The sequence below is a fragment of the Triturus cristatus genome, chromosome 6 (genome assembly GCF_964204655.1).
Source record: "Triturus cristatus chromosome 6, aTriCri1.1, whole genome shotgun sequence".
Lineage (NCBI taxonomy): Eukaryota > Metazoa > Chordata > Amphibia > Caudata > Salamandridae > Triturus > Triturus cristatus.
The window spans coordinates 850,708,653-850,780,741 of NC_140589.1; positions in this window are offsets into that span (position 1 = coordinate 850,708,653).

Genomic DNA, 72,089 nt, shown 5'->3' on the forward strand with positions numbered 1-72,089 from the left:
CCATGTGTGATCAAAAAGAAGTGATTTTGAGGCAAATAAACATATTTTCGCAGCACACCTGAGGGCACGTTCTCTCAACCAGTGGATGCAACGAGTTCCGACATATTGATCAGCAGCTCCGCCAATCTTAACGTGCCACCTATGTTGAGCATGGAACTAGGAAGTAAGCAATTTTTGTTTTGGACATTTATATGTATATGTATGTATGTATATATATATATATATATATATATATATTACCTACTGGCGGTCGCCAGTAGGTAGTTATAGTTAGGACCACGTTTCCATAGGAAATCCGCAACATTCTATTTTGAATAACTTTGGCGCCGGTTGACGAATCCTCGCGAATTTATCAAATTAGGTGGGGCGCTACGCTCCGCTCCTACCCTGAAAGTCTCGGGGGGATTCGTCAAGCGGGGGCTGAGATAAAAGGGGGGTCCCAAAACGCATTTTTCCCATGCATTTTTCCATAGGACCTTTAGACACAGCTACAGCCCGAACGGCTGAACAGAATTACTTGAAATTTGGCAGAGAGGTAGTCCTCAAGTCAAGGAAGTGCCTTTTGTAGGTTTGGTGTAAATCTGTTCAGTAGATTCTGAGAAAATAGCCTTTAAATCAATATATATATCTGAGCCAGCTTACGGTGCGCTTACGGTGCGCTTACCGTACGCGTACGGTGGCGTGCGTGAGCGCGATTCTGATTGGCCCTTAGATCTTAGTAAACATTCGAATCGGTCGAAACCAGGAAGAGGCGGCCGCCATTTTCTCTCTCGCACTCTGACAGGGGGTTGAAAAACCAAGTGCAAAAACATGTAAAGGGGCTGTTTACACAGCTCACAAGCACCTAGCCATGTCGAGGGAGTCCCCAACGATCCCCCAAGTGAAAAAAGGCAATTTTAATTTTTTCGAAAATTTCGCCGATTACGCTTACCGTACGCGTACGGTAAGAAATAATAAAAAAAAAAAAAATATCCACATTCTCCCCACCCCGTGTACAAAAGGTGCCCGAAGGGCACCTTTTGTGCATGGCTTAATAGAGCTAAACAAAACATATATTTTACCTGTCACAACGATGCTCATCATATGTCCTCCATGTGCGCACGGTGCGCGAAGCGCATCGTGCGTTCAGTGCTCACCGTGCGCGCACAGAACGAACTGCGTTAAGTGGGCGCGCACGCCACAAATGGCGTAAAGTAACTTAGCATTTAAAAACCGTACAAATTCACTGAAAAAACCCATAGGTTTCACACACGTTATAGTTAGGAATTAGCATTTAAAAAACCTTGCAAATTCACTGAAAAAACCATAGGTTTCACACATGTTATAGTTAGCTGGACATTTTACTGATAAAAAACCAATGAAATTCCCCCGTTATAGTTACTGTAGGCAACTATAACTCACGCGACCGTAATCCTCTGCTGATGACATATGTGTCTTTATGAAAAAAAAATATTTGTAATATATGTATAGCTAAAATTTAATGGAAGAAGACATGGGCAAATAAGTGTCTAAATACAGTATTAGCATCAGCAGAGGATTACGGTCGCGTGAGTTATAGTTGCCTACAGTAACTATAACGGGGGAATTTCATTGGTTTTTTATCAGTAAAATGTCCAGCTAACTATAACATGTGTGAAACCTATGGTTTTTTCAGTGAATATATATATATATATATATATTTTTTTTTTTTATACACCAAATAACGGAAATGACGGGCACTCTTGGTCCCCTATTCAAATCTTTTTAATGTGCCGACACCAATCAGACCCGTTTCAGCTTAATGCCTTTGTTAACATAACAACACCAGGAATGCAAAATCTTCTCCTTAAAAACAACAACTCAAATGCTAATTGGTTGTAAATTATAAACATAGAAAACCAGTTTTATAAACATAGAAAATGTGTTACTCTGAAAAGAGCAGCTAAGTTGTTGTTTAATTTTGGCCTTTTTTGTATACCTGGTACATCATAATCTTTAACCCTTCTGCTATACATGCATGCCTTGCAATGCATGAACAGATAGAAGCCCTCAATATTTTCTTTAGACCTTATGTTGTCTTTATTTGTGAAATGACTATGTACCTAATAGTCATTGATGGGATTAATCCTCCTAACGGTTACTAAAGGATGGGTGGTGAGTTTAGCTCCTAGTACACTGTTAGTAATATTTCCCCAAATCTCTTCAGCAAGTTGGAAATCTGTGAAGCATTTGAAGAGTATTTCATGATCATGCAAACATGGGATTCCCCTTCTGTCCTCATCTGTTTTTTAGAGATCTTGGTGTGAACATAGTTGAACCGTGTTTCGTGCTATTCTAAGGGTTGATGAAGAATATTCCCTTCTATAGAAGCTATTTATCATTTAAGCATTTGCAAAATATGTCTTTGTTGAACATGTGCAATTCCCCATACAGGATACTCCATTTTAAGTTATGTGGATGACCGTTCCTAGCTTGCAACATCGAGTTCCCAGCAGTAGGTTTGTGGTAAAGCAGAGAGTGTGAGACATATACTTACCTAGGAAAAGAATGTTATCAGCATACACTTTTAAAACCATTCCAGGATGTGCCACTCTGCCATCTTTTATCGATGAAAAATTTGTGTGAACAACCGTGGTATGAATCATACTGTTTAGTGTAATTTGGATTGTAACATGTATGCTTGTTTCCTCTTAGACCCAACCCTACCATAACTAGCCACATTCAGAGATGAATCTGAGTGGACAGTTTCCGGTACTACGACTAAACTACGCATGTCATGACTGACATAGTTGATAGCAGGTAAGTGGGGAATTACTCACACTACCGACAACACCCCAGGGAGAGGGTACAACTACGTTAGTGGGCAGGACCCCTTACTCTTGTTCTTGTTTTAGGTTCGACAACTGTACCTCGACAGCCTAGATGTTGTCCATTCCAGCCCTTCTCCTAGACTCCACCCCATCTTCCTCATGGGAATTCATACCACAGGCAGTACAGTAGGGTGCACCAAGCTGGGTCCCTAATGTGTGCGAAGCAAGGCAGTGTTGGCTGTCAGGTAAACTCTGCATTGTTGTGATCTTACAGAAAGTCCTCTATTTGTTGCTCTTTGACCCTCTCTGCCCCATCAGCATTCACTTCCAGATGCAAAGTGGAGTAGAAATGATAAAAGACTTGTTTAATTTCCTCCGCCTCACCTGTGATCCTATCCTTTTGAGGATACTTAACTTGTTGGATTAGATTGTGATTCTTACTTTCTTTAACATGCAGGCCAAGAAACGGCCAACACATTCACCTTCTTCACATACCTGGTGCTGAAAAGCCTAATTAATTATTCATTATTTTTGTAGATGAAAATCTCTTAACCGCTCTTTTTTCCTGCCATCAATCTCTCAGAAAACTATCAGAACTATCTGAGAGTGCAGCCTAATACACTCTGCCCAACTCCCTCTGCAAGGAACAGGTTTCTTTCTAGTTCTTCTTGACTTTGTACGTCTTGAGAGGGATAAAGACTTCTCTAATAGTGCATTTAAATGCCACCCAAACTATAAACACCTCGACAAAAGAGGCATTATCTAAAAACAAATTGTATATCTCTGTTCATATCTGATTCAGACACTTTGACTCCAAAACCATGGTCTTATCCATGATGCATCTATCCACTTTTGTCTTAAGAGGGACGAGCAGTTATATACTGCAGCTGAGTGGTCTGAAAGCCCACCAACATGGTGAGAGATATCTATGGTGTGCAGGGAAATGGACCCTAGAAACAAATTCATCCTAGAAGTAGAAGGAAAGTATTTGGTGTAGCATGTAAAAGATTTTAGCCCTGCATTCCTTGGTCTCCAGATATTGTGCAGATCCAGACGGGAGCATATATCTGAAAAGACTTTCCTGTACGTTTTTGCACTGGGTATGTGATGAGTTAGAAGAATCATAAACCTGGTCAGGTAAAAAAATTCAAATTGGCCCCCTAGGAAAACCTCCTGTGGTTAAGTACGTAGAGACCATGCCAGTTTCTGAAGTTGACTAGGATCATGGCTAACCAGACAATATTAACTTCATACATTAAGCATATGAGTTCCCATGTCTGCTGGCAGAATGGCTCTATACCCTGCCCGATCCTTAAATACCTGATGGCATTTTGCCTGCAAATCTTTCCTAGCTGGAATAGTGATTCCCCTTTGTGTAATCTTAGCGGAAGAAAAAAATGCATCCCATGGCCCCAGGTGCTTCACTTTCTCCTCCTCCCTACTGGTCACCATTTATGTTTCTAATACTAAGATAATTTTGTGCTTAAATTATTTTTTTTAAAAAGGAAACACAACAATTGATGGACAGAATGCAGAACAATGACATACATTGACCCCAGTACAGAGATCTGGGCCTAAATCCATCGTTTTTTTGCTCACCATCTCATTCCAGTTTGAACCCAGCCATATGCAAATCAGTCTTGACCCTGTGCCTCATGGGAACAGTCCAGCCCAAACTGCCAAGCCAGGTCCTTCCTGGACTGGAAACAAGCATCCTAGGACCGGTTTCAGGGTTTCACCCCTCTTCAGCCAGGATAGCTTGATTCCAGTGGCATGGAGAGCACGGGACTCACGTCTGAGCATACCCGTCCCACTCGGGGTGACAAATACAAAAACAACAATTGATGGACGGAATGCAGAACAATGTCATGCATTCACCCCAGTACAGAGATCTGGGCCTAAATCCATCGCTTTTTTGCTTCCCATGCCATTCCAGTTTGAACCCAGCCATATGCAAATCAGTCTTGACCCTGTGCCTCATGGGAACAGTCCAGCCCGAACTGCCAAGCCAGGTCCTCCCTGGACTGGAAACAAGCATCCTAGGACCGTTTTCGGGGTTTCACCCCTCTTCAGCCAGGATAGCTTGATTCCAGTGGCATGGAGAGCACGGGACTCATGTCTGAGCATACCCGTCCCACTCGGGGTGACAAATGCAAAAAACGGTGATGGATCAAACCCAGATCTGTTGACTGGGTGTGAGTGTTTGATTGGTTCTGATGCTCCGTCCATCACCTCCCCCTTTTGTACCGCTTTGTTCGCCATAAGTTGGCAGGGTATGCTCAGACGTGAGTCCCTTGCTCACTTTGCCACTGGATTCAAGCAAGCCTGGCTGAAGACGGGTGAAATGACAGAAACCGGTCCTAGGAAGCTTGTTTCCGGTCCAGGGAAGGCATGGCTTGGCAGTTCGGGCTGGACTGTTCCCATGAGGCACAGGGTCAGACTGATTTGCATATCGCCATGTCTGAACTGGGGTGGCAGAGTGGGCTAAAGAACGGTGATGGATCAAACCCAGATCTGTTGACTGGGTGTGAGTGTTTGATTGGTTCTGATGCTCCGTCCACCACCACCCCCTTTTGTACCACTTTGTTCGCCATAAGTTGGCAGGGTATGCTCAGACGTGAGTCCCTTGCTCACTTTGCCACTGGATTCAAGCAAGCCTGGCTGAAGACGGCTGAAATGCCAGAAACCGGTCCTAGGAAGCTTGTTTCCGGTCCAGGGAAGGCATGGCTTGGCAGTTCGGGCTGGACTGTTCCCATGAGGCACAGGGTCAGACTGATTTGCATATGGCCATGTCTGAACTGGGGTGGCAGAGTGGGCTAAAGAACGGTGATGGATCAAACCCAGAGCTGTTGACTGGATGTGAGTGTTTGATTGGTTCTGATGCTCCGTCCATCACCACCCCCTTTTGCACCGCTTTGTTCGCCATAAGTTGGCAGGGTATGCTCAGACGTGAGTCCCATGCTCACTTTGCCACTGGATTCAAGCAAGCCTGGCTGAAGACGGCTGAAATGCCAGAAACCGGTCCTAGGAAGCTTGTTTCCGGTCCAGGGAAGGCATGGCTTGGCTGTTCGGGCTGGACTGTTCCCATGAGGCACAGGGTCAGACTGATTTGCATATGGCCATGTCTGAACTGGGGTGGCAGAGTGGGCTAAAGAACAGTGATGGATCAAAACCAGATCTGTTGACTGGGTGTGAGTGTTTGATTGGTTCTGATGCTCCGTCCATCACCACCCCCTTTTGTACCGCTTTGTTCACCATAAGTTGTCAGGGTATGCTCAGACATGAGTCCCTTGCTCACTTTGCCACTGGATTCAAGCAAGCCTGGCTGAAGACGGCTGAAATGCCAGAATCCGGTCCTAGGAAGCTTGTTTCCGGTCCAGGGAAGACATGGCTTGGCAGTTCGGGCTGGACTGTTCCCATGAGGCACAGGGGCAGACTGATTTGCATATGGCCATGTCTGAACTGGGGTGGCAGAGTAGGCTAAAGAACGGTTATGGATCAAACCCAGATCTGTTGACTGGGTGTGAGTGTTTGATTGGTTCTGATGCTCCGTCCATCACCACCCCCTTTTGTACCACTTAAATTATTTTAGTCACATAAACATGACTGCCCTCTTTGACCTATTATTGAGACAATTGGCAATGAAGTCAGCCAGTGTCAAAATAGACATTGTATAAGATTACAGCCTAAACTTTTCGAGTCACCTTTAACAGTTCCCCTACCATCCCAAGTAGCAAACAATAAACGGGTGTCCAACCATACATCATACAGACATCTGAGAACTGCCATTGAGCCTCATCGCCCACAGTCTCATATCCCCTCTGCACAGATACCTCAAAATCACTTTTCCAATTTTCTTTTGCTTACTTCCCCACTCCCCCTTTACCCCCCCCCCATGACCTACCCTCCCATCCTGTAGAGACCACTTGATCACCTGACAGACCCCTCACTACCTGGCAAAATAGATGCGATGTTAGGCATCTTTATCCACACATGGGTGGCACCCGCTTCTGCATCCTCCTGCCCCTACCTCCAACCTACAAAGAGTAAAAAATTGAGACAACCACCATTATTCATCCATCCTAAACATACAGAACAACATGCTTCTCATACCCCAGACCCAGCCCAATGTAGAAACCTCATGACTGGAGTCCTGTATCATAGCCCCAATTCATTGCACACCAAAAGCAACACCAGGGCAGCATAACCCTCCATTCCCTCCCTTAGATAACCATGGAGGTCCAAACTTGTGACCCCCCACAACCACCCATACCTTTGTGCACCAAATATCTGTTTCGCTTCACACAGTCTTAGAGTCTTCCTTCCCAGACAAAGAAGCTTTGTAGGCAGATATTAAGTACCCCACTTGGAGCGGAAAAACCCTGAAAGTTCCCTTTTAATTCATCCTTAGATTTGTTCTTTGGATTGTGGCTAGGGTGGATAAAGCCTTAAACTCAGAGAGCAGGGCTCTGAATTATTTCTCCCTTTTGCCAGTCTCCCAAGCTAAGTCTGGAAAAAAGGAGAAAGTGAACCCTCTAGTGGAAGAAATATGCTTCATCACTCTAGCAGCACTCACGATTGATTTCTTGATCCAGTAGTCCTGGAAGTGGGTGGTGATGGTATGCTGCCGGTGTTGGTATGCTGCCTTCCACCTAACTTAGGGGGACCTGTCGGGATGCAACGAGCCCTCAAAAAAGACAGTTCCTGAGTGGATAGCTCTCCCTGCATAGTCAGTCCTTCAACATTTGGACCAGCCATTATTCCATGTCTGATTGTGCTGGCTCTGAGCCCTCTGTATGTATACTGGATAGGTGGGATGGATTCTCACACTTTCAGGCAGAAACCTTGGGGCAGATTTATATCAGACTTGCGCCACTTTTACGCCGCTGTTGCGTCACTTTTGTGACGCAGCGGCAGCGTAAACCCTGCGCCATGTTGTGCCCCATTTACAACGTGACGCATCTAGGGAGATGCGTCACATTGTAAAGCTTGCGCCAGAAGCAGGCGTTCTGGCGCAGGGGGGGGGCGTTCCAGCGCAGGGACGCCTCCTAAAAGTGGCTGAGTGAAATCTACAAGATTTCACTCAGTCACTTTTAAGGCCATGCTGCATCAAAACCCTGCGCCTGCTTGAAGCAGGCATAAGGATTGACGCAGCATGTTAGGGATAGGGCACCCCCGAGCCTTGCTGGAGCTGCGTCGCGCTTGCGACGCAACTCCAGCAATGCGCAGCCTTTCCGACAGGGGATGCGTCACGCATCTGCCCATCCGAGTGCCACGGTGCGCCGCATTATAAATGCGGCGCATCAGTGGTGGCGCACGGGTAGGCAGATGCGTCGCCACTTTTCTGGTGCATCTCTGCTGATTAGCAGAGATGCGCCAGAAGTCATAAATCTGCCCCCTGGTTTGTTGATCCATTGTACTGATATTAGATTTTGAGCATTCCTCTAGGAGAGGAAAAACGGTTTTCCATCTCATGCTGGCAGGTCATAAATGTCTTCATTTTCACATGTAGGCTACCACTTTTTCCATTTAATTCCTCCAGATAAGGAGCTTGTTCAGATTGTTTCCTCTTGACTTTCCTGATTTTCATCAGAAAATAAAAAGTTATGCATCTGCTTAGAGGAGTGGCTTGAACAGAGTTAATTGATGAAATTGCCTGAGTCGCTTTGATTTTCGGAGTCCAGTCTCCCTCATTCTTTGGCTACCGGAGCTCCCTCCTTTTTTTTCAGATCTCTCTCTTATCTTGTCCAATACCGCCTCCTGATCAGACCTCGCAGTAGAGTCAGTGGTGTCTGCCAATACAGAAAAAATATTTACAATCGGAATTTGTGACCGACGTATGCCTATCCCTTCGGAGACCTTTAATGTGTTGTATGCATAGTCAGCTGGCCCTCCCAGTTCAATTCTGCCCTCATGGTTGGCTGATTGAGAGTGCAATTAAAGCCAATTGAAGCCCCTCCTTTGCCTGAGGAGTAAGGGGGTTAGACTTATTAATCTTTAAACTTGAGCATCCAGGTCTCCCGGTCTGTTGGCCCCCAGCTCCTGAGCAACAGGGTTAATCAGTGGGGAAACTACCAAAGGCTTGACTTGAAGACCCCCAACCTCCTGATTGGTTCACAGCTGAGGTCAAAAACCCTATCTATAGTTCAGTGTGACTTGAGTCGCTAAGGTTTCTGGGTTATACCCCCAGCTCTGCATAGATCGGCTTCCCTGGCCTGGGTAGGTGGTGATGATGTCTTTCCATAGGGGTGAGGAATGTCTGGTGGGTGGACTGATTCCTCTTTTTATAAAGACATTTGAGATGGGTGTCTATGAAGGGATTTCAGAATCCCATGTATTATCATTGTAATATATTGTAACTTACCTCATTCTAACTTAACTTGTTGTAGTGTTAAATGTGCTGTTGTATTTGCATTGTAGTGCCCCCTTGTGTTAGTGAATGTGTTGTAGTGGTATAGCATCTTATCATAAGATGACCTTGAGAACATTTTGTTTATTTGGTGGCAACCGCTCTCAATGCTACAGACCGTTGCGTTTGGGTGCTTCTCTTCTGGTAGATTTTTTCTTTCTTTTTAAAGTACAAAATATTTGATCACAAATCATTGCTGTGGAAAGTAATAGTATGAATGTACTTTGAAATGTTCTTAAAAGAACCACATAAACTGATCTCTCCATTGCAGAATTGAACACAGATAAACACAAAGTTGATTCAGATGTGACCTCATTGCAAACATCTTACAGTTCTTTTCAAACAGGTACAGCAAAGAACACCAGCCCAGCATGCATTTCTTATTAAAACACTGCCTTACCTCTTTCACCTGGAAGCTACACCACCATCAACACGACCTGATGTTCATCATAGCTGTAGACACAGTTCAATATAAATATTTTATAGCACCATTAAAAGACTGAAAATTACACCTAGCCTGGTGTTTGGCTCCCACCTAAGGCAAGCCTGTTCCATCACTGACTTGTACATTTTATTTTACAAGTGGTACAGTACGGTAGACCGAACAATTTCTCCATCACAGATGAATCATTCTCATTACACTATCTTTTGCTGTCATCGGTTATGATCATAGCACATTGCAAAAAGACAGAAAATCATTGGTGAAATTACTGAAAACTAGTAAAAGGATGATAGCTGGCCCCTAAATTAATGTACCTCCCAACGTTTTAATATAGCTCTTGTTATCACTTTTTACTATTCTGTATTTTACTTCTATGATCAAAGCATAACTCTCTGCCTCGCTACCGCCACCACAACGTGACCAAGGATTGTAGAGAGAGAAACCGACGGGACAGAAAGATTTCGTGGGGGATCTTTGCCTAACAATTTTGCCAGTTTGCAAAGATAACACTAATAAACATGTGTATTTTTTGTATACATAAAATGTTAGCTATAATGTTTTGAAGGTCACTTTACAAAATAATATGTAACTCGTATGGTGGTTTTTAAAGGTGGATAAAGAAAATGGTTTATTCACTATGAATAATAACAGAACACCTATGATACCTGGGTCTTTATCAGAGACGAGCCCCTGGGCCATGGCGGGCATTTGCACATGTCTTTTGCATCCCTGTGGCACATTTGTATTACGGAAGGGGGCTGCAGTCCCCTGGGCAGACATTTCTGTATCACGGATTGCTCTGGTCCACATTCTGAAGCCGTTCAATTGCCTTGGTGATTTGTGTCGTTTTCTTTGGAGCGTGGACCCATAAAAATTAGGCAAAGCCTTCGTCCCTGACTCATGCTATCGTTCCAATCTGGATGCAGGGGAAAACTAGCTGCTGGAAGGAGCACTGAGGGGCCAATATACTAAGGAGCAGATTTACAAGAAACTAACTCATCTGTAGAGATGCATCAGTTTCCCTGCACCAGCCTGCAATGCCCTTGCGCTACCAGGGATAAACCTTATTTACAATGCGGCGCACCACGGCGCAAGGATTGACAGATGCATCAGAAATTCTGATGCATCAGCTGGCGCAAAAGTCATGCATTGCTGGAGTCGTCTCGCAAGCACGAAGCAACTCCAGCAATGCATGTTGAGGCCTGTTCTCACCACACTGCGTCACTCCGTACGCTGTCACTCTGTACGCCTGCTTCAAGCAGGCGTGAGGTTTTGATGCAGTGGCGTCCTAGAAGTGACGCAGTGAAATCTTGTAGACCCTATGGGGCAGATTTATGTTTCCTGGCGCATCCCTGCAAATCAGCAAGGATGCGCCAGGAATGATGCGTCACGCAAGTTTACCCTTGCGCCACACATGATGCGCCGCATTTACAATGCGGCGCATCATGGCGCAGGAATAAACAGATGCGTGACACATCCGATGGCGTAAGGTTGGCGCAGTGCTTCAGTTGCGTCGCAAGCGCGACGCAACTCCAGCACTGTTCCAACCTACCCTATCCCTAACATGGTGCGTCAAGCCTTACGCCTGCTTCAAGCAGGCGCAGGGTTTTGGCGCATCAGCGTTGGGAAAGTGACTCAGTCAAATCTTATAGATTTGACTGAGTCACTTTTCAGGGGCGTTCCTGCGACGGAACGCCCCCCCCTCTGTCGACACGCCCACGTGAAACCTGACGCAGGTTTTACGTGGCGCAGGGCTTTACATCGTGACGCATCTCCATAGATGCGTCACAATGTAAATATGGCGCAACGTGGCGCAGGGTTTACACCGCCGCTGCGTCACAAAAGTGACGCAACGGCGGCGTAAAAGTGGCGCATCTCCAATATAGATCTGCCCCTATATCTTTTGTTACCCATTTATGTTCCAGCATAGAACCGGTTTTAACCTGGCAAATCACTTGAAAGTAATGAAAAGCCTACTAAGCGCCAAGGGCGGATAGCAAGGGTGGTGCATGACACAAGGTTTTGATGCTAAACCTTATTTACTTAAAAAGCAGACATAGTTAAGTGTCAGAAAATAGCAATCGTTTCAGATAGGCGTTATGAAGGAGAAATGCATTTCTGTCTCCTTTATTTTCCGACTTTGAATGTGTGCTGCACTGTACAGCACACATATAAAGTGGAAAAATGTTTAAAGTTAGTCTAAGCATAGTGTTTTGTACTGGAAGGGTATCCTGCCAGTTCAGAAACTATGCTAGAGTCACGGAGATACACTTGCACTATGGTGCAATGGTGTGTCATGGTTATCACGAGTCAGGGACACTTTAGAGAAATGCAAAAACCCCTGACATTAGCCCCAATCACATACTCACAAACGAATTGAAGGAGAGTATGAATGAGGAGAGAATTAGGTAGTCACATAGAATCCTACAATTCCCCCAAGCTACCATTCTCGTACTATTTCAGTAACTTGTGGGAGGTAGGAGCCTGAAGTACATAAGCTGCTCCCTTTCTTGAATCCGGTGCTTGTCAATCTGGATTTTGTCGTGACCTATAAGCAGCCTGAGGATTGTTCTCCCTGTACCTTTGTTACTGGGGAGACGTGCTCGGAGAGAAGCCATTTGCTCTCCCTCCTGCCTTACCTCAGATTCGTGAAGCTGCGTTCTTAGTCCCATGGACAGTCCTGCTGAGAGCTCTGCAGTTGCCTTCGCGTCTACCACCCGAACAGATACCAGCCTCATATCGGAAGTGGTGAGTTCCTTCGAGGTGGAGGCGGTCGGCGCTGGCTTAAGCAGGGAAAATGGAACCACTATGTGACAGTTCTTGTTTGCCAACCCTCCATTGACTTGCAACTGGGCAGTGTTACATGGTATAATCCCAATTAACCAAGCAGGTTTTTGTACGGGCCGATCTACCATAACCGATTTGCTGGCCCTCACTTTACTAGCTGAACGGGCTGTTTTAAAAAAGCAAAATCTATATATTTGTTTTATAGATTTAAAAGCTGCCTTCGATTCAGTTCCTCGAGCTCTACTATAGAAATATCTCATAGGATGGGCCATTCTACAAAAATAATTGGATGCTATAATGCTCCTCCATACCAACACTTGAGTCCAGGTGACGGCTTTACTCTATCACAAAAAAATCAAACTTATAATGGTTTTTAACAAGGCTGTGTCTGGCACCCTGCCTTTTTAATCTTTTTTTGTCAGACTTACTATAGCACCTTTAGCCCGTCAATGCTCATCCTCCAAAACTTGCTGAGGTGCATCTTAGTTATTAACAATACAGAGACGATGCCATTTTGTTGAGCCAAACCTCGATAGGCCTACAAAGATTGATTAATGTATTTGATGATTATATCTTAGCGAATGGTCAGAAGTTGAATGTTAAAAAAACTAAAATCATGAAAATCAGCCTTGCGAAACCCAAGCATAATTTATGAAGGGCTAGAGGTGGCGAATACAGATAAATATCTGGGTATTATATTTGACAACAGAGTCTCGTTTAAAGTAATTTTAAAGACTTGGGGCAAAAACCTCAACTTTAATCTAGGCCTTTAAACGCTTACATAAATAATTTTGGTGCAAATTGTACGACCATCTCCTTAAAGTCATGAGAACAAAGTTACAGCCAACTATAACATATGGCTGGCCTATTACCAGGGGGCAAGATGAGATAGTATTGAACCTACTAGTAATAAGGGCCCATTAATCAATCTTTGGGATCCCCAGGTCAATTGGCAAAGCCAAAATTAGATTGGAGCTTGAACTCCGAAGACAGTCCGTGGTGTCACAAGGGTCATTTTATAAATGTATGTACTACCTGTTTTTATCTGACCCTGATTCTTTAGCTAACACCTGCTGGCATGAAATAACTTGTTCTGTCTATAGAGATACCTGGCAATCCCGCATTTTAACATACCTTCAGAGTTTTGATCTGCAGATAGGGCTGTCAGGAATGACAATGTCCAGTTTTAAACAAATCCTAAAAAAAAAGATTCAAACAAATTAATTTAATGTAGAGAAGACAGCTTTAGTTGCAAAAACCCATGCATGGATTGTGATTAATTCACACCAATCTTTGCAGATCCAGACTTATCTGAATGCCTACTTCTGGCTCAAATGAAATAAACATTTTTAAAGTGAAGACTGAGAATAACTCCAACCAAGGAGGGCACGCAGACTTGGATACAACAATAGTCAACTATAAAATGTAGACTGTGTGGGTGGCCATGTGAAACCTTATTGCACATAGTATGCACGTTTCCTCAATTGCTTAAAACACATTGCACTGTTTTAAAACCTCTATTCGGTAAGGATTGGGTGAGTCAATTCCATTTTTATGTCAAATGCAAACTTTTTGAACAAAAGTTTAAAAATCCCTGACGGCTGCAATCTAAGGGTCGTTTTAACAGATTAGAAATTAAAGTCATTGCTTTTAGGTTGCTAACACCTTGAATGATCTTGTTCTTAAGCAACTGTGGTAATCAGGTTCTAAAGAATATATGAAAACAGAGACATACTTTTATTGCTCATTTGCACAATGGCAGACAATGTTCAAAGTTCTGGCCTTAGGTAATTTCAGACAACAGGATTCAAAGCGTATAGAGGCAATTTATTGCTCATTTGCACAATGGTTCATAATGTTTACAGCTCTCGCACCTAGGCCCTTTATAGCTTATTTGCACCATGTTACATAATGTTTATAGTTTTTATTGTATATTGCTGGGAATGTGACCATAATATGTTATTACTTTTATGATTACAGTGCGACCGTGATAAAAGATGTTTATATGTGCTATCATGGTTCTGTAACCATAGAAACTTTCTTTTTCTACAGCTGTACATTGTTCCAAAAATTATGGAATTGTGTCTTTTTATTCAGGATGTTAGTGTTTTAATTTCAATGATTCTTTTTTAATCAAGCAATGAAGAATTATTTTATTTTTTTAACACTTTTGTCAACAAGAGGGCAACAAACACAACACATACCAATCTGTGGATCGTGCTGCGGGGAAAGTGTTGGGAGTCCATTCCTGCCTGCCAAGGATTTCATTTGCATTGCGGGAGCCTGTGTGTGCTCTGCTTTAGCCGGCGGGACTGCGAGGACCAGGGTGCTCAGCGCGCCAATCACCGCTGCACCTGGGGCCTCTTCCCGCCAGCTCCTCCCACAGCCTACACCACCGCCATTTAAGACTCGCGGCCCCCGCTTCGCGGGCACCGCTCGTTCATACCAATCTGTGGATCGTGCTGCGGGGAAAGTGTTGGGAGTCCATTCCTGCCTGCCAAGGATTTCATTTGCATTGCGGGAGCCTGTGTGTGCGCTGCTTTAGCCGGCGGGACTGCGAGGACCAGGGTGCTCAGCGCGCCAATCACCGCTGCACCTGGGGCCTCTTCCCGCCAGCTCCTCCCACAGCCTACACCACCGCCATTTAAGACTCGCGGCCCCCGCTTCGCGGGAGCCGCTCGTTCATACCAATCTGTGGATCATGCTGCGGGGAAAGTGTTGGGAGTCCATTCCTGCCTGCCAAGGATTTCATTTGCATTGCGGGAGCCTGTGTGCGCGCTGCTTTAGCCGGCGGGACTGCGAGGACCAGGGTGCTCAGCACGCCAATCACCGCTGCACCTGGGGCCTCTTCCCGCCAGCTCCTCCCACAGCCTACACCACCGCCATTTAAGACTCGCGGCCCCCGCTTTGCGGGAGCCGCTCGTTCATACCAATCTGTGGATCGTGCTGCGGAGAAAGTGTTGGGAGTCCATTCCTGCCTGCCAAGGATTTCATTTGCATTGCGGGAGCCTGTGTGTGCGCTGCTTTAGCCGGCGGGACTGCGAGGACCAGGGTGCTCAGCGCGCCAATTACCGCTGCACCTGGGGCCTCTTCCCGCCAGCTCCTCCCACAGCCTACACCACCGCCATTTAAGACTCGCGGCCCCCGCTTCGCGGGAGCCGCTCGTTCATACCAATCTGTGGATCGTGCTGCGGGGAAAGTGTTAGGAGTCCATTCCTGCCTGCCAAGGATTTCATTTGCATTGCGGGAGCCTGTGTGTGCGCTGCTTTAGCCGGCGGGACTGCGAGGACCAGGGTGCTCAGCGCGCCTATCACTGCTGCACCTGGGGCCTCTTCCCGCCAACTCCTCCTTCTTTCATGTACTATTTAACATACCCTATCCCTACGCGCTAGCGGGACGCGCGCGGGGCGGAGCTCGGGGCGAAGACCGGGCAAAGAGCGGGCCGTTTGAGGCCGTTCGAGACTGGGCGCGACCGGCTCCGGTTCTCTGGTCCTGGTTGCCACTGTCCCGTGTTATTCAACGCCTGCAATCGGAAAATGAATGCAAGAGAAACAAGAAGTAAGACCATGAAGGCCACAGGGAAGCCACAAGGTACTTTAGACACTTATTTTGCAAAGGCTGGTTCGCTCCTCATCGATGAAATTTCCACTTTAGAACGTCGAATTTCTCAAGAAATAGAGTGGGTAAGGAGATCCTCCCTCGGCCCTCTTGCCCTTGTAACAACCCCCGTACAAAGACTTGAACATATACTACCAGACAGCGGGGATAGGGAAAATGACGATGTTGATATGAGTCCAATAGCTGGACTGTCGAGTTCTATTGCAACCCATAGTGAGTGTGACATCTCGGCCCCGGCCAATCTCACCCTATTACCCCTACCTTCTGTGATGGCCCCTTTGCCTCAAACTCCATTAAAGATTGTTCCACCTCTGATGGATGCAACTATAGAGACTAGGGTCCACCAGCATAAGGAGATAAGGCAGAGAGAGAGGGAGGGAGCAATACCAAAAAGTAAAGGGAGGGCACAAAGCTCTCGAGAGAGAAAGCTAAATCTCGGTAAGAATCCCACCCCGCATGATGGAAAGAAAAAGGGTGAATCTAAGAAAGGGAAAAAATGCCAGTACAAAATAAACCACCAACCCCCAAAACACCAAGGCAGACCCCCCATAATACCACCATTAACATTAATCTTGAGGAGGAGGACATTACTCTTTTTGATATCCGTGCATTGTTGAGGGTAGTGCTTAAACCCTTGGAAGCACGACTAACAATGATGGAATCCTGCCTAAATAAGATTGAAAAAGTACTGGGACAATTAGCTGTCACCCGGTCACAAGATACCCAAACTTTAGAAAGAGGGTTGAGTTTTACCACTCAGAAAGATCAACCAGCCTCGATACCTAAAGAAATGGCCCCTGTGGTTAACCACACTAAAACCCAATCTTCTTGTCAAAACATTAATTTACAACCTTCCGACACGGTACCAAATACTTGTGAAAGCAAAACCCAGGGTAATGCTAAGGATAATAATTCAAGGATATTAAACCTACCACCAGAGGCAAGTCCATATATAGTCATACTGGCAGGTATCCCTGAATTAAAGCAACCCGCGCGAGAATCCGCGGAATCTCTTAAAAACAAGGTTATTAACTGGCTCGGTACATACAGACCCCTTCCCGAAGGTGCATGGAGTGAGGTCCTCATGGTAAGAAGAGTACCATGGCTTGGCTCAACCAGGAAATCTATTCCGGGAGATTGTGTCCTGGTAAATTTCAGGGATACTTGGACTGTCTCCTTCATCTGCAGCTGGCCATACCGTGACAAAGGGACACAAGTTCAAGCTTTGCCACTGTCCTTCTTCTACCCACCCCCTAGATTGGAGCGGGCAGAAGAGGGATGAGAACCAGCAAATAGAAACAGGCCCAGAGGGGGCATCGGAGAAACAGGGATTTTATATCCACCGCCAAGATTAGAGCACCCTGAAGAAGGCTGGGAATTGGTAGATAGAAGAAGGGCCAATTGGGGCATCAGGAAACTTGGGACCCCTCACCACGTGAGAATGCGTCTCGATGATTATTTCCCAACCCATAATAGGTACGGCAATCTAGACTTGGTAGACTGACTGAGTATCATGGGCAGGGGAGACCAGAGGGAAGATCTGACCCCAACTCCAATACAAATTTGCACGACGCCTCTCAGAGCGGTCCTCACTATTGAGGAGAGCTCTATCCCAGGTGAGAGTGAAATTTTGGGTGCTCCCACTCCAACCTCTAACAAGAGGTCGGAGAGGGCTCACCGGGGTATTATCCCCTCCAATACCCCCATCCGGTCCCCTAGTTAGTAGTGGTTCACCCTCAAATTCACTACCAAATAATGCCCGTCCCCCGTCACTGAAGCTACTCTCGTGGAATGAGGCGGGTTTGTCTAATAAACTCCACTGCCCAGATTGGAACTCATATGTCGAGGCTAAAGATATATGTTTGTTCCAGGAGACTTGGGCTCGGGAGGAGGTGTTACACAGTGCCTTTGCCACATTTTCTAATAATGCGAAATGGGGAGGCAAAGGATGACCTTCGGGAGGACTTGCAATCTGGGTGGCTATCGACCTGGGATGCACAGCTACCCTACTTCCCTTTGATAAGGAGGACATCTTAGTCGTCCTGCTGGCAGGGCAAAACTCAAGTAGGCTTTTGCTGATAAATGTCTATTCCAGACCTGTCTATGGTATGCAAGAATCTCGCACTATTGCGGAGCTTGCGGACATATTAAGCGAAATCCCCGACGCCACCCCCTTTCTAATCGGTGGTGACTTTAATTGTCATTATGAGCCACTCCTCGGCCCACTCGACGGACTAGCCCACGAAGAGGATGTGCTCTGGTCTATACCCCCACTGATTTCACCGGGCCCAAGAAATTGGACACCCCTAGTTGTCCAAATAACTTCTTTGACATTAAAATATGGTATACGGGCCTGCAATGGTCGGATAAAGTCAGACATCCCCCCGAAACACACATACAATAGAGTGGGTAGGGAATCCAGGCTTGATTACATTCTTGTTCCTATGGCCTCGTGGTCACTCATCAGAGATTTTTGTGTAGTCCCTAGGGGCAACAGTGACCACAACGCTTTGGAACTTGATTATAACATCCCTGGTCATGAGGGTAGGTGTGTACAGCTCCCACCACCCGAGACGGGACTATCTCTCTCCAGTAACCGACGACGAGTCAAGTGGGAGAGACTAGTATCTGACACAGAGAAACTATCAAGTCTTTATGCCCGTGTTGCCCCCTCACTCGCCAAAGCATGCGAACTATTGGAACAAGACATCACCCAGGACACTTTGAAACTGTGGGGTAAGCTTCATGAGGACTTCATCCAGGCAGTGTCTGGTAGTCTCTTCACCACCCCTAAAGGGGTAAATCGATGCTCCCAGCGCCCCTCCTGGTACAATACCACTTGTCGCCAGGCAAAATTGGATCTATTGGCCTCACTTAAGGAGGGGAAGGCGCGCGACGAGACCAGGGCCAGGAGAGCGGCCTACAAGCGCTTGATCAGTCAAGCAAAAAGTGAGTGGGAGCATGATAAATGGGAAAATCTCAAGAATGCCCTGGCACGACGTGATTCCCGAGCATTCTGGCGTTTTGTGAACACAGGCTCAGATGCACTGCCATCAGCAGTTGAGCCTAATATTTCCCCATTAGTGTGGAAGAATCACTTCCAGTCCCTCTATAGCGGATCCCCTGGTGTGAGATCGCACTTTGTTTATCCTGGAAGTAATGAATCTAAGGCGGTCCCATTCACACTAGCAGAGGTTTGCGAGGCAATTGGACGCCTGGCACCCGCTAAGGCACCCGGCTTAGATGGTTTGCCTGGTGATTTATTTAAACACAAACCAGAGGTGTGGGCGCCTTATTTACTGGTACTGTTCAACTGTATTCTGGCCGGTATGAAAGTGCCCAATACTTGGCTGGGCGCAGAGATCGTCCCAATATTTAAAAAGGGTTCGCCTCTGCTCCCATCGAATTATAGACCTATCAGTCTCATTGATGTTTCGCAAAAGCTTTTTGGAAGACTGATACTCAACCGCCTTCAAAGTTGGATCGAGGAACGGGACATATTGAGCCCTTACCAAGCTGGGTTTAGAGAGGGTGTCTCGACCATAGACCAGATCTTTCGCTTAAATCTTTTATATTGGAAGACCGTGGTAATTGAGGGCGGCACCCTATACACGGTCTTCGTTGATTTACGTGCAGCATTTGACTTGGTATGTAGAGACAAATTATGGGGTGTTTTAAACGACCTAGGACTCCCGCCTGACATCCTTTCAATATTGATTAGATTGCATCATGGCAATTTTGCCAGGGTGAGGTGTGGTAGAGTGGGAGCTCTATCAGAGGGCTTCCCGGTACAAACGGGGGTTAGACAGGGTTGTGTCCTTGCACCGACCCTGTTCTGCCTCTTTGTGGATGGGGTTATTAAACATATAGCGGGGATAAACAACATCGATGCCCCCAAGCTCAATGGCAGCAGGGTACCTGCAATCATGTTTGAAGATGACACCCTGCTGCTTTCTAAATCCCCCATGGGCCTACAAAGGGTGCTGGACGGTTTCTCAGATTTCTGCTGTGTGCGCGGTTTGGAAATCAATGCGTCCAAAACGAAGTATATGATTTTCAATCCGAATCTACTCACACGCCCAAATCCCATGATAGGGTCTGTCAGACTAGAGCGGGTCTACATGTTTGATTACCTGGGGATAACGCTTAACCAAAATATGACCTGGGACTCGCACAGAACGAAGGTATACTTGAAATTGGCACAGTCAATGGGCGGTATATCGAGGACACTAGCCAGGTCAATATACAAACCATTGGGCCCACCCCTTCAAATTTACAAATCACAGGCCAGAGGAGCAGCATTATATGGGGGCGAGGTATGGGGGCATACAGCTGGCCAGAAACTATTGACAATTGAAAATAACTTTATAAGGCAACTGGTAGCATTACCAACTAGCACCCCACTTATCCCTCTAAGATTTGACATGGGCCTTAGGTCAATCACAGAGGAGTTGGGCCTCAAACCACTGATTTTTTGGCGCAGGTTATGGAGCTCCCCAGAATTATCAAGCTATCGGGCTGAACTCATTGAGATTCTGCGTCTTCCACAAGTGATAAAAATACCGTGGTTTAAATACGTGAAGAACACCTTTGAAACTCTGGGAAGATAGGAGCTGTGGCTAGATCCGGAGAATGCATGTTGTAGGACCCCACGTAAACTTCTAGTAAATTCTTATTATGAGCACAAATTACGTGTCATAGTGGAGAACACACGTGAGGGATCCCTGTCTAACCACTTTTTCGCTATAAAAGACAAGTATAGCTTAGAGTCTGTTCTAGACGATGTTGGCCCTCCACTGACAAGGAAATTATTCATGCAGTGGCGATATGGCACCCTTCCCCTGAGGGCATACACAGAACATTGGGCTGAATTACACACCACGGCTCATTGCCCAACATGTGCAAACCCGCAGGAGACTGATCTACACATTATATTTTTTTGCCCAACATATAAAAAGTCTCGGAAGTACTGGCTCATTCCACTCCTGAGAAACTTAGGCATCAGGAGGTATCTTCCTGCTTATAGAATTCTAAAGTCAGATCTAGCAGCCCCCACCGTATTTGCTGTTGCCAAATTTTTAACTGCAATGTGGTTTGTCAGAAATCGTCATACTAAGTCTAATATGAGCACGTGATCAATCAAATGATTTTTATCTTATGACTGCTTTTATGTATTCTACCATTTTGATTGCTCTTAACATGTTACATTGTTTTATGCATTTTTATTGTATTCTTTTATGATCCATTGTGATCGAAATAAAGATTATGATGATGATGGCAACACATTATTACATAAGGAAAAACAGAAAGCATGACTCAAAAATTAAAAGCAGACTGACATACATCATTAAGCAGAAAGAAATTGCCAAACCATAACAGCTATCAGAGTCCAACCCAGTTGTATTCACATAGAAGTGTTTCTAAAAAAAAAAGCCCCCATATTGCATTTAATCTTGTCAGAGAGCGGATACCCCTTGCTTTTGCCAGTGCTTGTTCCATTTCATACGTTTCCCTGACCAGCAGCCACCAATCACTTATATAGGGAGGTTTTAGGGCAATCCATACGCGGGCTATTGCCAACCTAGCAGCAACCAATAGTATTGAGGATAACCAGGTGAGTCTATGATTCGTGTTCTTAATACCAATCATAATTTCCATAACCTTGACAGGTGAGTCTATCCCCAGTCTCTGAGAGAATACTTGACCCACCTTCTGCTAAAATATCTCTAATTCTGGACATGTTGCAAACATATGCGTTATACTAGCCGCACACAAATCACATCTAGGGCATGTCGTCCGATCGCTAACTAAACCGAGCAGAGCCCATTTAGCAATTTTTTCTGGCGTGTAGTACAACAAACATATAGTACAGAATTGCTATAGCTGCAAATTTATAGAATGAACTGAGTCATCAATAATACTTAATGCTTCTTCAATAGCAAAAGGCGTGACCCCTGTCCCCAATGCCTCACTCCAGTGCTCCGCCAATCTTTCAAAATCACTTTGTCAGTGTTTATTAAATAATTTATACATATGGCTTATCAAAGATTTGGTCTTCTCCCTATGCAAGCAATGCCAGATCTCAGAGCTAGATATTTTTGTCAGGGTTTAAAAAATATTTAAAAAATAGCCCCTAATCTAGAGATATTTGAAAACATATGATCAGGTAGCTTATACTGCAACTGCTAATTCCTAAAAGATACAAGACCATTATGATCAAAAAGATCCCCAAAACAGATAATCCCATAACTAGCCCAACAATTACTAACAACATCTTGAAACACCTCCGGTAATAGCGGATTGCCCCATAGGGGAAGTTTATCATAATAAAATGAGATATTACATCTAGAAGATATAGCACGCCATAGATATATATACTATCTCGTATGGACTTAAACTTGACTCTTTTGAAGTAATTTGGGTCGTTGATTCTAATTAGATACATGCTGATATACTCCCCTAGCATAAATTGATAAAAAAAGATTGTATATGCAGGGTTTAGGAGGCTGCGGAAGCGCTCAGCGAAAGCTTACCAAAAGTACATTTTAAAATCAGGAAAATCAAGTCCTCCCTGCTTATATGGAAGCTTTAGCAAATCTATTACTCGCGGGGCTTTTCTGTAGCCCCAGATAAAGCTGCTTAGAACACCCTCTAATCTCTTAAAAAGAATTGGGAACCCGCAAAGGAATGGATCGGAAAAGGTAAAAAGATTTGGGTAGTATCTTCATTTTAATAATATTGGATCGCCTTATTGTACCTATAGGCTAATTATGCCAATTCTTTCACAATTTAACTGTATCTTTCAATAAAGATTCATATTTTAAAGAAAATATCCTATCTATCTGTGCAGATAGCTTAACCCCTAAGTAAGTAGCTACAGAACAAATCCCTTATATTGATTTTTCCGATTTAAAATTAAGAAGTATTTATGTTTTTATGACGTTTAATTTATACCCCAAGATAAGGCCAAACTTGGCTGCTTCATCCTCAATGACCTTAATCGCCCTAGCTGGTTCAGTTGTAAAAACAGAGATATCATCCGCCTAGGCGATAACCTTGAGCGAGATTACACCTGATACTAATGGCGTGATTTGAGAGTAAACTGCAAAGCACAAATGAGTGGCTCAATATATAAAGCAAATAGCAAAGGTGAGAGGGGGCAGCCCAGTCTAGTCCTGCAAAGGATCAGAAAAGTTGACAACTGTAGACCTAAATATGCTAGTTTAGCTTGGGGTTTATTATATAGAGCTTGTATCCATTGTTTATATTGTCCCTTACCACCAAATGTTGCGAGTATAGCCCACCAGAAATCACACCCCACCCTATAAAAAGCCTTTTATGCGTCCAAAAGTACCATACCCAGAGGAGTTGACATCTTTCCAGTCATATCGAAAGCCCCAACCGCCTTATTACCGTAGGCTGTAGTGTCCCTGCCTTGACTAAAGCCATGTTGATGAGGAGATACCTGCCCCAGCATGAGTGAGGCAAGACGGTTTATGAGTATTTTTACAAATATTTTTGCACCAGCGTTGATAAGCGAGATTGGCCGATAGGAGCCTTACTCGTCAGGGGGTTATCCTTTTTCAGGAAGAAGACTATCTGCATCATATTCCATGACTCTGGTATCTTTCCACTTATACCAATACACTGTATGACCAAGCTAAGAGGCAGGGTTAAAATATCTTTAAAAAGCTTATAAAATTCAATTGGTATAGAATCTTTCTCAGCTGCCTTTCCAGATGGCAGGGTGGATATTGCCAAGTCTATTTCTTCCCTCCAGATATCCCTTTCCAATAAAGCTGATGTCTCTTCGCACACAGTTGGTATATGTCTACCCTGAAGATACCGTTGTATGTTTTCCTCTTTTGGTTCGATATTTGGGGTATATAACTCTTGGTAATAGATGGAAAATTGTTCTAAAATCTCCTCTGGATGTGAGTGGGATATACCATTTGCCCCTTTTATAGCTATTATATGATGTTTAGCCCTATCCTCTGCAACTTTATATGCCGTAATCCTGCCTATTTGCTCACCATATTCGTATTGCGTAAGGTGATATTTATTAAATCTTACAGCGATTCTCACCCTAAATGTCTTCTTTGTAGCTAATCTAAGATCTATTAAGGAGAGAAGCAGTTCTCCTTGATCGTTAGTACCCATCAAGACAGCCTCTGCATGTTGTTCTTTCACTCTGCGTATGGCTTAAATAGCCTCCTTATTTGCGATTTTACGTACTTTATTCTAGTTCCATACATATTGTTGGGTTATGCCTCTTATTACAGCCTTCCAAGTATCCCAAACCATAAGCGGAGAGGCTGACCCAATGTTCTTTTTCAAAAATAATTCAAACTGTTTCCTAATATTAGTCAGATACACACCATCTGAGAGTAGATATCTAGGAAAAGAAAAGGGTCTGAGTGTCTTACATTCAGCTATGGACCTGAATGATAGTAATATAGGACTACGATCAGAAGTAACTTGCGGGCATACCTCCATATCTGACGACATCATTATTTGGTCCGATACTCATGCCATATCTATTCTAGTATAGAGTCTGTGTGGGGCAGAATAATACATATACCCTGGAATAGTTGGGTGCAAGTATCTCCATACATCTCTAGTAGACTGGAGCTGCCCCAGTTCTAAAATTGCTTCCCGTGTCTTCTGCATTCTATGGGTAGCCCCACATCTAGTTGTATCTATACTTTAATCCATAACACAATTAAAATCTCCCATTATCACCAGCTCCCCCTCCCAATTCAGCATTTCCATGTTCAGCAAATCAATATCCATAGGATCATAAATATTAGGCCCATACAATGAGCAAAAATCATATTTCTTTCCACTTATTTCCAACTGTGCAATTGCCCATCTACCCCTCTGATCAGCCAGTGTTTTATGTATCATACATGAAAAACGTTTGTGCTTTAGTATTGCAACACCCCTCATTGAAGTACCTAGTGACGTACACACTACAGTTTCATACCCCAAGTGCTTAAGAAGACTCCGATCCTTATATGGAAGATGTGTCTGTGTTAACAAAACTATACATTTTTAACTCTTCACAAACAAGTTGCTGCTTAATTCTACTATTAAGACCTGCAACATTCCAAACAAGACACTTAATCCATTCCATTACAAAATGTATTCCCTTTCGCCTTATTACTTCCCAGCCCTATATACATCCTTATTCCTGTGCTTATTCACTTTTCATTATCTCTGTTTGCAAGCTTGCTTCTCAATTTCCTATATGCCCTCATGTTGACCTTTTCTTGCCCCTCCAGTGTCCACCCCGCTCTTCACCCTTAATGACCCCATCCCCCTCCCCATATCGTGAAGGAGGAATCATCCCCTCTTATGAGCTGCCGCTGATTTGGCAGCTTCTTGGAGACAGTGCTCCCACGGTGACTTCCCGGCTAAGCCTACACCCATTACTCAAAAAACATTTCTAGGTTGCCAATTACAAGAAAGTAAAGAAAACAAATGGGAAAAAAAACAGAGGAGCATAAAGAGACCCAAGAGAGAGACAGCTACATTCAAATAAGCGGTCTCCCCCCTCCCCCTTCTTCAACCAGAGAACAGAGACCTCAAGCTTTATCCGACACCACTGTTTGCCATCTGCCAATAGCTTTTGTTGCTTCCTGTTCAGTTAAGAAGAAATACAGTTGGCCCCCCTGCAAGACTTTCAGGCGTGCTGGCTCCTGTAGGAATATTTGTGCACCAGTGGCTTTTAGCGGATCAATCATTTTGCCGTAATTTCCACTGTCTGTCTATTGACACTTTACAGAGATTTGACCGCACAAAGATAGTGAAAGAATCAACCCTCAGTGGGGAACTAGGACGAGCCTGCCGAAGCAGGAAGTTTCCAAAAAAGATCAAAAATGGCCTTGGATAACGAGACCCCTGCTTATGCTGTACAAGTGGAAGTCTCTGAGCCCTTTGCAGCTGACAGTCCCAGTCCCAATCCTCCAAATCCGGGAAAGCCTTCTGTAAGAGCTGGACTATAAATGCTCTGGGGTCCTACCCCTCCTTCCCTCTGGGACTCCAAACAACCTTAGGTTATGCCGTGGCTGGCGATTCTCGAGGTCCTCTATTTTAAGCTGCTTAGCTGTAACATGGGCATCATGCATCTGAAGCGAGCAAACCGTTTGAGAAGTAGTCTCCTCGGTGTTTGCGACCCTCTGCTGTAGTTCCAGAACATCATTTGCAAGTGTCCGGACCTTTTCTGTCACCTCCTTCAATGACTTTTAAATACTGTAGTTATCTGCTCTAGCCTGAGCGTAATGCTCCTGTGCTTCTAATCTCTGATCCTTTAAAGCCTGGAGAATCAAGGAAAGTGACGGCTCAGCATGATCCTGAGCCTTCCCTGTTTGATGTTTCCCCGCACCTGGTTGCAGCACTTGAGAGGAACCAGATATCAATGGCAGACCAGTAGAGTACAGGGTGGGTGACTGGCCAGAGGATGTCACAAATCCTAACTCAGAATTGCTTGCCCCTGTTTCTGCCACCTCCATGTTAGCGGCACCATCATCTGTTGGGCTAGTACCAGATAGCCGAGATATTATTGTCTAAACCCCACCCTTCGCTTGAACCCAGCGACGCAGGGGACTATTGTCACACTCGAATCCTCGGGATCACTTTGTTGTCAGAATGTTCCACCTCCAGGCAGCTTCAAGTCTGCTTGCTTTTATAGCTCAGACTATTGAAGTGGCCAGGTGAGGGAAAGGGTATTTGGGAAGGGAACTATTGGGAGGGAGACCTTCAAAGAAACAAGAAAACTGTTGATTAATCTTGATATTGCTAACCTTGTCCTTTAATTCTTATATTGATAAAGTGTCTAAGGAGATACTTGAAACTCCGTTGCACAACAGAATGTATAAATGAAAGAGTAGATATTAGTGAATATTCCCCTAGAAGAGGAAATATACAATAACACATGAAGAATACAGAAACAAGCGGACCTTCTCTCTAAACATACTATACAGATTATAATTGAATGCTTCCTACTAAAAAACCTACCAGGTCTAATTCTGTAAATGCCTTTACTCTTCAGAGGGAAATACTAGGAAGACGAAAGTCACGATAGTTACTTCACTTCAAACTTAATGTTCCTTCATTCAACAATTTGACCATGCATTTTGGGGAATACAGTGACGAAATGCAGGACCTGCCTAGCACCTCCAATACTTGTAATGTCTTCCCAGGAGTTGTACCCATAAAATCCTTGTAACGTCTTTTCAGGGATTATATTCATAAAAATAAATGCAAAGTTTTCTCAGGAATTACAGTCATAAAAATGAATGTTCAAAGAGTCTTCCGTTAAACGCCCTTACCACTCGTGATGAAAGTCAAACCTCGACTGGAACTCAAACTGGAGTTCCTTTTATTCTAATGACTTTCTCTTTTCCTTTTTTCAGCGCAACGTGAAGGATCCCCTTGGTTTCCAGGACTGACAGAAACTCGCCTCCAGGGACACGCAAGCCTGAACATGTGAGCCGAAGCAGGAACTCCTCCCAGATGCAGATTCTAGAATAGGAAGCAAGAGGGCAAAGGCGAGGCTCCGTTTTATAGACTCAAGCCACACCCAGCCGCGCATACCTGACAGCCGCATGTCGGAATGCCTCGTGACACGTAGCACAACATCGAGGGCAGTTCTGGGGTTCTGTCTTTGAATCCGGATGCAAACACAGTATAGTGGCAAAAACAAATACAATGGCAGTAAGGAGAACAATATAAATAAAGGCAAGGATAATGTGAATAAAGACAAGAAAGAAATGCAAATATATAAATATAAATATGTAAACATGAATGACCCTTCTTTGTTTAGTTTGCGGAAAGCATGATGAAAGGGGAAACATTAGAGCAATGCCACCAATATTTATGCAATGTATAGAAAGCATGGATCCCGCTGCATTGTTTAACAGGACATCTGTGGCGAAAGGTCATGGGTAATAGGAGAGTCCTAGAGGCACTAGTGAGGACCATGACTGTACTCGCCCCGTTAAAGCGAGCTCCAGGGGCTGGTTTGCAAGGGTGTGCAGCATGAAACAACTCCATCTGACGGGGAGCATGAACACTGTCCGCAGGCTCCCCAGAGTAATTTTCTGGTCCATACCCCTTCCATGACACCAAGTACCACAGCTTCTTTCCTCTAGATCGTGAATCGAGTATTTTCTGTACTTCATATTCTTGTTGTCCATTCACTACCACAGGAGGCGGTGGCGAACGCTTTTTGTGAGTTGCATGTTTGAAACACTGGGTGAATGCAAAGTTGTGATGGAAGGTCCAAACGATACGTTACTGGATTGATTTCTGTATATGGGCCAATGAATCTAGAATGAAAGGCTTTCTTATGTCGAAATGTAATATGCTTTGTTGAAAGCCAAACTTGATCACCAGGTTTATATGTTGGTCCAGATTGATGCTTTTTGTCATATGCCATTTTGTATTGTGTTTTAGCTTTTGTTAAATGTCGTTGTATTTGAGCATGTGTTTGGAGAATAGCCTTGATATTGGTTGTTACTGTAGGGACTTCTTCCATATCGGCCTTTGGACATTGCACCGGTAAATAATTGGGTTGAAATCCATACGTGCATTGAAATGGTGAAGTTTGAATGGAAGAGTGATAAGCGGAATTGTACTCTATTTCTGCTAACCAAAGTTTCTCCACTCAGTACATAGTGGTTGTGGTGACATAACATCTGAGATATTGTTTCAAAGTCTGGTTGAGTCTCTCAGTTTGACCATCACTCTGCATATGATAACTTGTAGACAATGCAGGAGTACTCTGAAAGTGTTTGCACCATGTAGACCAAAACTTAGCTGTAAATTGGGTGTCACGGTCAGTGATGATTTTGATAGGAACCTCATGTAATCGCACAATATGTTGGAGAAATAGTTGCGCCAATTCACTAGAAGTAGGCAACTTCTTATATGCAACGAAGTGTCCAAGTTTTGAGAAACAGTCTATAATCACTAGAATGCATGTATATCCATGATGAGGTGGAAGATACATAATAAAATCTGAAGAACAATGTTCCCATGGTCTTTGTGGTGTCGGTAAAGGGAGTAGCAAGCCTTTTGGTTTTCCGAAATTGTTCTCAGTTCATGCACAAGTGTCACATTCAGTAACCTATGTTTGAATGTCCTTGGACATTGAAGGCCACCAAAAATTTCTTTGCACATCTTTTAATGTTCGTTGTTTTCCAGGATGTCCAGCATATGTTGTATATGATGCCAGTCAAATAGTATTTTGCGTAATTTATTTGTGGGTATTTATAATTTTGAACTATGTAATGGTAACTCTTGAATGATTTGTCTATGTGGATCATGTTTGAGCCATGTAGTCCATTTGTGAACTGGAAACTCTTTTCATACTTCATCAAGAAAATCCACAGTTGAGATAACATTAATAACCTTTGAGGGGTCAATGATTGATCTAGGTGTGTCTAAGGGGGTTCAATCAGTGGAATCTTGTCTGGTCAAGGCATCAGCTTTTTAGTTTTCACTTCCAGGTCAAAAGGTCACTATAAAATCGAATTCAGAGAAAAATAGAAAAAGATCATCCAGCGCCACTTCCGAGGAGTAAGTACTCGTTCTGTTTTCATGAATTGTAAGTTGCGGTGATCTGTGTAAACGGTCACTATGTGTCTGGCTCCTAACAAATAGTGTCTCCATTCCTTGAAAGCACTATGAATTGTTAACAATTCTTTCTCTGCAATGGTGCAATTTCTTTCAGCTGTGGTGATTTTTTTTACATATAAGCAAGTGGGTGAAGTTGCCCAGAATCAGCATTTCTTTGGGACAGTATAGCTCTAATTGCTAAATCGGAAGCGTCTGCTTCTACAATGTAAGGCAATTGAGGGTTTGGATGAGCGAGAAGTGGTGCTGTAGTGAAGGCCTTTTCAAACAGATCAAAGGCTGATTGAGCTTCAGGAGTCCAGTCAAATTGTTCCCTTTTTTGTAACAATTTAGCTATGGGAGCTACTTTTTGGGAAAAAATGATCAATAAAACGCAGATAAAACTTGGCGAAACCCAAAAAGCATTGTAAGTCATGAACATTTTTTGGTCTTGGCCATTGAAGTACTGCTTGGATTTTTCGATCAGCCATTTGTAGACCTCAAAGAGATAAAATGACCCCAAGAAATTCGACTTTTGTGACATGAAAGTCACACTTACTTAACTTACAGTAAAGCCCATGATTTTGAAGATATTTTACGTGCATGTTCTCTGATTCAGAATAGACCAAAATATCATCAATGTAGACGATAACAAATGTATCCAAAAATTCTCGCAAAATATCATTGAGAAAAATTGAAAAGCTGCTGGAGCGTTGCAAAGGCCAAATGGCATAACTATATATTCAAAAAGACCATACCTGGTTTTAAATGCAGTTTTCCATTCATCTCCAGCACGCATTCTGATCAGGTGATAAGCTCCCTTAAGATCCAATTTAGTATATATTGAGGAACTCGACCTTTAAGGGCCAAGCGGCGCAGAGTACGCCTGAAATCCTCTAGTTCTCCTGCCTTGCAATACAGAGACACTGGACACTCCGTCTGGCGTAAAAGATCGAGTTTTATTAGCTGCAGCTAGTACAGTTGTCCATGAAGTCACACCGGGATGGGTTCACAAGAGACTGCTCCTGACCTCCGTGGCGCACAAGCTTTTATACAGTGAAATACAATGGATACAATGGATAACCCAAACACATATAGAATATGAGACATCGACAAATGTTACCAATGGTTTAAGCTAAAAACTGACTCGGGTTCCAGGTGATGTTTGTTGCTGGCCACTTTAAGCAAATTGCAAAGAGAATCCACATGATACAGTTTACAAGGAAAGAAAACATGGTTGCATGTTCTAGAAGGACAGTCGTGAGACCAGAGAATGCATGAGATGTGTAGCGAAGGGCAGTAGATAAGATAAGTGGGAGGAAAGAATGGTGTGAGCTGACAGATAGTTCGGGCGTGGATTATCCGGCTCAGACATGAATTAGTGTATTCGGCCAGACCCTGACACTAGTTAATAAACACGGGACGAAAAGCTACCTGACACACAAGGGCAGAAATGACAAAAACATCTCGTTTACCAGCTGTCTGAGTGAGGGCAACCTAAGATGGCGGAAAACACAAGATGGAGTCTGGGTACGATCGAGAAACGACAAATTTCAGCACCTCAGACCCTCCTTTTGCCATTACTCAGGCAATAACATAATGACTGGGCTCATGTTAGTTTGAGTCAGAGTCGATATCAATTGCCATAAGGTCGATTAACTGTTGCTGGACCACCATCTTAATATTCTCTGTTTGTTGGGTTACAGGCTTTGATACACATAAGGCAGCGAACAGACCACAGATAGCAGGACCACAGTGTATGCACAAGCAACAAGAGAATATGATGGCCAGAATTGCTCCAAGGAATGTTAGTATCTTCCATCCCCAGGTAGATAACAATCCCCATAACTATTCCATGAGGGACCAATCTCCTTCGTCCTGATGGATCGATGTGGAGATGGTATGTAATTTTGAGATGGCCTGATATACAGTCGGGGCGTCATCAGGAATGTATATACAGCAGCTTGATCCAATTCATTTACAGACTCCTCCTCGGTCTGCTAGGATCGCATCTAGTGCAATTCTGTTTTGTAACGTCATGAGACGGTCCGCTCGGAGTTCTGCAGTGATGTTACTTAAGGCACCTGCAGTAACATCGATGGTTGTCTCAACCACGCAAACTAATCGCCTAATGTTTCCGCTGTTAATCATTGGTCCCCAGAAGGGAATGAATCCTTTGAAGAAATCTCCTCCCTCCTGGCCAGCTGTGTCTTTGGCATCAAATACGCCTCTACCATATCTGTGTCTGTGATGGTCTGAGGGTGCAGTATACGTTGGGGGAAGCAAGAATGCTATGTAACATGTTCCCGAAAGGTCAGAGGGGAGCCATGTATATGCTTTGTCATAGCAGACAAAATAGGTTCCTTGTGATGGGATCAATGGAGGGTTATTTTGAGACGTGAATACATATATCTGGGAACAGTTTTGTTGAGTGTCATTTTCCTTGCTATTGATTCGGAGGCAAAAGTTGCCTTGGTGGGGTACAGTCCATGCTGGGGAAGACTTCTCTTGTTTGGTCTTGTTATTAAGACTGGAAATGTAATGAGTTACATTCCAACCTTCGTAGGCTTTCTTTTCATCCAAAGGAATCTTACTCTTCCCTAGGATTTTAGCCATGGCCACTATACCCTTTATCAAAGTACTTTGGCTAAAATCCACTCCATTCTCAAATGTACCTATCGGATATCGAAGTCTGTTGTGGTAGGCAGCCGAAAACATGGTCCTATTCATTTTGGAAACTTTCGTCGCCACCTTCAACATAAAAGTCACTATAATATTGTGTAGACTGGACTCTCTGTTGGTCAAAAGAATTCACAGCGTTAGGAGAGGGAAAGGAACGCTTCTCTTGGAGGGACGTACCTCTACCTCTACCCCTGGAGACTGACTGGAAATTACCACGGCCTCGTGGGACAAACACTCCATTATTACGTTGGAGCAAAACTGGACAATTACTCTTAAAGTGTCCCTCTTCCTTACAGTAACCACATTGGTTTGGACCTAGCATAGATCGGGGTACATAATGTTCGGGTTTCTGAAACACTTTCTGAAACTGTGGGGGCTGAGAAGACTGGTGCTGAGCAGGACGTGGAGGATAAGCCTGCTGTAAAAGAACCTTTGTTTTTAAATCTTTATTTTCTTCTCCTACTTATCTTTCTCTTCCTTGTCTCTGTTTTATAATATTGTGCTGTAGCCAATATTTTAGCAGTAGAAGAAACAGCCCATGCACTCTTGGAACTTTTTAATTTATTCGATAATTCGGGAAGCAAGTTAAATACGAACTTGTCCACAAATAAGCGTTGTCCACCTTCCGTGCTCATATTCTGACCACTATGATCCAGAAAGGTCTCCTCAAAACGAGTGAAGAAATCTGAGACGCTCTCGTCTTTCTTTTGCTTACAGGCGGTTAACTTATCCCAATTTACTCGTACTGCAGGCATAAGAGTCTTCATTAAATCAATGATTCTACCAGGAAGTGCTGTAATCAGATCGTCGGGCTTTGCGCCGCCAACTTGTGCTGTGTCAGCAGCTCTAACACCACCTAGTTCGGCAGCATGATCTTCCCTACGAATTTTCACCCATATTGCTTGTGGAACAACATTCCCAAATAACATATCAATGTCGGCTAAGTTCATAATGCAAGCCTCAACTGTCTGGGATAGCTCCTTATAATAGCCAGCAGGATTTTTACGTGGGTCTGGAAGTGTTTGTTTAAGGGCTAAAACTTCGGCTCTTTTCCAAGGTTCATGTACCCATATACGCTGGAAATGAGCAGCCACTGGCTGAGCACCACCTATCGCCTCTCTCCATACTGGGGGAACTTCACGCATTGGATAATGTTTAGTTTTGTCAATAAGATCAGTTTCTGGGAGTTTTAGAGAGAGAAATGAAGTCCTAAATTCAATCAGCATAATCACCGCTTTCTCAACGTCTGCTCCCACTATAAAACCTTTATCAAAATCGGCTTGGAGCTTCATCAGTTCCATAGGAGCCGTGTCTAATTCCATATCGTCCCAACCCTTAATGAGAGTGTTGCACATTATGTCAAAAACATATCTTTGAATGGGCTCTGTCCATTGACAAAAGGTGCTCATAATATCCCGTGCACTATATTTTGGACCTTTCTCAATCCATTTACGGGCGAGGGAACCTAATACTGCTTTTTCTTCCGTAAGAGGAAGCTGACAACGAGATTGTCGTCTAGAAAAAGACGGAGACAGATTCAGGGCTCCAATTAAGGGAGAAAAGAAACTTGTGACAGCATTTGTGAGTCTCCTCGGTGTACCTGGAGAATCTCTCACCAGAACAGGGGATAGAGAGGAATTTAAAGGAGATGGAAAACCAGGAGGAGGAGAAAACAAAGGCTGAGGAAGAAGAGAAGTATTATTTGGCTGAGCAGGTCGCTGAGCAGCTGCTGGCTGAGCCATAGGAGGTGCATTAGGAGTTTGCACATAGGGTGGAGGAGAATTCAACAAACAAGACATTAAAGGGTCTTCCTCTATATCTTTACTCTTCTCTGAAAGGGAAGTAGGCAACACCGGATAGCATCTATCTACTGCCATGCGATGTTGTCTTTCTGATACCTCCCTAGCAGAGTCTACTTTGTTATTTCTTAACTGCTGGGCAGCCTGTAAAATCAACATATTTGTATCTTTTTGATCCCTTCTTGCTTGTTTCATTTCTTTCTGTTTGGCTTCCTTTCGCCAAAGGCGGAACGAGTCAAACATTGCCGGCCGGGCTTTTCTTCTAAACAAAGTGGTTTCTAAATTGTCTAATATATTGGGCTCAAAACTGCCATTTTGTGGCCACTGCAAAACACCATCTCTTCTGGTATATCGGACCCATGTTTTGTTAAAAGTAATGGGGCCATTACCATGTTTTGAATAGAGCTCATGAGTGGGAGTTCCAACCGGAGGAATCGGACAAGAGTCCTCGAGCTGGGAGTCCCTAGTACAACCTAAGCAACAAAATCGACGAAACTTACTTAGACCGGGCATCGTTATTTCTCTGGACTATTCTACAAACTTCAAAAAAGGGGGGTGTGTCAATTCTTCACAAAACAGCACAAACGTACTCACCCCTTGGCTTCAATTATTGCAACAATTGAAATACAAAAAGGAAACTCAAAAGACCCAAAAAACAAAATTTGTGGGAGCGACTCACCAATCAAATACTTAACTAAGTATCTTCTTACGCCAATAGGAGGTCCGTCTATCGCTCTACCAAATCGTCACAAAAACCGGGGCCAAGGCAGGACGGCAGTCAGGGCGGCAGTCGCAGCAGCCGTCTGAAAGGAGAAGCCACGCCGCAAAATCCTTCGGTCCACTTCCGCCATGCAGGGGTCAATCACGTGGGGCGCCTCCTCCGGATTTTCCTTGCGGGGCCCCTCACGATCCTCTGGCTGTACTGCTACCACTGAAGCCGTCCCTTAGTGGTCGCCATTTGAGGAACTCGACCTTTAAGGGCCAAGCGGTGCAGAGTACGCCTGAAATCCTCTAGTTCTCCTGCCTTGCAATACAGAGACACTGGACACTCCGTCTGGCGTAAAAGATCGAGTTTTAATTAGCTGCAGCTAGTACAGTTGTCCGTGAAGTCACACAGGGATGGGTTCACAAGAGACTGCTCCTGACCTCCGTGGTGCCCAAGCTTTTATACCGTGAAATACAATGGATACAATGGATAACCCAAACACATATAGAATTTGAGACATCGACAAATGTTACCAACAATGGTTTAAGCTAAAAACTGACTCGGGTTCCAGGTGATGTTTGTTGCTGGCCCCTTTTAGCAAATTGCAAAGAGAATCCACATTATACAGTTTACAAGGAAAGAAAACATGGTTGTATGTTCTAGAAGGACAGTCGTGAGACCAGAGAATGCATGAGATGTGTAGCGAAGGGCAGTAGATAAGATAAGCGGGAGGAAATAATGGTGTGAGCTAACAGATAGTTCGGGCGTGGATTATCCGGCTCAGACATTAATTAGTGTATTCGGCCAGACCCTGACACTAGTTAATAAACACGGGACGAAAAGCTACCTGAAACGCAAGGGCAGAAATGACGAAAACATCTTGTTTCCCAGCTGCCTGAGTGAGGGCAACCTAAGATGGCGGAAAACACAAGATGGAGTCTGGGTACGATCGAGAAACGACAAATTTCAGAACCTCAATATACAGAGAGTTTGAACTTGGTCTAATAGTACTGGGATTAAAGGAAGTGGGTATTTGTTTTAATCGTTATTTTATTTAATGCTCTATAATCAATGCACACGTGCAACTCCCCATTGGCTTTGGGTATGAAAAATAGTGGGGAAGATGCAGGGGATTTAGACAGTCTTATGAACCCATTTGCTATTTATTGATCGAAATAGTCCCGTAAATTATCATTTTCTTTTTCTGACAAGGCATATATGCGGCAATTAGGAATTACTGCTCCTTGAAGCAAATCAATTTGGCAGTCGTACGAATGATGCGAGGGAAGAGTGTTCGCCAAATGATAAATATTGTGCTGGTAATTGGACGTCTTTTTCTTCTGCGGTTGCCACAGAATGTTGACTAAGTTCTTTTTGTTTTTTAAAACAATTTTGTTCACAATAGTTTGACATACTGATGATAGATTTTGATACCCAATCTATAACAGGATTGTGTAATTTAAGTCAAAGAATCCCAAGAATAAAACCATATTGTGGGCCACTAATGAGATTGAACTGAATGTGTTCTGTATGACTTTTGTCCTTAATGTCAAATTGTAAAAATATGGCTTTGGTTTGCATGGTAATTGGACCAGATGTTAATACACCCCCGTCCACTGTTTGCACGAGTTCTGGTCTCTTTTTCTTTTGATACGGTAAATCCAAAGTCTTTGCCAATGCTGTGTTCACAAAATTACCCGAGGCTCCTGAGTCTATGAGTACTGTAATTGCATGTGTAAGTTCTAAAGACACCATTAACGTCATCTTTAAGGTTAAATGTTTTTCATGTTCATGGGTAGCTGAGCTAATGGAAGGGATCTGCCAACTACTCAAAAGAGTCCCCCCTTCCTCTTTTGAGTTACCTAGTTTTCCATCGCGGAATCAATAGCATTAATTATTTTTGGTTGTGGACTTTGGGTTTTTGGCGTGAGCAGACAATCCTTTACAAAATGTCCTATTTTGCCACAGTGCAAACATTGTCCATTTTTACATCGTGCTTCTTTCTCTTCTTTAGGTAAAGAAGATCGTACTGCACCTATTTCCATAGGTTCACTTTGGCTTTCTTGTGAGTTAGTGTTATGGAAAGTTCTAGGACGTTCAAACCATGGCATTCCTCATTCAGGAGGGCGACAATCTCGTTTCCTTTCCATAAAATGATGGTCTAAACGAAGGGTTAAGTTAATTACCTCTGTACAATCTTGGTGTTGAGGATCAATTTGAGCTAGAACGTCCTTCAGCTCATCTTTGGGGCCTTGATAATGAATGGCTGCCCTTTTTTCTTCCAGCCATTCCGTTTCAGCGACTAGATGATTGAAATGCGTTAAATAGGTGACTAAGTCACGATTACCATGTTTGAGCTCCAATAATTCTTTGTCCGCTGAGTCTGTAATAGCCCTTCTATCAAATACTTTTTCAAATTCTATCACAAAAGCCTTCCAATTATACAAAATGTGATTGTCACCATGCACTAATGGTATAGCCCAAGTGGCAGCGTCTCCTACAAGATATAAAATCAGGAACACCACTTATGATTGAGCATCGGGAAATGAAGGTCTACATGTAAAATGTAATTCCATCTGAGTTAAGAAAATCTGTATTTTTCCAGGATCCCCAGAGTATCCTTCCAGAGAGGCCAAAGGGATTTGCGGTGGTACTGTGACTGAAATATTTGGCGTAACTGTACATCCTTGACCTGCTGTGTGTACTACACTAGGATAATTACCTAATGGGAGATCAAAGGGATTTTTCTCTGGTGTTCCTCTAGCATCTACCTTGTGTTGCAGCTGAGCGACCTTGTCTGCAAGTGCTGCCGTAGTGGCCTTGGAGTCTGCTAATTCTCACTGAATCTGACCTAGGGCTTTCAAAATATCATCTAAAGAGGCCATTCTGACACCAAAGAGATCAGGAGGAATTAATCTTGTAGGCTTCCTATTCTGTCACACTCGATTCCTCAGGATCACTTTGTTGTCAGAATGTTTCACCTCCTGGCAGCTTCAAGTCTGCTTGCTTTTATAGCTCAGACTATTAAAGTGGCCAGTTGAGGGAAAGGGTGTTGGGAAGGGAACTACTGGGAGGGAGACCTTCAAAAAAACAAGAAAACTGTTGATTAATCTTGATATTGCTAACCTTGTCCTTTAATTCTTATACTGATAAAGTGTCTAAGGAGTTACCTGAACCTCTGTTTCAGCACAGATTGTATAAATGAAAGAGTTGATATTAGTAAATATTCCCCTAGAAGAGAAAATATACAATACCACATGAAGACTACAGAAACAAGTGAACCTTCTCTCTAGAAGAGAAAATATACAATACCACATGAAGACTACAGAAACAAGTGAACCTTCTCTGATAGTTACTTCACTTCAGACTTAATGTTCCTTCATTCAACAATTTGACCATGCCTTTTGGGGAATACAGTGACGAAATGCAGGACCTGCCTAGCACCTCCAATACTTGTAATGTCTTTCCAGGAGTTGCATCCATAAAATACTTGAAACGTCTTTTGAGGAATTATATTCATAAAAATAAATGCAAAGTCTTCTCAGGAATCATAGTTATAAAATGAATGTTCAAAGAGCCTTGCGCGAAATGCCCTTACCGCTCGTGATGAAAGTCAAACCTCGACTGGAATTCAAACTGGAGTTCCCTTTTATTCTAATGACATTCTCTTTTTCTTTTTTCAGCGCGACGTGAAGGATCCCCTTGGTTTCCAGGACTAAGACAGAGACTTGCCTCCAGGGACACACATGCCTGAACATGCGAGCCGAAGCAGGATCTCCTCCCAGATGCAGATTCTAGAATAGGAAGCAAGCGGGCAAAGGCGAGGGTCCGTTGTATAGACTCAAGCCATGCCCAGACGTGCCTACCTGACTGCCGCATGCCGGAATGCCTTATGACATGTAGCACAACATCGAGGGCAGTTCTGTGGTTCTGTCTTTGAATCCAGATGCAAAAACAGTATACTGGCAAAAACAAATAGAATGGCACTAAGGAGAACAATATAAATAAAGGCAAATATAATGTAAATAAAGAAAAGAAAGAAATGTAAATAATAAATATAAATAAATAAACATGAATGACCCTTCTTTGTTTAGTTTGTGAAAAGCATGACGAAAGGGGAAACATTAGAGCAATGCCACCAATGTTTGTGCAATGCATGGAAAGCATGGATCCTGCCACATCGTTTAAGAGGACATATGTGGCGAAAGGTCATGGGTGATAGGAGATTCCTAGAGGCGCTAGTGAGGTCCATGACAGCTATCAGCTGAAGCATTTTTAACCCGTGGTGGAGCAATGCGTTGCTGGTGGTCGAGCCCATTATAAGTTTTCTTCCCATCTTTCATTATTTTGGACTTTGCATTTTTCTTTTTAGCAGACACATTGGGTGCAGGAGAAGCCCTCCTTTCCAGAAATTTACCAGACATCTGTTGGCAATCCTGTAGCTCTAGGATAGTTCCCCCATCTCGCGACTCGCTATCTCCAGTCAATATCCGAGGTGTAAATTGCAGGTTGTTATCCATATCAGAGTTCAATCTGGGAGGAGTTGAGGCAGGCATTGTGGCAGAAGTTGTAACAAAAAAACAGCCAGGACCCCCCTGATTCTCCACCAGACCTAGCAAGTCATCGGATATTGAACTTTCTCTACTATATATACTGGATGCACTTCCAGGTTCATTAGATTCAGTTTGTACCATGTTAATTACCCCGCCTTCCACAGGGTTACTCGCTGTCGGAGCCCCCGTTAGCTCTGATGTTAGTATATGCGTTTCTATTGATTCAACTGGATGCATTATGGCATTATCAGCATTATCAATCCCCTCCAACTGTTCAAAAATAGTCTTTAGCGTGAGCCTGGGAGTGTTTAAACTACCAGAAGCATCCTCATAGTTATTTTGTTTAACTGGGATTGCCTCCAGAATAATATCTGCTATTTTGTTGGCAGTAATTTTTGTTCAGAGTCAGCATCTGCAGAAAGCAGCTCCGCCGCCTTCCCCGACTGCAAGAGACGTAACAGTGGCTTACCGACTTTCGATAAAGTTTTAGAGGGATACTCTCATTGAGTCACCAGTGCCTCTTCATCCTCATCAGCCCGTACAGCGCCTGTTATTCCTGATGAATTCGCCGGCAGCCGCCCTGCCTGTGTGCCTCTAGACGCTGTCTTTGGCAGAGTCAAGATTTTACCAGAAACCAGATCTGAAGCAGTAAGTAATCCAAAGGCCAGTCTCCACCAATGGATTGCCAAGGACCGCCCGACTACCAAACGAGCAATCCGAGTGACGTGCACCAGCCGCGTGATGCCGCCCAGCACTATTGCCCGAATTTGCCGCAGTAAATCTCTCTCCCGATAAATCTCTCTCCCGTCATATATTATATCTTGAAGTCTCTTTGTCAGAGTCTCTTTGTCTTTCATCGTTTACATCGCTTTATCTCTAGGCCTGGGCTAAAATTTTGTTCTGTTCGCGGAAATTGCGATAATTTGACATTTTCGCGTTCCGCGGAAAGCGCGAAAATGTCAACATTTCCGCATTCCGCAGCTTAGCGATAATTTGGTTCTTGCTCGCGCTGTAAAATAATACATTCTTGCGCTCGCGCGATCGCCTTACCTGAATCCCTGCGTTCGCCGACAAGTTTTCTTGATCCGGTCGCATTCTCCATGAGATGTTGTATTGTTTTTAGCCATTTGCGCTGTCTCACGACAGTTCGCGCCCGCAGTGACGTCATGCGTCGCGCGATCACGTCTTTCTTCTCGCGATCATGCACCGCGAGACAACTGAAAACAAGATGGCCGTGCCCGCGAGCAACCACATGGGTAAGTTGGCGAGCCGCAACCATGCAGAAAATCTCGCGAACATGAGGGAAAAAAACTTCCACATCTTCGCGATATTTCCGCATGTTTGTGATAATTTTTAACATTTTCGCGATAATTTGCGAAAAGTGGATTTCGCAAATTCCGCCCACCCCTAATTATCTCACCTTATCTCGATTCATATGTAAAGCCGAGTGTGGGAGCTCGGGAGCCTCTCCGTGTGCCTCCTCTCTCCAGCGGCATCAATCCACCATCTTGCTCCAACACAATAAAGAATTATTAAACAGTATTAAACTATTATTAGAAGGGCAATCAAAAATTATTTTTAGCAAAGTCCTCATTCCATCAGTGCCAGAATCTGGGAACCTGTACATTGAGTGTCAGGGTGTGGCAGAGAAACAGGGGTGGAGTCACATGAGCGAAATGTTTAAAAGCAGAGTCTGACAGTCAACTTATACATGTATTTTGTAAAAATATGCTGTGTAGAAATTGGTAACAAGGGCAAATGTGGCAGTAAATCTGTTCTACTTAACTGTTTGAAAACAAACAGGCTGGATTTTAAAATATTTAATTGGTTAAGGCATCTGCTGCTGAAATGTTTATGTACCTACCACATTTCTGAGGATAATAATAATAATAATAATAGTGATAATAATAATAATGATAATAATATTAATAACAATAATAATAATAATAATAATAATAATAATAATAATTTGGCCTAATAGCCCATTCACAAGGGCTATACAGGTTGGTAAAGGCCCTGAACCCAAGTTATAAGCTTGAGCCACGAGTGAGAGGGCATTCAACAACTGGTTTAGCAGAGGCTTAAGGGCTATATTGCTACTAGAACATTTCGCCCACTAATGGTTGAATGTGTTAAATTAAAAAAGTGAGAAAAATAGAGACAAACATTGAAATATTGGAGCTCCTGCCTGATACCAGCCATTATAAGCCCAGAGCTACTCCTTTGTCTTCAATGCAGCTCTCAACATTTCAATGTTTAATAATGTAAGATAACTCTGATGGTTAATGCATGTGACGGAGAGGTCTGTGTTTCGTCTAGTCACAGTTTTGACTCCTAAAATAGCAGTTAGGGTTAATGTACCTGTTGCAAAGCACATCACGCTACATGCAGATCACAGTTTTGTCTACAATTTATGTAGATAGTTAAGTGGGTTATTGCTTTAGAGGCATAGATCCTTTTGTTACTTCCTGTACATAAGTTGCAATCCTTTTAATATCACATAGTGTGCTATCAACCGTAATCAAGGACCTTGAATTAGAGGAGAGAATGTGACAGAATGGGCTAGGGTGGTTGATATCAAAGCTGGGGAACCGGGTTCAAGTCTTTGCAGTGATGCTCATTATGCTGTTGTTCTGGGCAAATCACTCAATCTCCCCTTGCCTAACAAAAATGAATGTGGCCTTGTGTAACATAACTGTTGCTCATGTAATGCACTCTGATAACCAATACCTTCGGGTCACGTTTGCACTATATAAAACTGTGAAAAAAAAAAAACTGTATGCAAACTGCAAGTCATGGACTGTTATTGTTTTTTTGGGATTCCTTTGGGTAGGAATAAAGGGTCTGATTTATATGTTAATTGATGTGTCTGGACCATTGAAGATCGATGTTTCAACCATCTGCCGTCGGAACTGTTCGGCTGCCTGATTTGTATGTTAACAGTATGACAAATGAAATTCTGTCAAACCTATCTCATCTCCATCTCATGCTGAGTTCTCAATTGATGGAGTAATAGCCCAAAGGCAGCTGATGGAGGCATTTCAGCAACAACTCTGCCTGCCGAAATAGGAGGCTGCCTACCATTGGTGTAACCATTGCTGTTAAACCTCCACATCCGACCTTGTGGATTCAACCGTATAAAACAGGTTAACAGACCAAATCCACCCTTCTGATGTTGCAAGGTGTCACTCATCAGCTGTTCAATATGGTTGAGGAGCTACCACATTGCTGCTTTAATAGGAGATATATTTTTTTTCTTGTTTGCATTTAACTTATGCATCTAAAATGCCACTCAGTCTGCTAAATTGTCATAATCTTGCTATATCAAACTTTGTCATCACTGACTTCATTGTCCTGTTGCCTTTAAACATTTCTAGGAAAATGTTTACAAATGCAATCATCATAATTCGGAGGTCACTTTGCTAGGTTTTCTACTTATCAAACCTGTAAGATTTGGCCATCTCTAAAGGCCCACCCCCAAACTTTTTTGCCTTCACCCGGTCTTTTATCTGAACATGTGCTTGTTTGTTCTTAGACGTCTGTGACCTTTTCCAATGCTAACTAGTGCTAAAGTGATCATGCTTACTCCTTTAATCATGATCAAAATTGGCTTACATCCAATTGGCACAATTTATGCAGTTGTAAGTTCCTAGTAAAGTGGTGCTGCATGTACCCAGGGTCTGTACATTAAATGCTACTAGTGTACTAGTGGGTCTGCAGCACTTGTTATGCCACCCACTTAAGTAGCCCTTTAAAACATGTATCAGGCCTGCCAACCCAGCCTGTGTGCAGTTTTAAACTGCTAATTTGACATGCTAAAAGAAACATATGGCAAACCTAGACCTTTTAGTGACTTGTGCGGTTCTCCCTGACAAGAATTGCGTTTGTTGGTTGTGTAAGGTTGCAGTCCCCTCAATCAATAATCCAATTTCTTACAAACATTTTTAACATTTATTTGTTGTAAACATTAGATGTCTTATTTAAAATCAACATCCCATGAGATTTCAATGTAGATGAAAGGGTATAGCTAACCTTTTCATGATAATTACACCATAAACTCCCACATGTAGAAACTGTTACTGTAAGAAAACAACTATATTTGAAAATTCTACATGTTTTAAACAAAAACGAAAACATAGCATCATTTTTTATTGTAAAGTGAGCTATCGCTCACAACATAAAGATTATTTTCTTTTTAAAGGATACAAAATAAACTGCAAACAATACCCTCAGTTGAGTAGGTAGCATTACAGCTACATATCTTGCCTACATGGTTCATGATAATTAGTAATACATCTTCCTCCTAAAAGGGCTTATTTCATTTAACGATCTGGTAGAAAGCATACACCTCAAATAATTATTGAGGAGGGTTGGGTTGCTTTTTAAAGGGTTGTGGAAGAGGAGGGTGGTTTGGGAGAGAGGAGTATGGGTAGATGGGGTAGGTGAAGTGGATATTTCAGAGGTAGAGGTTTCTGGGATGGTTGCTGTGGTTGTTGAAGTGTTTGTGTGTGTTGTTGAGAAGTTGAGTGTGTGCCTGCTGTATTTGGATTATGTGTGGTTGTGAATTTAGATGTGTGTTTGGGTGTATGTTGTACTGTGGGTGGGATTTTTTTTTGGGTGACCTGTTTCTTTGGTTAATGGTGTGACTTTGGGTGTGAGTTTGTGAGGGATTACTGGTTTGGGTGATGGTGTATGTTTGCTGAGGTTGTGTGTTTTGGTGAGGGTATTTGTGTAGTTGAGGGTATGGTTGTGATTGAGGGTGTGGTTGTGGTAGAGGGTGTGGTTGTGGTTGTCAATCATATTTTATAGATTAGTGGTTGATGCATGGGTGTGTGTGAATCTTTGCGTGTGTTGGATGTGTCTCTGGTGGTGGAGGGTGTGGTGCTAGTTTGAGTGTCTGTATGTGTATGTTTATGTGTGTTTTTTGATGTTTTAGTGGGAGGTTCTGTGTGTGTTTGTGTTTGTCAGTTTGGGCATGGGTGTGAGTGTGTAGCTGGGGACTGGTGTTGGAACAGTTTGGACCGAGGTGGTTTGTGGGTATATGGTAGTTTTAGGATGAGTGTGGAAAGACGTAGGATCCAGAAAGGAAGGGGCAAATGGTGGTAGGTGGGAAGCACTGATGTCTGAGGGAACTCTGATGCAGACCATGCCTCTTTGTATAGCACGTACTGCACTGTATGTGATGGTCAAAAATTGGGATAGTTGCTGACTCACTCCCTTGATGGCACACAACAGAGCAGTCTGGTCTAACATAACATAACATGTACTTTTGTATAACACACGTATCACCCGAAAGTCTCAAGGCGCTGGATAACAGATGTATATTGTTACCCAACTTAATGGTACTCATTTTATCGACCTCAGATGGATGAAAGGCTGAGTGGACCCACCGGGATTAGAACCTGTGACCATGAGGTCGAACACAGGCCCCTACAGTGGATGCATTTGTCCACTGTGCCACCAGACCTGGCAGAGAGGTGCCACCAGACCCTACAGAGAGGTGTCTCAACAATTCAATTGACTCCTCAGACATCACTGATAGAACATGGTGAGGAGCTGCCTGGGGCACAGGAGATCCCAGTCTTTATAGGGCCTGGCTGTTGGCCATCACTGGGGGGAGTAGGAAGGAGGGTGCTGATTTTACTGGGGTTAGTTGACAATGTTATAAGTCCATCAAGTGATCTGGGTTCCACCACCACTTGGGGCTGGTTAGACACAGAGGCCTCTGAATCAGATGATGTTGTGGCCTACATTTTCGATGGAGTAAACCATCCACTATCATGAACATCACAACTTACATTCATGTTTATAGCAATATTTCAACAGCTTAATGGTTTAGAATCACTTTTCTTCCTATGTACACTTTTTTTACTGTGCTTTCATTTATGAGTTTTATGTTTGGGCAACATGTGCTAGGCACTCAAGGACAGGAGTTCACTTAGCATGACATCATACATTCATCACATTACCATTTATGCTGTTCTATCACAATTATTACAATTATGTGCATTACTCCACCGAACATAAAATATCATATGCATACTTCATACATAATAATGTTGTACCATTCACTGTATGGAAAGTCTTTGATGATGTTATCTACATAATATGTAATGAGAATGTAAAAAACAAGTTTTATGCAGCAATTGTGGTTCACATGTAATAAAGATGTTCTACATGTATTTATTTTATTTATTTATAATCATATAAATCATGTACTACAGCAAAAAACTGGGTTTCAGGATTATTCATTACTTGTGCACTTCGGGGCTGGTTCAGAGAACTACTAAACTGAGATAAAATCCTAAACTTTCTACTTTTGGTATTCACAGAAGGCATTTAGTACTCCTAACTTTCCTACTACTAAATGCCTTTTGTGAATACTGAAAGTTGGAAAGTTAGGATTTTTTCTCAGTTTAGTAGTAGTAAAGTTAGGAGTCCTAACTTCACTACTACCAAGTGCCTTCTTTGAATACCAAAAGTAGTAAGTTTAGAATTATTTCTCAGATTAGCTCTGTGAATCAGCCCCTTGGATTGCAATGTACTGAGAATATTTAAAGTCTATTCATGAAAAGTAGTGGAGGATATGGGTTACTTCTTGAAAGGAGTATGCTATGGTGTCATAATGGGTGTTATTGAACTTGGAATTTGGACACTTGTTGTTTCCAAGCAATACATATCTGACACACAAAGCAACTATACAGTAGGCCTGCCTTAAGGAATATTGCATTACTATACTTGGCCTTCTCTGAAGGCTTGCTTCATAACTTCTTGTCCTTACCCCTGTAGTTTTCAGAACCCACTTAGGGTAGCTTGTATGAGTCTGTACGCTTTTCGACCACTAACCAGTGCTAAAGTGTTTTCACACTCTCCTTGAAAACGGCTAAACTTACCTTATACCCCATTGGTCAATTTATTTGGCTGATAAGTACCTAGTAATGCCAAACTGCATATACCCAAACCCTGAAAATTCTAAACTACTAGTGGTCTGAAGCATTTGTAATGCCACCCCATTAAGTAGCATTGTAAAACACATTCACTCCTAAAGTAGGACCAAAACATCCCGTAGGGCAGAGTGCAGAATAATTACAAAGTTGGACATGTATTTTTAATTTTCCAATGTGCAGTTATTGAAATACTCTAGATGTGATTTACTATACTGTAAGGCCTACCTCTCTCATTGGATAGCATTGTGTTACCTAAATGAAAAGATTAGTTTGGATAGGGAGCAGGTAGGGCAATCAAGGGCCTGATTTCCGAAGGGCCTCTGCACTCGTCCCGAAGGCCCTGCTGTCGTGGGGGGAGTCTCCACATTCTGGCGATTTTGCCATGAGTGCGGAAATTTACAGACGACTGCAGGGCCTCTGCCACGATTGTGGAGGCCCTTTGTGAATCAGGCCTAAAGTTTATATCCTACTGATTGGTGATATATAATGTCCACTTTAGTCATATATTTTGATGTAAACTTAAATATCTGAAATTGAGGCTTGGAGAACATTCCCGTTACTTTGTCCTAACCATTTAGTGCCTGTAGCCTGTGTCCTCTATCAGTTGATTTTGAATAGTTTGGCATGTGTTCTTGTTTCCATTGAACATCCACAAGGGTTCAGTCGGCAAGCGCTCAGTTAGGCCTCCTTGCTAGCTGCAGCAAACCAGTTCATTAAGATCTGCTTATCAGTCCGGATAACTGCTCTTTTCAAAAGATGCTGACCCGTGGGTCTCTAAGGCACCCAATACGTGTTGATCAGTGCTCGATCAGGCAAGATATAGAAGTGGTTGGAATTGCTGGACTTCAGCGAGGCAGTTATGGTCAACGCAACCCCTGCTCCCTCTACTGGACACAGGACGGTGAACAATTTATATCCTTTAATTTCTCAGGGACTATGGGGAGAGTTCAGCTTTTCCATGGAGCACTTGGTGAGAGACTCCATTTTTTCCAGGACATTCCTCTCTAATACAAATAATGTCCATTTTTAAGGCCTGCCCATTTGTGCAGATAGAAGAGAGGCTGATGCAAGGGACTGGGTGCTGCCTGGGGCCAGTGTAGTTGTGTCTGCATGGGATGTTCTGTAGAAAGTGTCCAGCACTGCCATTTGCCACTGCCTAGTTTCTGCCCCCAGCCCTCCCTCCGTTTGTCCACCTGTTCCCACCTTGCTTGGACACATCCACAGGGGGTCCCAATATGGAGCTTTGGAATATGCAGCCTTTCAGTAGCTGATGGCAGCAGTTCAACAGTAGAAACACCTCTTGTAGAAAGCCACTTGCCTCCATTACAGTAATGGTTTCAGAATTTTTCCCCATGTCAGCTCAAGCCCTAGTTGTGATATGAAACGTATTAGCCCACCCTTATTGTGTTCTTTTGCAGTCTGAATAAATGTTAAAAAGATAAATTAGTGAGGAAGCTGAACATTTCCATGAAGGACAAGCACCACCTGCCGCCAGAAGTGGCAAAATGCCCCTGCGTCTGGTATTCCTAGATTTTCTCTAATTAAAGTGCTAACCAGGATTAACCCTTTCTAACTTCCAGGATCATAAACAATCAGAGTGGTATAGCCATAGCAGCGATAGCAGCGAGTACAGCTTTTTCAGGTCTCTTATGGTGGCATAGGCACTGACTTAAAACCTACTGCTGTTGTCCACACTCTCGTATACACTTGCTATTGATAGACTAGTCCAGGAACAGTTCCTTCCTTGCACACACTTTACACTTGTTTAACTGTGCCTCCACATTGACTTTGCAGCATCACCACTGACTGATACATATAGGCAAGTATTGAGATCTACAATTGGACTTGCAGTGAAATGTCCTGATGTAAACACAGATGTGGACACATGCGCAAAGGAAGTCACAAGGACATGCTTGTGTACACCAAACAGAATCAGAGACACAGTTACAAAAATCACAGGTGCACATATATACTTAGAAACACACTTAGACACATATTCAAACAACCACTGAGCCCGAGGTACGCGTACACACTCATTGGCAGAGACACATACTCAGTGGGAGACTCAATGACATATATTTGCAGACAACATTTGATTCAAGCAATCACTAGTTTAGTCACAGACTGACAAACAGAAGAACACATTGTGACAAGCACTGCCTTACTAATTGGTTAAGAGTTATACTCAAAGGTTCTCATAAGGACATACAAGCAGACATTGCCACTGCCTAGGGTAGGCAAATGAATATTTGGCAATCCTGAACAGCAGACTCCGACTTTGTGGAACAAGGCCTACTCTTGTAGGAGCAGGACCAAGACTGATTTGCATGTGCCTAGTCATCATCTAGAGTGGCATAGTGCACAAAACACAATGATCTGGAATATGTCCCAAGCAACTGCCAGTTGATGGGATTAATTTAAGCATTCCTTCCATTACTTTGTTGTTTGTTGCTTTAGAAACCTTAAGTGTTACAGTATGCCCAGGTGTGGGTTTCCTGCTTACTGTGTTACAGTATTAAATCTTTACTTTACAGATGAGGTGTATTGGTCATGCCAATCTGGGGTTGCTATATTCCCATCTGTAGAAGACCTAGTTTGGAGATGTGTGCTATACTGTTCCTATTGGAGCAGGACCAAGACTGATTTGCATATGTCTCATTTCTGTCAGTAGAGGCATGGTGGACAAGAAACAATGGCCTGGGATGTGGCCCAAGTGATCAACAGTTGCTGAAATCCCTTCAAGCCTTCCTTCCATCACTTTGTTGTTTGTGACATGAAAAGGGGCAGTAATTATTTAGACCTGATGTATCATATTTGACCAAGCTGCCTTCACACTCTTATACAGTAAAGCATCAAGCTTCCTCAATTACAGACCCTCTCCCTTGGTTTGTGTAATACTGTACTGTACTCCATCATACAAATAGACTTTCTTTCCAATAATGAGCTTGTTTTAAGGTGTTTAGTATACAACCATTTAGTTTTGGCAATGTATGTGGGTCCAGAAGAAATATGTCTTCTATCTCATCAAAAGATTTTAGCACTCTCTTTCAAAGTGAAGCTTAACCTAGGCTGAGTTAAACAGTGCATATACTCACTTTCTTGTGAAAATGCATGCACGTGACATACATTTACATTTTCAGAGTCACTTTTTTTAAATATAAAATGTCAATCAGAGATCCTGCATCTCTGTCTTCTCTGACATAATTAATGCAAAATGTTACATATCTAGCTACAACTGGTGAGTTGTCTTCCATAAAATGCATACTTTGGCATTTCAGATGGTTGGATTGGCTTAGTTGTCAATAATGAGTTTGGAAGCTTTGTGTAGGAATATGCTGTAAGTGATCTCCAAGTGTCCTTTGGTGACTTCCTAGTGACTATGTATCGGACTGCAGACATGTAGATATTGACCGTTCCTATTGTCTTTGCCTTTCTTTAAAACTGTTCTGAGAAAGCTAAACATGCACCAATTGTAACTCTTGTCCTTCTACTTTGCCCATGTGTGATTTTGAAACCTCAAAACCTTCTCCAGCAATCCTTTGTTTTCAAAGTCTTTTGCCCTTTTGTAAGTGCATAACATCATCATCACCATCCTCTCTAAATATAGGGGTACATTTTATCCACAATAACACATACATGAATATGTGGTGCACTTCTGGCTGAGAGTCTACACCAGAACATGTTCATCTTCTGACAGAGGAGGCTTCTTTTTGCTGTAGGTGAAGTGTAGTATTTCAAGGATTCGCCTGTAGAAGTAAGAAGTACCTCCCCACACTGGTGAAATAAATAGAGCACAGTTCTCCTTTAGTTTTAACTTTGCATCAATGATGCTGGCATTGGCTGTCTATAGGTAGTCTTTCAGATTGTTCCTAGAATGACCCAAGCGTCCTCTGTGAAAATTAGGGTGGCAAAACACAGAAGTGGTCCAAATGTCTTCACATTCCCATGGACATAGCGTAGGTTCTCTTTGGTCTAATTTTCTTGGTAGCTTACAAAAGTATTATGCTTCACTTTAGCACATCTCATTTGCCAGGAATATTTTGTAGAAGCTCACTTTGGGCCCGATTCTCAGAGTTAACTTAAGACAAAATCCTAAACTTACTACTTTTGGTATTCACAGAAGGCATTTAGTAGTAGTAAATTAGGATTGTGTCTTAAGTTTGACTTAAGACAAAGTTAAGACAGACTTAAGACAGACTTAAGACAAACTTAAGACAGACTTAAGACAGACTTAAGACAAACTTTAGACAGACTTAAGACAGACTTCAGACACACTTAAGACAGACTCAAGACAGACTTAAGACAGACTTAAGTTAGGATTTTGTCTTAAGTTTGTCTTAAGTCTGTCTTAAGTCTGTCTTAAGTTTGTCTTAAGTCAAACTTAAGAGAAAATCCTAACTTTACTTCTACTAAATGCCTTCTGTGAAAACCAAAAGTAGTAAGTTTAGGATTTTTTCTTAAGTTAGTTCTGTGAATCGGCCCCACACACTCATGTTTTGTAAATGTGTTCCAAGTTGCCAGCTCGATCTCAAACAGAAGATGGAAAAAGTGCCCCGTGCTCTGTCTGTAAGGCTTATCTCCAGAATACAAACAGGCTGCCTGGTATTCTGCTGCATACATTTTTACTGAACATTCATCATAATTTACCCCAATATCACAATGAAGTAATCGGAGAGTAGCTGTATTTCACCGAAATGTATTGATCCGGGTGAAATTAAATAGCTCATAATGAGGATGTGAGACTTGTAGTTTGTGGTACAAACTGCTCTAATTCTTCTTTCTCGTCGTCCAAAGTATTTCCCCTAATTGTCAAAAGCATTGTTCTCATGTTGAAGATGTACTTGATTGAAGAGTATCATCAAATTACTTTATTTCGGTTTTAGACAGCCTTAAAAGTACAAATCCATACAAACTTGAAAAAAATCAGAAAATATCATACAAGCAACAATTTGAAAAGGAGGATCAAATACTTATCAAAAACCTTAGGGATATGTCCTCTAGGCACCAGCCATCAATGGCTAGTGTCCTAATGTATAAAGGTAAATGGCAACTTATATAGAAATACCAAAGTTGTCAATTGCCAAGGAATAGTTTTTGTACAAAAGTCCTAGAACTAAAAATATCCTAATCACAGCATCGAGTTCAAATCTCCAAATTACAGATCGGTCAGATCAAATCCATTGATCACAAAAGTCTGACCAGGCATAAACAGTCAAAAAACATTTTAAATTGCACACTTGCCCAAGTAAAGGATCATAAGCCTCAAAAGTGACCAGTGCAGCATTACAGCAACCATAATAATGTAAATTCATGTTCAGATGTGGTTCATTTTAATTTCTCATTTGTCCAATTAAGATATATTACAGCTCTAAAGTGGCTAGTGCGATGGTGCAAACAGATATACCAAGGGAATTTTAATTTCATTTGCACACTTGTCCAGTTGAATGTCATAGAGCTATAGTGTGGTTAATACAACAGGGCTATAAAACCAGATAGAAATGATACTCAGGTCCTAATTCAATTGCCAAATGTTATGTGCAATTAACATATCAGAACAAAATTGCATATGGGGATTAGCCCCTCCACAGGCAGCCCATGAGCTAAGTACAGAAGGGTTATCTCTGCCCTAGACTTACATCAAGCTAGATCTACCAGCCCAGGCCCTCTCTAGGAATGGCGTGAGTGGAAATACAGTTGGTTCAGATGCATCAGATTTTAGTAGGCATACTGCTACCATATTCCGGCTTACCCCACGATTGCGACAGAGTGTGAGAATCCATCTTGATTTGGGGCTTTTATATTTATGGCAGAAGAATAATAAATAAACCTCAATTTCCAAGATGTTACAACAAAACAGACAATCTCCAAGCATTTTGCCCGTGGTTTTCCCATCGAGCTGTGAAGGCCTTGAGTGGCAGCGTCCCTACTCTAAAATGGATAAACTAAGATGTTGACTCCGTAGAGGTAATTCTATTAAGATAACGTTCAAAATGTGTGCTACATTTTATGGCATGGGTACTTATCAGTCAAGCGATCAGTTTTCAACTCACGCCATACCTTCTGTATAGCATAGCCCCAATATATTTCCTTTAACCAATTCGCCTTTTTTTCCCAATTTAGTGGGATCTTCCCACACTCCCTCTATCTTCAATTGGAGGCACACAGCTTTCACTGTTCACAGCGAAAGGGTAAAACAGTGTTTATCTAAGCTAATTAGTTCCTCCAGTTCATCTTTCTAAGGAGCCAGCTCGGTGTTGTCCAGATTCTGTGACAGTAGAGCAGAATTTTAAGGCAGGGTATGTAGTCAATCCTTTTTAGATTCAGGTCCCACCTAAGAGGTATAAGGTGTGTGCGAACTGGAACATTCAGGAGAGATCTTCTAAATGTATTTTCCAGTGTGTTCAATTGTGTAGTGTCCCAGCACCCCAATATTTCTGCCCCGTACAATGCTCCCCCAAGGGCCATATCTCTGTATGCCTTAATGGTTGTTGAGACAGCTCTAGTAGTTGTTGTCTTCAATTTCCTCCCAAGGTCGGCCGATCTGTGTAGAAGAATAGATTTACTTTTGGCTATTTGGAGATCCTAGTAAAGAAAGCATGTCCAGAACCCTGACTCTTAGACATTCAAAATTCCTAACCTGGTCACTGGCTACCCCATTCACAGCCATTTTGCTTCTAAAAGTGTGAAGGGGATTTATAGCCATGAAGTTAGACTTTCCCTCATTTATACTCAGTCCCTTGTTTTACTAAAATCCATAAAATGATTTAGCAATTTCTGCAAGCCCATCAGAGTTAGGGCTAATTGGAGAGTATTGTCTGCAAATAGTAGGACTGGGTGCTACTGCAAACTAACTCAAGTGTGTTATGCTGGCATTCATTAAATAATTCACCCACACCATTCATATACACTGAGGACAGTGCCAGGCCAGGACACACCCCTTCCTCACCCCTCATTAGAGGAGAATCTGAGCAGTCAGCTTGCTATGCTTATTCGATCTAACCTAAATGTAGGTGTCTGAGTGCAGTCTAATTAGCAAATTCATCCCTCATGTGCATAAAGGGTACATAAAGATGATCTTTATTAATGGTAATATACTTCTAGCAGATGGTCATAAAGCAGAAGACTTAATCAATTGTGCTGATTTTCTCCTGAAAACCGCCTTGGAATGTTGATAAGACATCATGTTCAGCTATTTACTCCAGAAGACGGAGGAGGACTCTCCTGCAAAAGATCTTCAGTATGATATCAGTAACACTAATTGCCCTATAATTTGCAAGGTTGTCTTTAGGCCCCTTCTTGCAACTTGGCAGAATTATCGCCCAACGCTATGCCTCCAGACTGTCCTCCCCTCCATCTACAGCACATCTACATCTACAGTCTCCTTTCCTCAGTGCATCTAAAATATCAGCCCACTGATCTTCCTCCCATTTCATTTCATAATTAGAATCTTCCCAGACTTTCCTGGCACTTACACCTCAATCAGCACCTGCTTTAATGGCCTTCATCAAGGCCCCTTTTGCAACCCTGCACTCTTCTGTATACCATGGAGACAAGAAAGTTTAAACTGTTGTCTTACTCAATTGTTTCCTAAACAAAATTTTAAAGTTTCAAAAAATTGTGAATATTTTTGAACAAACTGAGCAATGCCACTCATAGAGTGTTCATATGATTCAAAATGAGCCACTGAAGAAAGATAAATCTCAGCCTTGGCAAGTTTGTTGTTATTGACATTTAACCCATTTTACATTTTAAAAATTATTTGTTACATTTAATGGTGTTTTGAAGGTGTTATTATGATGCTCCTGGGGTAAGAAGAAAAGTCGGGATTTACCTCTGCAACAAAAGCATTATACTCACAGTCCATTTGTGCTAGGATTTTGATATGAGCCATGTAATGCCATAATCTTAGATCTAATAATGTGCAACCTATATGATTGGTATACTATCCCCTTTTACCAGTGGGCTGCGGGCAGTGATCTGACTTGGTATGCCCATTTATAGCTCGCAGACCATAATCAAGCTAAGGGGAAAGTGTTGGCCTGCTACCTTTGTCCATTTATCGATGGAAAGGCTTATGAGCTCAGGAGATGGAGATCCATTATTATTCTGGACTGAGCATATATAAATATTTATGAGTGCAATATGTTAAATTGGGGGAAGACTACAAGATGTAAGAGTAATCCCCAGGATGTCATTTGACCCCAAGTCAAAAACTTTCACTTTCAGATTAATCAAAATATTTATACAAATTAATCTACCTGAGCTTGCAGGCATGGCATTACTAAAAAAAGAAAGATACCCTGGCCTACAAATTAACTCAATTGCCCATATTTCTTGCAGAAGATAATATCATATCTGTCAATAAATTCAGGCCACTTCAAATCCAATCATTTAGCCTGTAGCCCGGCCTCATTCCATGAGATAAATCTAGTTACAATGCCATTATCAAGGTCATAGTTTGTTGGAAGTGGGGTCAAATTAGAGACAAGAGGGGAGCCACTCTACTCATTAGCAGGTCTTAACCTGGTTTTCGTCACTGTTTAACCCATTTAGCTGGTAGAGTCTGTCTACATCTGAAGTAGTTTCCTATGGATCGGCTCGTTTCTATTCTCTAGCAGGTTATTCTGAGGTAGATTCATTTTCATGCATATATTTAAGCTGTTGTATAGTGTAGGTCTGTGTCCCAGAGAGATAAGGCCTTCATTGATTCTGCTATCGGTGAATCTCATGCCGATATGATTCATGTTGGTATATATATTACTACGTCGTCTGGCTGCTATGATATCTTCCTTAATATACGATCTACAGCCCCACACTTGGCGCAACCAGTGAATAATTTTATTTGTCAATGAGTCTTTATTTTCTAAAAGTTCTGGTTTTAGTTTATGGACATTTATGAAAAAGTTTTGCTATCCATTGGTGCAATGGTACTCCTCTCTCAATGAGCATGTGTCCACCCATGTGAAAACCATAGTCCTCTGGGTGAAGGAGTTAGGTGCCTGATCGATAGGTTTAGAAGGATTATCTACAGTTGGTCTTATGTTCATGGGATACCTTGGGAGGTGTGTTGGTAGACTACTTATGTCCTCTCTCCTCCACTCGCTGCCCCATACATGTAAATTTGCATTATGTCTTGGAATACTGGACCTTGGGGGGTTTTCACTCTGGGTAGGGGGTGGGTAAGTGCTCCTGAATTAGATGGATAATTTGTGGTACATGCCTCACGGAGATCATGTTCAACCCCATTGGTGTTTTTAGAGAGTCTATTTATCCCCTCCAAGTTGAGCTTTGTCAGTAGCATTGATAATTTGTCTACTTTTGCAGACAAAGTGTGCACAAGATTTCTAATATCCTTCCTTAGCTCACCTATTTCACCCTTCAGGAGTAGTAGCTGAGCCACATCAGTACTGGAAGCTAGATTTTGGTCAGGGGTTACCTCAGAGGAACATTGAGCTACATTGGCCACGCTAGAGTGGTTCTCGCTTGGTCCCAGGACTGAGAATCTGTACCTGCACTCTATATCGACCACAATGGTATTTAGTGGTTCTTCAACCACCCTTTTGCCATCAGCTAGCAAAGACCACGAGGCAGCTACCAAGACCCCAGTATTGTTTTAAAGAGGGGAGGTTCTCGCAAAGACAGTTCTACCCTTCTTGATGGAGGTTTTGGTTAGGTAGGACTTTATATCCCCTTTTGTAGTTTTAATCACTTTCGCATTGCCCACTTCATCCTTCACAATCAGCATACCCTCAACTTCCTCAATTAGGACTTCAATTTTATCAAGTGTGCAGTTTTGAGCAGTGTGATTAGTTTGCTTTTTAGTAGCCTTACTACTCTTCCCTGCGTTATCCATAACTTTTTATTTCCCCATTATCCCCAATATTAAAATATTACCCTGATAATCGCAAAGGGGACAGTTTGTCCTTCCCCAGTGAGAGATTATATAATAACCAACTGGATCATAAAAACATTTAAACATTAAAAACAGAAAGTCAAGTAGTAACCAGTTATATAGTTTGAGGCATAGACACTACTTTAACAGGCCCTTAGCCAACAATTTGAATCAATGCAAAAGTGTCAAAGAAGTCCCCCAACCAAGAGGGTAAAACTGAATTGTGTTGCATTTAGGCACCAGCAGAGCAATGAAAATATGCCAACATCTCTATGCATGGAAGACCAACTATTACAGGTCCTCTCAGGCCAGTGTTAATTGCTCTAGATGTAAACAGGAACTGCCCCCAACAAATTAAGACAGTACTAATGGATTATAGAAAATAACAGTACCTTCAGCAAGGAAACAAGGGGGTGGTCCAGTCTAGCCTCATCAGGGCTCTGACAGGTGCAGACTGGCACGCTCTTGGCCCGGTCTTCACCTGGGCTTGCGCCTGGACATGTCCCATGCTGCAGGAGTAGGCACTGTGTTTTGTAGTGCCTGCCTAGTGCTATTTGGTTCTCTTGTGGCTCCTGCTGCTCTGATAATTGATGAAATTCCCAGGGCCTGTAGCTTTACAGACAAACACTGTGGGATTAGGTGGGAGGCCAGGATTGGGCAGTGCGGTTTCATGGGTCCCGGGTTGTGGCCTGCCTGGAAGAGAGACGACCAGTGGAGGAAGACGTCGTGCCTCAAGGTAAGTGTTTTATTTCATTTTTTTTAGCATCCCCTTGCCCCTCACATTCGGTACATGACAGCTGCCACTGAACTTAGTTTGAAGGTGAAGTACAGGAGTTTAAGCATGGGTTAACTTTTTGTGCTGGGAGTTCATGGCAATAATATAAGAGGAAAATGCAACACTGTGATGTGGTTAACAAATATTTTTAGACTAACGTGCAAGTAAGTGTCCCATCTGTGAATAGGCCTAGAGGATGGCCACAGAGCCATCATGGGTTGAACATTCACAACATTTTGAAAAGGTACTAACTCATTTTATTCTACACCTTTACGTTTGATTATGTGTTAGCTGAGACCATCTGTTTCAATGGTGTAGTGCAGCCTTCCTCTGTGTAGGTCAGGTCTGCAAATATGCCTCTGTATTGTATGTATGTACCTATTTTCCCTTAACTGCCTTTCAAAAATATTCCAGATCTATTTTTCGGGCTTTGTTTCTTTTCTTGTTTATGGCCTTGACTAACCTACTCAAACCTTTTATCACATTGAGCACTAGTATGAAGCGCTTCGTTTTTTATCATATGAGCTTGCTCTATTGCTCCATGTATGTATCACTTCTGCGTGAGATGTTGTCATTGTTGCTTCATCATCCTCTCTTTTGTATGCAAGTTTTCCTTTGCTCTGTGCTTCATAAGCTTACAATTCATTTCCTGTATGTTTCTATTCTACAATTGTGAATGTATTGCTTTCGTTGTTTGCCATGTCTTCTGGCTCTCTTTTTCCTTGTTGGTTGCAAACTTTTTTACATCTTTTACACGTCTAACTCCCTATTGCTCACACATTTCCACTTGCCTATGCCTGTTTATTTACTCTGATTATCTACTTGTTGTTCACTTACTATCTCCGGTGTATTTCTTTTTTACTTGATTCAGCTGTAAATTCTGAGAAGTCCTCTCTTTACAAAAGTCGCTCTGTTGAATATCTGCTTCAACCTTGCTGTATTTTCCTTTGCTATTTTGTTGATTTTTGTCTCTTTTCTTAATTCTAGGTGTAATGGTAAATTTATGAAAATAGATTTCTGATTTAAAATATATTTTTACACCTACTCTCTAATTATCTTAACTTGTGCTGCTCATCCCTGTTCTATTGTCTCACAATCTAAATTGTGTGAGATTATCAGTCACACTACTTTTAACGTTGTATTAGGATTGTTTCTCTTTTATTTAAATTTACTCTGTCATGCTCTGATATTATCACCTTACTTACAGTTTTGCTTTGCAATCCTCCTTAAAAGACATTAATGTGCAGTACTCACCTTCCTTTATACGGTTGCGTAGAACTCTTCTATATTTTGTTACCTTTCATAAATCACATATTTCATGCAAACCACCACAAATTCTCCTCTCTGCACTTTTCTTTCTGATTTGTTTTATTGGCATTTTCATATCCACTTACATCGTACATAAAAATGTCAAGTAGCCATCCACTTACATATATTTAGAAACTAGCATCTTTTTTACTATGCTTGCCGTAGGAAATGGCAATCATTTGCAGGATTTCCCCCTGGATTTTTACACTCTTTGTTTTGCTGGCTTTGGAACACTGCACTGTTTATCTCTGCTAACCTGTAGTAAAGTGACTGTGCTTGTAAACATGGTTCAATTCGCATGCTCCTAATTGGTATATTTAACTTGCCCATAAGTCCCAACAATATGGTACAACATGCTCCAAGGGTCTGTAAGTTAAATGTTACTAATGGACTGCAGCACTTAACTTACTCTGCCATCAACTATTGTGGCATGGCATGGCAGGCATGGCTTCAGGCCTACCATTACAAGGCGACTTTTATAGTGCAACACATGTACTGCAACCTGTCAAAATAAATCCCTTTTGGCACGAGATAATATTCTTTTACATTTAAAAAAATCAACCCTGCGTAGGTCTTGTATCCTACAGGGCAGGGTGCATAGTATTTAAAAGTAGGGCATGTAGAAATTTAAAAATTAAAATGTCCTTACAGTGACTAGCACCCAAAAGCTATTTTCACTGTAGGAAGGCTGGGCTGGCCCATTGAGAAACATTGAGAAGCATTGCAATATGTTAAATATTAATTCTGCTATATCAGGGAAGGGACCAGTTGGAGAGATGATTGAACAACTATTCTCATATCTTTCAAAGCCCAACTTAATAGTAAGCTATTTGTTTTATAAATATCAAGGAACTGTAACTTTTAAAACGTTATCTGAAGCTTCTGATGGCGAATTTACATGAACCTTCCAACTGTAAAAACAGCTCCCAGAGCAGAGACAAAGGCTTGGGTGTGTAGACATGTTTTACTTCTCTAGCAGAACGACCAGACTCCTACATCATAAGCAGGTGTCATATGACACCTAGACACACGCCTTCTTTTGCCCTCTCAGTCAGACAAGCATCATTACCCTGGCCACACTTCTGGGTGGGGATAGAGCTCTGCATGAGGGGAGAAAGGTTTCACTATTTTAGATTTAGAAGTGAGGGGCACTATGGGATTGTTTTTAGTAGGACAGGCAGAAATTGCTGCAAAAGTGGGTAGGGTTACCCCAAGGAATATTTACCCTATATGGTAGGGAAGCGGCAGACATAAATGTGGCATCCCATGGCACCTTCATCTGAACACTGCTGGACCTGAGGTAGAACAGAAGGGGTCTGGCCCTGTGTGATCTGTGACCCGAGAGGAGCTCTGAAGGACTGGACTTGCCCCCTCTTGTGCCCAGGACAAAGACATGAGTTTCTTGTCAGTTGGCTAGTGTCCTGTGTGGCAACAGCTCCACAAAAAGCTATAGGAGATTTCTTCTTGCAACTCCCAACTCACTAGTGCCAGATAAACCTGACTTGGACCCTGCCAGTGGCATCTGCTACAGTTAGTCCCCAGGCGTTGATGAGGTCCTGGAACCCTGGGCTATGGATGGCTGGACTTCTCCTACTTGAAGACTTGAAGACTCCCGGAGGACAGAGACTAACTTGCCAAGCTGATCCGCCCAAGGTGCACTGACACTGAGAAGAAGAAACACGTTTATTTTGCTCAGAGTTTCTCTGCAGCAGCAAATGTGTTATGTTATGCTATATTGCTGCGTATTTGTACAGCACATGTTCACCAGATAGGTTTCTTTGCACCAATGTAACAAGATGTGGGTTGCTATCTAGTGGTGAAACTATTAGCTTATTTGAAACACCATGTTTTAAGAGTTGCCTGAACCTCGCATAGTTGGGTGTAGATAGTATTTCAGGAGGAAGAGGGTTCCATATGGGGGGATGATCACAAAGAATCTAGCATGGTCAAGCTTCTTCTTTTTCAATTTTTGTATAGTCCGGAGGTTCAGGAAGGCAGATCTTAGGCAGGGGTTAGGGGTGCAGCTTTGACTTCTGGAGGATATGAAAGTCAGGCTCTTGTCATTGATAGATTTAAAAGTGATACAGCCAGTTTTGAAGATGGCCCTACGAGCTACTGGGAGCCAGTGTAGCGTTTTCATCAATGGATGCGGCACTGGCTGAGTTGTCCAAAGACCAGCCTAGCTGCCTGGTTTTGTGCTGTTTGTAATCTGTGGTTAAGGCCTATTAGAAGACCCAGATAGAGGGCATTTACGTAATCTGTCCGGGAGGAGACTAGAGCAATGATGGTTGCGTGAGTGCTTTAAAGGTGAAGTATTTCCCGATTTATTGTTATTCTCTGGAGTTAGAGAAAGCATGAGGAAATTAATGCTCAAATCTGTGATTTCATGGAGCACTCCTCACCGACGAGGACCCTAAGTCTTTTTACAGCTTTCTTGGGCATGTGGGAGAGCCCACCTCAGGGGACCATAAGGAGGCATTCCATTGGTAGAGTTTGTTTTTAGTAATCGCAATTTCATTTTAGTCAGAATTTAATTTTAGCTGGTTGCTGTTCATTCAGTCCTGAATGTAAAACATTTTGTTTTGGAAGACTTCCTTGGATTCTGAGTTGTTGTCGATGATGAAAATCAGCTGCATATCATCAGTGTAGTTATATATTCTTACATTCCACTTCTTTAGGGAATGTACCGAGGCGGATGTACAAATTAAAGAGATGGGGCATAGGGAGGATCTCTGATGTACTCCACAGTTTAGATGGACTTTAGGTGAGCTGAAGGGAGAAAGATGGACCTAGTGGGTGCCCCCCTTGTGGAAGGATTTCATCCAGTCCAGGGCAGTGCGCTGCAGGTGCATGGCCTCAACACAGTAAATTAGAAGAGCAAGGTTGATCGTGTCAAAGAGGCCTCTGATTGATCTAGGAGGACCAGTGCCTGAGTGATGCCTCTATCTGCTTCTTCTCTCATGTTATCTACTACAGAGAGGATGACTGTTTATGTTTAGTGGATGTGTTTGAGGAAATTAGATTCCTCTAGGAAGGAGCAGAGATACTGGGCAAACATCAGCTTCTAGTAAATTTGCTAGGTAAGGGAGTAATGAGATGGGTCAGTAGTTTTTTAAGATCAAGGTGTCCTCTCTGTGCTTTTTTTGAGTGGGACCACCACAGCATACTTGAAGGAGTTTTAAACACTACCCTGACTCAGGGATTGGTTGAGTAGGGAGACGACCAGGTCAGAGAAGGAAGAGAGTATGTAATGTTGCTAGGATCTGAGGGGGACAAGTGTCTTTCAGGGATCCTGCCTTTACTTTGACCAACAAATCCATAAGACGAACTTTGCTGAAGGCTGGGAAGTGTGGTAGAAATTCTAGTGAGCATGGGGGATGCTATCTTCTATCACCTGGTTTTATAAATGAAAAATGAGTTTAGAGCATCGCATACGATTTATGTGACAATTCCAAAAATGTCCTTTGTTTTATTTTTTTAAAAAATTTAAAAGAAAAAAGGGAAAAAAAATAGGAAAAACTTGATATATATTTTTGAAGAATTAAGGAATGATTGTTTAGGATGATATCTGGTACACTCTCTTTGCGGATAACTAATTGGAAAAAGGAGTACCTTTAATAGGTCTCCCTGTTTACTGGTTTTATATAATTTTGCACTGTTTTAGACATAATTTTTGTTGGGGCATTTTTCAGGTATAATTACAGGATATTATTTACGACGGGCATAGGTTGAAAAAGGCCCACTTGGGCATAATTGTCTGCACAAACATGAGCAGTACTGAGAGCACTAATGAAAAAGCAATTGTTCGATTACTGTGCGCGTTGTTGAAACAGATGACACATGAACCAGTACCTTGAACATAAATGAATGTGCTGAATTGAGGAAATTCTGTTTAGAAATCCTGCAGGTGTATAGTCATGTATGGCACAGTTTCTAGCCTTTATCATTATTTATTAATGTGCTTTTAGGAGAGTTTCACTTTTTAATTAGTAGAGGCATGTATATTTATTCATATTTATATTTATGTTTATATTTATATATTTATATTTATTGAATGATGCTTAAATTATTACGCATTATGTTTTACACAGTGCTCTTTTTCAGGCTGCTAGTAGTAACTTGTTGCTTTCTATGCCCAATGTTGCAATATGATGATGTCATTTCCTGGCACGATAACTTTAAATGCCACTTTTTCCCATAGCAACGCGTCATGTGATCAAGACCCGAGTGGGGGTCGAAACGCGTAATGGCGGTCTGGCTGGGTGAGTAAATAAAACACTTTGATTGGCACCATCTTCTGGGTCCGCTCTTCGTCATTTTCTGTCCAAGCGAGGCAGTTGCAGGTGGCGTTTTGCATATATATATATATATAAATATGAAGAAAAGTACGCTGTCTCAGCACTTCCTTTTCGGCGAACCAAGGAGAACACAAATCCCAAATTCAGGCACGAATATTTTATTATAGAGCTGAAAAATCTGAAGCTTTTTTGTCAGTTCATGGCCCGTCACTTTTTTAAATATGCTATACAAACACCACGTGTGATAGTAAATATAAACAACATAGGGGCCGATTCCGATCCTGGAGAAACCGGGTACGAACCGTCGGTCGGAGCGTTTTCTCCGTCCGACTCGTACCCGGTAAAAACACTATACAAACATGCAAGTACGATTCGTACGGAAACACCATTTCCGTACGATTCGTACAAAACACCGACCGACACAAAAACACCTACAAATGTGATCCGGGACGGCGCGTACGTGACATGCGGACGGAGTTAGGCAGCTTTTTACGTACCAGCAAGTACGATTCGTACCGACAGCACTCCGGATGGCTATATTTTTACAGCACACAAAAAGTGCTGGTAAAGCTAAGTACGCCGCGAAGCGTGAGGAAAAGGGGGCCCCGTACGCGCCGAACACCCCCCCAGTCCCCCGTATGTCCGCGCCGTATCCCCAGCCCCCCCGTTTGTCCGCGACGTACCCCCAGCCCCCCGTATGTCCGCGCCGTACCCCCAGTCCCCCCGTATGTCCGCGATGGACCCCCAGCCCCCGGTATGTCCGCGACGAACCCCCAGCCCCCCGTATGTCCGTGCCGTACCCGCACCCCACCCCCATATGTACGGTGCGAACCCCCAGCCCCCCGTATGTCCGCAACATACCCCCAGCCCCCGTATGTCCGCGCCGTACCCGCACCCCACCACCGTATGTATGGTGCAGACCCCCAACCCACCCCCGTATGTACGGTGCGGACCCCCACCCCCATATGTACGGTGCGGACCCCCCACCCCCGTATGTACGGTGCGGACCCCCACCCCCGTATGTACGTTGCGGACCGCACCGTACATACGGGGGTGGAGGTCTGCATACGGGGGAGGGGTGGGGGTCCGCACCGTACATACGGGATGGGGGTCCGCACTGTACATACGGGGGTGGGGGTCCGCACCGTACATACAGGGGTGGGGGTCCGCACCGTACATACTGGGGTGGGGGTCCGCAACGTACATACGGGGGTGGGGTGGGGGTCCACACCATACATACGGGGGTGGGGTGGAGGTCCGCACCGTACATACGGGGTGGGGGTCCGCACCGTACATACAGGGGTGGGGTGTGGGTACGGCGCGGACATACCGGGGGGATGGGGGTATGTCGCAGACATACCGGGGGGGGGTTGGGGGTACTGCGCGGACATGGGGGGGGGTGTTCGGCGCGTATGCGGGCACATGTTTGGACGTCTCCATGGTTGCTGTGGAGGATCGCTCCGTACGGTGTTTTTACCATACGGTTGTGGATTCGGACAGACGGGACGGATCGTACTTGCGCGTTCGGACGTCGGTTTACCGAGTCGTACGTAAAAACGTCCGGGGACGTGTCGGACACTTTTTCCGACCCGAGGACGTGTAGGGGTATATTCCCAATGCGATTCGTATGGTGTTTTTTACATACGAATCGTAATTGCCAGTTTGTACGGGACTTGTACGATTCGTACATAAAAAAATCCGGATACGATTCGTACGGGGAATATTTCTCCAGGATCAGAAACGGCCCCATACTGTTCACAAGTTGTTGCTTTTTTGCATTTTCTAATCGGTGAGTCTTTCTTCTACCTAGTCAAATATCACCTGACATTTTATTGTAAAGAGATTTTCTATTTTTGTTTTTAAAGAAACTTGATATTTAAACTGCATAAATGCAATATTTTTCTATGAGCAAACAACAGTTTTTGGCCATAAGTCACAGCAATTTCTTAGTGCTAACTTGATGTTCATTTCTCACTATATCATGAGAGAACCAAAACCAATCCATGTACATAATAATAGCCTATATTAAATATGTGCAAGAGAAAATATTTCTTTCCTTACAAAATGTGCAAAATACGCAATTAGTATATTTTTCGTACAAACAATTACATTTTTTTGTACATGTGCAAAAATACGCAAAATTTGTAAACAATTATATTTCAACTTGTGCAAATTACGCTTATTTGTGGTGCATTTATTATCTACTATATCATGGTGGTTAAAGACGGAACGTCCAGGTACACCCTGAATGCTGAATGATTCGAAATGACCTGATTTTTGCTATGTTTTAATTTGAAAAACGATGTTACATCTCTTTCATGAATAAGAAAGAATTAAACCCTATTTTAACTTGTAAAGTGCAACAGTAGAATGTGCAATCCATGCAGAGAAAAAAAAAAATTAATAGGAAAATTCCCAAAATTAGGCTTCGTTTTAATTGAAAAAAAAATAATAATTATGAATAAAAGAAAAAGAATCGACGGTGCGGCAGGGAAGTTGCCTCTTTATGATATGTTTAGATCTGTTAATTATTGCTCTACTAATACCCTCTGCTATAAAAAATGATACAAGTTCTCTGTGGTATTTAATCCGTTAGGAAATTTGCTGTCTAGTTCTAGAATTATTTTTGATTCCATCCTTCTCAGCATTTTATCTCTGTCTCCTCCCCTTTGTGGTTTAGGAATTGCTGTTATTACAAAGTATTTGAGGCACTGCAAGTCATTATTGTGCACAGACTTAAAATGTCTAGCCACTGGGTACGAGCTATTGCTATTAACGATTGCCCGGAGATGCTGGAGGATTCTGACATGCACCTGCAGCTTGGTGCTACTCACATATCTTAGGCCGCAGGTGCATGTCAGGACATAGACAGCATACTCGTTTTTCAATTGTAAGACCCCTTGATGTTTACCATTTCTGGACTAAATGGGGTGGCATATTGTGTAGTATTTGTTCCAAACCTGCAAGCCCTGCAGCTGGAACATTTGACAAATCCCGGCCGGGACTGTAACCACATCTGGTTTTAACTCAACTCCGGAAAGCTTTTGCTGATTTGAGCTTTCATGGAAGGTCCCTTCCTATATGTAATTGTTGGAGTATTGGGAAGTCTGGGAGCTAACACTGCATCTGTTAAAAGGATGGGCCAGCTATGTGTTAAAATGGACCTGATCTTCCTTTCCAGGCGATTATAGGTGGTTACAAACCTCGGAGCTGAGTCTGGGTCATTCGCCACTCGCATCAGAAAAGAGGCAATACCAGCACGCGCTCTGAAGTTCTCGTAAGGTGCCATTTAGGCGCTCTGAAAAAATGTCAAAATAAATACAATGAAATAACAAGCCTGGGAGTTGTGTGCACGCGCGTGCACTAAAAGAAAATTTTAAAAAGCATGCGAGTGGTGCTCAGACGTGTTTGAGTGAGTGCGCTTGTGATGAGCTGGTGCGTGATTGAGCATCCTGCTCTTTTTCAAAGCACATACTCGTGCTTATGGCGCATGGCTGCGCACTCCCGCAAGCTGTATGCCGCCACAAGCACGAGTATGTACTTTGTAAAAAGAGCTGCACGACGACTAAAGGTCTCGTATGAAGTGCATGCACACAGTGTAGGTGAGACCTAAAAAGAAAGGTAGTCAGAATGGAAGGAAGAAAGTGAGAATGGGACAGAGAGCGAGTGGGTGGAAGGGATAAGTCAAAGGAACAGAGGGAGGAGGAAATAGAGCGTCGGCCTACTGGACCCAGCCCTCACTGTTTAACTCCCGTCACCCATGTGTCTGGGACGCTGGGGTCCGCGAGAAAGAGTGCGGTCCAGTAAGCCTTTCAAATGAAACAGAGATATGAATGAGGCCAGAGATTATATTATTATCTACAGCAACATCGCTTGCCTGCACCTGTGCACCCATGCTACTGCACCCCAGCCCCTTCTCCCGCACTGTGCTCAATAGCAGCTCCTGCGCACCGAGCCTTCACTGCTCAACTGTCACAACCGGTGTGTCCAACGACGTGCCGGTGTGAGCTCCAACTCCGGGGTACCACTCTTAGGGTGGCAGAGCAGGTCTCTGGTCGGGGACGGTGTCTTAATACCACAATGGAAGGCATAAGAATGCCCAGGGCCTCATCACGGGCTGAGCATCCGCTCCGCCGATTATGGTGCCACTAACTCAGTGTCTGAAAAGGGAGAAATAATATAATGGTGGAAATGTCTTAGGGTAAATGAAGGTTTATTTCAAGCTTAAGAGAGAACACTAGTTGAGTGCATCCTTCCTTCTTGAAGTACGATCTACCAACTGTTAGTGGTAATCGTGGTTCAAAGAGGAGTTGGAGTGCACGAGAATACACAAGGGTAAATAATAATATGTTATGCCAACGTTCACATACACAAGAACAGAGCACATGCTAGAAGCCTAATGTGCACGTGCAACGCAGTTGGGGAAGTCTGTGTGCATGTACACTTAGTAATCAGCTCACTACAGTGCCCCAAAAGCCAACGCCACGTGTTTGTAGGGCAGCGCTGCCCATTGGCTCAGGCCTACAGTACGGTCCAGCAGGTCCTTAAAATGAGACAGAGATGTGACTGAATGAGGTCAGAGGTCACATCATTACGCATGGTAACATCGCTTGTTTGCACCTGTGCACCCAGGCTGATGCACCCCATCCCTCCCGCCACAACACGCTCAATTGCAGCCCCTGTGCACCCAGGCCCCACTGCTCACCTGCTGTCATTAGTTTGTGTCTAAACACGACGTCCAGCAGGGTTCATAATTCAGATGGAGTTTTGATTGCCATGATGATGTACACCTCATGGATCCCTTTTTTTTATTGCGCATTGTGATATGCGAGGTGGATGCGGCCATATCACCTGAAGCAGTGTGGAAGAACTGGGACATGTGGCGTCATCGTTGTCCTATTTATACATACGCAAAGTGGGCTGGGCTTGCGTACACCAGGCCAGCGTAGGGGTGTGAATAATTATTCCGTGGACCTGGGCATTGTTTAGTTCCTGCTTGGCCAGGAAGTGTACTTATGTGTGTGTCCCTGTTGCAGTTTTGACGTCGCACAATCCGCAATTTACATTAATGTAGCATGTACCAGGAGGGCGCCAACTATCGCTAATGAGATGCTGTCCGAAAACATTAAATGGACAACATCACATGTCGTTGTCAAGCTTGTGGATATGAGCAGACACACTTGTCAATGGTGTGCAATATTATTGAAAGTACACTACCAGTACGGGAGTCTAGTTTTCTAAAAAAAAAATATATATACATACTTTTTTTGGAAGATATAAAAAATTACATAATGTTTCAGATTTAAAAAAATAGAGTTGCAAAATATTACAAAAAAAATTGAAAACTTATAGGTTTTGTAAATATTAAAATATGAAATTAATATTTAAAAAACCTTTGAAATTCACTGAAAAAACCATAGGTTTTACAGACGTTATAGTTAGGAATTAGCATTTAAAAAACCTTTGAAATTCACAAAAAAAACATAGGTTTCAGGGATGTTATAGTTAGTTGGACATTTGACTCATAAAACCAGAGAAATTCGCCTGTTATAGTTAGTTGAGCTAACTATAATTCGCGCGCCCGCAATGCACTGGTGATGACGTCACATATTACATCACTCATGACACGGTCAGTGACATCACTGATGACATCACTGATGACATCTCAAATGACATCACTCATGACATCGTCCAGTGAATGTGTGTTTCTGTAAAGTTTAAATGTGTTTAATATAAATAAGGAATTGTGTTTTGAAGAATGAGTGGATTTACAAGTCCCTGAATGGACTATTTAGTAGGTGAGTGACTGACTATTTTAAATGCTAATTTTTAATTATAAACGTAGTTATGCCTATGTTTTTTGTACAGAATTTGAAGAATGTTTTAAACTGTTGATTTGTAAATATATTATTTATTAAACAATATTATATACTTTTCTGAAAACGGTTTAAAACATTTTTTTTTTAAATTAAAACTGAAATATACTGTAATTTTTATTTTTATTTTTTTTAATTTTAATATATTAACATTATTTTCTTTTGTTTAACAAAAATAAATTTTGGAGTTGCGCACCCTAATCGTACCTAACTGAGTATTACAGCCACCATATTGGAAAAGTTGTGAAGGATCCACGTACAGTGTGCGACCGGTCCATGTTTTCCAGTTACGTGATATACGTATAATATTACGTGTTGTGCGCGATAGGTATGCGACTGATGTGCGAATCCTGCTCCCGCTAATTCGCAACACATTCGCATTACGGTACGTGACGCTTGCGCAGTGGCGGGGCCCGCATGACATCATATGTGGGGCACGCTGGTTGCGCGACTCCCACAGAATATGTTATGTTCTAAAATGATATGTATGTGTCTTTAATATACATATTAGGGCGAGAGATTATCTAAGGTATTCATAAAAATAATATATTTCTACTTGTAATAAAGTTATATCACTTTTAAATATATTTTCGCAAGTCGCTTCGGGTGTGTGCTTCGTAAGCGCAGGGTGCGCGGATCCCATGTGACCTCCCAAAAAATGTTGATTGTTTTATAAAATTTCCCACTGTAACTATTCAAGGACACCGCCAATTTTCATCATTCTTCTTGGACCATATTCAGAGAAGCATCTCTTCTCCACCTTCAACCTCTTTGGTTTTTTTTGGTGTTTTTCTTTGAACTCTGAAGAAAAATGGCATCTGGAGAACACCAGGAAGTGGAAGAATCTTCGGATGAAGAATTCTTGCAAGAGGCACCCAGAAAACAGAGACCAGAATCTGTAGTGTGGAAGTTCTTCACCTTTCCACCTGGACAGAAAAAAGTAAATGCCACAAAGGTGACATGCAAAATTTGCGAAAGAGTGCTCTCAAGAGGGAGTGAAAAAAAGTACTCATGCGGCACTGCCAGCAGGTACAAGCACCTCCGGACAATCCATCATCTGAACCTTGCTCGGGAGGAGATGAGGAGAGCTGCATTAAATCCACCAGCAGCTGGAGCAAGTTCTTTAGGAGCATCAACATCTCATTCTCCAATGGATATACGGTCTGAATTTGCCTTTTTACAGCAGCACTGCATCAAGTGCAAAAAACTAGTTTGCTACGGAGAGCAGTCGGTGGATGGTATTTGTGCCGCTCAACGCAACCACCACTGTTAATTTTTTTTTTTTTTTTTTTTGGTTCTTGGAATAATCTTTAATTCCAAAAGTTACCTGTTCATTTATTTTTTATTTATTGTTCAGTTTTGAGAAAAACGCCAAAAAAATATAAAATCATTGAAAAAATGCAAAAAAAAATATAAAACAAAAAAAGAAGAAAAAAAAGTTCTTATCAGAACTACCTTATCTGGTTAAAAAAAAGAACTATTATTGCATGGTAATGTCTGAAAGTGTGATTGAATATATGTGTAGAGCATGATTGACTGAAAGAATGCATTAGTAGTGTATGGTTAATTTATGGGGGTAGATCTATGAGGAAGTGCTGCAGCGTGGCACCACAAGCCCTTTGGCTGCACTGCGCTGCGGCGCTTCCGAAGCACAGGGATGTGACATAATTATATGAATATGTTGCATCTCTGTACTTCCCTCTGCATTAGCGCACAAACTGTAGCCGTGCGCTGGCACAGGCACCCTTGCACCATGGTGCAAAGATGCCTGCGTCGTGGGGAGATGGTTTTTGTGCAGGGAGTGACACCTTCCTGTACAAAAACAATCACTAAATGTATTTTCCTCCTTCAATGCATGCTGTGGAATGCAGCAAGCATTGAAGGAGGAAAAAATGAGGAGAAATGAAAACATATTTCCTCCTTGCGCCTTGCTACGCCATGTCTAGGGTGGTGCAGCATTCACCCGCATCTCCACATTTACGATTTCTTGTAAATCTTGAGATGTGTCTTGTTCCATGGGCATTGTGTGGGAACATACACAGCAACACCCATGGATCGCCCCTTCAACACATAGTGCTGCCTGTGAAGGGGCCATATTTACAAGGAGAGGAAAAGCTATAAGTGCTTGTGTTTTGGCACAGAGATTAGATAAGTTCATGGTTTTGTCAGGATGATTGCAGGAGTGGACAGACAGTGACACTGTGATTACTGATCTGCATGGGTACTACCTGGATTTTTGCAAGAGTGAATAAGTAGTCTGCCTGGGGTTAGGGGACTGCATATATTTTGTACATTTAACTGTAGTGCTGCGTATCTTAATGCCTGAGGCATTGTACAGATGTATGGACTGTGACTGGATAGTGAGAGTACTGGTAGTTGACAGGAGGGTGAGTTTATAAGTGTTTGTGTTTTGGCACAAAGATTAGATAAGGTGCAAGGATGTCTGTGTCGTGGGGAGATTGTTTTTGTGCAGGGAGGGACATCTTCCTGCACAAAAATAATCACTAAAGGCATTTTTGTCCTTCAATGTGTGCTGTGGAATGCATCATGCACTGAAAGATAAAAAAAAACAAGGTGTACTTGTATTAGTAGTTAAGCCACTCTATAAATACATTACTAGCAATTGGAATGATTACAGTGCTGCAAGTACAATACATGGTCAATTTATGAGTACTGAGGTATTGGCGGAGTGATAGGAAAAGAAGATACTGCTGGTATTGGCAGAGTAAAAGGATATGTATAGTGGTTGATAAGTGATGGAGAAGTATATGGAATAGACATGAGGATACCTAGACTGTATAGTTAGAGTGCTGTTAGTTAACAGTAGGGTATGTTATAAGTGCTTTTGTGTTGGCACAGAGATTAGAGAAAGATATGGTTCTGTTAGGATGATTGCAGGTGTGGACAGAGAGTGATATTTTGATTGTGGCACTGCATGAATAGTACGTGTCTCATTGCAAGGATGAATCAGTACTGTGCTGGAGGTTACAGGCCTCCATACATTGTGCACATTAAACTGTAGCACTGCTTGTCTTAATGCTTGAATCGCTGTACAAGTCCATGGATAGTGACTGGATACTTACACTGCTGGTACTTCACTGCAGAGAGACTTTATAAGTGCTTGTGTGTTGGCACAGAGATTAGATAAGGACATCCTTCTGACAGTATGATTGCAGGAGTGGACAGAGACTGACAGCCTGATTTGGCACCAAATGAATACTACCTGCCTTATAGCAAGGGTGAATCAGTACTCTGCTGGGGGTTAGAGGCCTGCATAGATTGCGCACATTTGATTGTGCACTGTGTGTCTTAATACCTGAGTCATTCTACAAGTGCATGTATAGTGACTGCATACTTACACTGCTGGTAGTTGACTGCAGAGAAAGTTTATAAGTGTTCGTCTGTTGGCACAGAGATTAGATAAGGACATGGTTCTGTCAGTATGATTGCAGGAGTAGATAGAGACTGACAGTCTGATTGGGGCACTACTTGAATACTACCTGGCTTATTCCAAGGGTGAATCACTTCTCTGCTGGGGGTTAGGGGCCTGCATACATTGCGCACATTTCACTGTAGCCCTATGTGTCT